Below are 71,890 nucleotides of genomic sequence, written 5' to 3' on the forward strand. Positions count from 1 at the left end.
GGAAATCTGTTAGTAAAGTCATGGGAAAATTCGTGGGAATATTTCCCACAAATTTAAGTTTGTGGGAAATTGGTGGGAAATAATAAATGGCCATGGGAAAAGACGTGGGAAAATTCTACCTACGCCCCTTTTAACGACGACCTCAATCCGTGGGAAAAAGCCATTTCTCACTGATTTCCCACGGATTTGGCTGTGGGAATATGCAAGTTTTGTAGTAGTGGTAAAACTCTAAAGCAAAGGGGTGCTAAGTCCACTTCTATCTACTCTCTTCTCTAGTCCCCAAAGCCCGCTTGATCACCTGCCGTATAAGAAAGAAAAAGAAATACGGCTGAGTAAAAAGCCCGGTGAACGGATATGACAAAAGCAGAAGTATAGTACGAAATGCGGAGACATATTTCAAAGACAAACCTATTACCTTAACAAACTTATTTTAAATCAATGTACACAAATGTATAGATTCACAAATACCTTATATATCATCAGATGAAAATATACTATAAAACCAAGCTTCATAAAATAATGCACATAAGAGTCAAAACTTATAACTAATCATTCATTTATGGTGCCAAACATTTCGTATAACACTACGATAAATGTCCACCGTCAAACTGATCAGAATATGCATAGGACCGATCCATATGTCTCCTATCAAATATAATATCAAAGTGCACATGACCACTCAGTGGTCATCAAAAAGAGACGTCATAGATCAAATCAAATACACCGCTACGGCCGATGCCACGTCATCGGTGTTGTAGTAAAGCGCCCATGGAATCTCCATGGATAGGTTACTCTTATATGCAATTATGCATATCTTAAGAAACCGTTTTAACCAACTTATATACATAAATATATCGAATGTGTTTATAAGAGACAAAAATGAATTTTTGGACAATCAAAGTAACTAAAAATATATATTTTAAGATATTTAAATATAGACTTAAAATCACATCTCTGTCCACCCAATTCTCACAAAATTATAATGGAGTCACGTATAAATATTCGGGTCAATCAATAATGATTTATAATATGCGACTGTATCAATTTTTGTGGCCAATGAATATGATTCATAATGTGCGATTGTATTATGTTTCGGGCCAACGAATATTCAAGGGACATATTAGTGTACAAATCATCGCATGAAATTAAATGTAACACACCAAACCCACCTTTTTCGGGACAACTTTCGAATCGGGTTTCAAGAGAGGGTTTTGACACAACTATAGATAATAAAATATTATGATTTTCATTTCACAATCATGAACGCAACATCGTTAGTACATCAAAATGTGAAAATCACAATATTACACAAAGTCTAGTAAACAGATAACATTTCAAATAATATATTAGATCCATAAAATTTTACATACAAATCAAAAGAAGTTTTTAAGAATAAAGATTTTACCAGAAAGAATCCTAATGACACCTCTAGAATATCTAAACCATATTATATGTATAACAAATAAAGTTTTGAAAGAAACAGTGGCGAAGGCAGAAATTTAACGTATGAAGGGCCAAGTTTCTTTAACCCGAGCCCCAACCGAACAATAACGATGAAAAAACATCAATTTAGTTTATAAGTAATGTACATATAGCTTACAGGGTTACAGATAACAATAATATAACATATTGCAAAACAATTATCAAAACAACAACATTACAGAAGCTAAGAAAACATCATTACAACAATTTAGCTACAACACCTAGAAAGAATTGAAACACGTTAACAAGTCAACCATATGATTGAAAGAGATAAACTTGTAATTAGCACCAGGAAACAAAAAAAAAAAACAATCTAACAAACCTGAAGCACATAGTTTATTATGATGCTCTAAGCATAAAATATTATAGAACAATGACATCTTTACGATAAATAAATTATATAAAGTATTGAAAATAATGAGAACTTATAAATTACACTAATTAATATTTTTTTTTAAAAATGAGATAAACTTTAGAGACACTGCATGGTACCCGCGTAAATGCGGCGGCAGTGGCCACAATGTGATGGTGACGGGCGGCGGTGGCGACGAGTAGTGTGGGCTATTATATAAATTTAATTAATATAATGGTTAGTATAGTTATTTTAAAGGTTGAGGGACTAATGGTGTTTTTGTTTCATTTAGAGTGAGGTTGTATCGTATTTAGGAGGTATTGTTTTAATGGAGGACAATTCTAACATTTTCCCCCCTGTAACTTTCAACGGGGGATCTATTCTTTTTAATAAGGAGTATAAATATAGATTAGTTAGTCATTTCTCTAAATTCTCATTCAATTCTGTAATTTGTTAAACATATCAAACGCGCTACAATGCATATAGCAAAGTCTATTTTTAGACAAATATCTAATGAGATATAATACAAGTTTTATCGGAATCTCTAAACAAGTTAATAGTAGCTCATTGCATATAAAAAAAAAGCCAAAATACGGTGTAAACATTTTGACTTGTTTAAACATTTTGATAGTTTCAGACTTTCAGTTTTTGGAAATTTTAAATGGGATGGGCTAAAAGAACGGATAGAGTAAAATTACATAAACCCATGTATAATATATCAAAGTCACTAGCATGTTTGGGATGGGCCATGGCCAGCTCTTTTCCTAAAGTGGCTCTGGAAAGAAAGGATTATATACCGAAAAGCTTCTAATACCATCTAGAATAAACCCTGTCGTTCTTTAACTTGATGTGCCGCCATCTAGCCGATCGAAGATAATATTTGTGTTGTAAGAATGGATGAATACATAGAGGTTGATCGATCAATGTTTAATTTGATGAACTCAAAGGTAGGTCGACTGCGGTTTATATAATGGCTTATAATTTAATTATCATTACGTTACGTACTTTATTATCGATCCCATTGATTAATTTAAATCAATACTTATGTATGCCTAGCTAGCTTTTAAGATTGTCATTTTTCTTACGCATTGTAACTTACCACACACCCGCACACAATTAAAATGAAAGAGACAATTTCTTAGTTTGAAATTTAATATATCCTAATAGAAGATATATGAACCTTAAGTAAATTTGGAAATTAGATGTGTAGTTTTTATCTTTTTATTTACTTAATTTTATTTTTTTTTCCCTTCTGCATTGTATACATCACCACAATTATGGTTAATTTTAATTTAATGTTTATTAACTCACTTTTAAGGTTCATATAAGTTATTCACTTATTATTATCTAAGTATTAAATTATGGGATATTACATAGAGATTGGAATGGGGGATCGGTTTTTGTGGTTAGTGTGTGTTTTTTGTGTGTGATGAAAGAGAGGAGATATGGTGGGTGTTTGATGTGTGTATAGGTACTTGGGGGAAAAAAGTGCTTTTAAGAGAGCATATAGATATATGACCCTCTCAAAGCTATGTAGATTAAAGTATTGATGAACTAGGAAATTGTTTCGCGATAAATCACAAATGATATGCGATTATGAGTAACATGACTAGAAGGTACGGTGGGATCGAATTTTACAAGGTATAATCGATTGATATTGAGTCAAATTAGCCTCCCAGTACATTTTTGGACTTAAGGAGACACTTGCCAAATACATTAGCTTATTTCTACGGAAGATGGTTAATAAAATGCACCAAATTAATTACATATATGTAATGTGAACTGCCTCTCGAAGTCTTCTCTAAAAATCGTTAAAAAACATATCTTGAACTATTTTAGTGTAGTTACATGTTCTTGATACTGAAAGGGAAAAATGTTAATTGGTGTATACATCGTTACACCATTTTAAAATTACTTTTTAAAACTTCGAGTAAGTTAAAATCGAAGGAAATACCCAAATTCTATAGCTGGAAGTCAACATATTCCAATGCAATGGATGATTGTAACAAAAGTATGTGCAACATTTGTTGTCATTATCTTGAATCAGTTTTCTAAATATATAATTATTCGAGTTATGAGATTAGATTAGTAACGACCATCTATTTTAGATTTTGACGTGTATACGAAGTCGGAATGGCTAATGAATACTGCATGATAGCCACTCAAAATTTATATTTTGAAGAAGTTTGATCAAGTAATTTAAGAAAAACAAAAGGAGCCTAAAAAAAGAAATGAAATAGGCATTTCAACTTTGCTCTCGTTGAGAGTCGAACTCAAGACCTCCCGCTTACTAAACGGGTGCTCTAACCAACTGAGCTACGAGAGCTGTTTGGTAATTTTCTTGAAACCAAAATATTGAGGTCAACTTTAATAATAGCTAATGTTTTCCTAACAACCTTTTGTCTTTGTATTATAATAACAAATATTATATTTGTTGACTGGAGTTTTTTTTATAAATATTAGTTATTATCGAACTGATTATGGTATCATACTAAAGTGTGCCATCGTTTCCGCCAATTTTAGTTTATATTTGTGGCTCGAGTTTGGTGACAACAGCAACCAGTTTGATATAATAGTAATACGAATCGCATTCCTATCCATCCTTGATATTGTTATGAAAGGTCTAACATTTAAACCTTACTAAAATAATTCAAGATAATGGTCCATAATGTTCACCCGAATATTGTGTTTAGACGTGTACATTTGAGTCAAATTTCGTTTTAAAATTGTAGTTAGACCGCATACATTAGAATTTAGGACTCGGCTAACCGTAATAAGAGGGATATGATTTTTTACGATCTTGAAAGATACGTATGGATGAATAATCGTAAACGACATCTTCTAATTTATTTATATTATAAAGTAGATTTCCTTTAGATTTTCAAACTTAAACTTAAACTTTCAATATTGATTTTAAGTAATTTTTTAAAATGTTCCTCCTATCTATTATATATTTATTTAAAATAACTATACTACTCTTTTCCCCTCCTCAAATCTCAACAAATCATTTTTTTTCTCTCTCCTCCCTAAATCATTTTTATTTTTTTAATTCATTCAAAATCTTTATCTCAAAAACAATTATAATAAAATTATATGGGTGTGTTCTTAAAATTTCATGTTTTTTCATTAGAGTGGTCATTCAATATATTTTCGACGAATTTTAATTCCGAGCGTACGGCTAAGGACAGAGCCTGTTAGGTTGATTAACTCATCACCGACACCGCCACTGTCATTACATCACCACCCCACAACCATCAACTCGATCACCTGTCACCACCGCTACACGCAGGTCCAGTTGTTGTAAGAGGAAAAACAAAATGGTAGTAGTAGTAGTAAAACATGTAAAAGAATAAGACACACCCCATTAAGCAAACACAAAGTTCGGTGGAGAGTTCCTTTGCTCTGTCTACAAATTTCCATCACTTCCTTCCTTCCTTCGAAATCACACCTATACATACAGACACACATACAAAAATCTGTATCTATACACAAGTAACTAGACTCCTGATTAAATTAAATTCACCTAACAAAAATCAAGAATTGTTTCCATTTTGGACATTTATTTTTTCGATCAAAATGGACCCAAATTCATGGACTCGTTTATCCACTTCAAAACGTTATCAATCTCGATCAGGTTTGTGGGTTTTCTTTATAAATTTTTTAAATTTGTTGATCGATTTGCGGGTTCACTGTTTTTTATCTTTACTTTTTTCAATTTAATTACTTTTTAGGTTTTTTCGAAAAATGGATCTTTTTTTTATATATATAAATTATTGTGCTTTATGGGAATGTTACGATCATTTTATCAAATCCTTTTGGATAAAGTAAAAAAATGGAATTTTTAGTGTAACAGTCTTCAGAAGTATAAGAAAGTTTGGGACTTGAAACTGAATAGATTTTGACTAAAATTTGAACAATTTCTATAAATAATATATCTCATTTCTGCACCCAAATTTACATTTGGGACACTATATTAGTAGGTGGGTGTTTTGTAATATTTAATTTCTAGATATGTTGTGTTAGAAAGTTTGGATCTTTTTTATTGTGCTTTATAGCATGATTATAAAACTGAATTTCAAGTATGCAATCTTTAGAAGCATAAGAAAGTTTGGAACTTGAAACTGAATGGATTTTGAGTCATTCTTGAACAAGTTATAATATACTAGAATGGTACCCGCTTGGTGGCGGCAGCGATTGGTGGTGGTAGTGGCCGTGAGTAGTTTAGGTTATTGATGTAACGTGGTTTGATGAATTGTTGAAATTTAATCGTTGAAACTTAAAATTTAAACGAAAACCCTATTTGCTTTATAATATAAGTATAGAAGTATAGATAGATATAACATTTCAGCATTTGCACTCAGATTTGCATTTGTGATATGATATATCTTGATAAACTAATTAAAAAAGTTAGCTGCTTTATGGAGTTTTTTGATGGTGGTGAAGTTACTGTCGGGTCTTACGTTTGTGTTTCCGGACAGACGCGTTTCATTTCGTGGAAGAAAGTGATGGTGATGAGCAGAGGGCTGAATACCTGTGCCCATTTTGTGCAGAGGATTTTGATATTGTTGGTCTTTGTTGTCATATTGATGAAGAGCATCCTGTTCAAGCAAAGAATGGGGTAATCTTTTACCACTTAGTAGTTATATATCATTAACAAACCTGTGTTATCATATGCTGATATGGGGGAAGTACAGGTATGTCCAATATGTGCAAAAAGGGTGGGAACTGGTTTGGTCAGCCATATCACTATGCAGCATGGAAGTCTTCTAAAGATATCCTTTTTCTGTAATAATCGCGTATAACATTTGTACTTTGCAGCTACATTTACAAAGCTTGAGTAACGTTGGAATCTATTCAAGTTCTTTTGTCTGTTTTACGTTTGTGTTCTCGGCCGCTGTTCATTTTGTGGCTCCAGTGGATGCTATAATGTCCATTCCCGACTCTTGCTATTCCTTGACTAGATATTTCACATTCAACGTAAGAGGAGATTACGTAGAGGTGGATCTAACTCTACCTTTTCTTATTTAAAGAAAGAGTTACGAGACGGAAATCTGCAGTCTCTCCTTGGAGGCTCTTCATTCTCAATCCCATCATCCACGAACACAGAGCCTGACCCATTGTTATTTTCCTTTATGTACAATGATGTTGTTGATACATCGCAAGATCAGACTGATTCCCCCACCGCAACATTATTAACAGTTGAAGGCTCAAGTAAAGATCTTTTGGCAAGGTAAAAACTATGGCAATTCTTGTAGTAGAAACTTTATAGTGGTCATTAACAGTATTCTAGGAGGAGTTTGGATGTGTGCTTTGAATGTGATTACATGTTATTGAATTACCAGAATAAGATAATCATTGGTTGGATGATCCATTGATTCATGAAGCTATAATAAGGAGATAATAAGATAGTTGAGCGTATGATAAATTTGATCTTTGGAGGATTTAATCAAGAAACAATTTTTTGAAATGGGAGTAGAAGTCTTCGTAAGCTAGGTCAGAAGCTTGTGTAAATGCTAAATAGGTAACTTTAATTTTCCCTTAGATAATCGGTTTTGTTGCAGCCCATATGAAGCTGAACTGAAGATATAAAACTGATATTGTTGACCCTAAATAGGGATATAATTGAAACAATGTTTCTTTATCTTACCAATAAGAGCTAATAAATGTTCTAAAATGTAAGTCGAAATACCTTCTCAATTCCATATCTTTATCCTTGCTAACAACCGAGGATCTATTACTGGTAGTTGCTGTGTAACCTTAATTTTGTAATTGGAATAGAGTTATTCATATAACCAATTTTGCATTTTGTTTATCCAGCTAGTCTCCTGAACTGTTCATTACTTGCACTAAAAGATGACATATCTTGTTGCTAATCTTCTGACCATAAATTACCTTCTTATATGTTCAAGTTTACAAGAAATGCCAATTTGTTAGCCTTCTAGTATTTGCCAAATGCTTGGCTTGTTATTTTAGCACATCTGTTGTACTATTTGCAATTTTGCATTGGCATTTCATACAAAGTTTCGAGGTAAAGTAGTAAAGGTCAAATGGCATCATTACAAATCGATGATGTTCGTAATGCTAGTCCATATGATTATGTAGTTGCATTTAATGAATATGAACTCTCTGCATCGATACAATTATCTTGATTCTAGTATTCTACTAAGGTCACTTGTAGAATCTAGATTGTTCTTATCCTGCGTGTTGAATGTCCAGGAGTGAAAAACAGCAGGGTGCTACACTTTCTGGTGAAGATCAGGAGGAGAAGGCTCGGCAAAGTGAGTTTGTTCAAGGGTTGTTGATGTCAACTTTTCTGAATGATGATTTATAAGCCACCTAACATGACAATATCTACTATCTAAGTAAAATATCGAGAAGAGAAGAGAGGTACCATGTGATGAGTTTGCGTTACTAGATATATATATATATATATATATATATGTAAACTAAAGGAACGAATATCCCTTAATGTATTACAGTATGAATCTGCATATAAAATATAAATGTATAAGATTAATCCTATAAAGATGGGTGTGTAATTTGCTTGGTATGTGTTTGTGGTTTCCACCTTATTCCGGTGTCAGCTATCTCTAGGTTCCATCCTGATGGACTGAATAGATCGCTTAAAGTTTAAAACCATGATCTTCATTGGTCTCAAGTTTGCATCAATAATCTGGTATGATGAGATCACACATAATGTTTTGGTTTCACTCAGCTTTGGAGGTTCACTCTCTATCTGCAAAAGTTGTATTGCATTATTAGACTCGAAACTGAAATTAATTTGATGCTATTCGGGCAATTACCGCATTAGATTTCACTTTGTTGACATGTGTATAATAAGTTCACATCTATCCTAAGACCTAAACTTTAAATTGATGCTACCCGAGCTGTGTAACCGTGACACTACTTGTTAGAGGTGTTCAATTATTCAGTATTGTACCCACGCGATAAGACGGTGGCGGCAATGAGTGGTGGTTGCGTGCAGCGGTAGAGGTGGTGGCGGTGGAGGCGATGTAATGCCAGCGGCGGTGGTAGCGTGACGGGTGGTGGAGGCGAGTAGTGTAGCAGTAATGTGGTTTTAATGAATTGTTGAAAATGTTATTTGTTTTATAATATAATAAAGAATAGATATAGATATATGGGTACCAATTCGATACATGAGATCAAACGGTTTTTATCAATATACCTTTTTTTTAGAATAGATATAGATATATGGATTCAAATCGAAAAGTCACAAATTAAAACAAATTGAAGTCAACGTTTGAAATTGATTTGATTCTTTAATATTATGGGTTGGTTTGAACCAAATCAATTTTACAATTTGTTATATGGTTTAATTTTGCAAATTGTTGATTTTCGAGTCGAAAAGTGAATCCAGTATCAGAGAGTTTATAAAGAGGAATAAAAACTTGCAATATTGAATAAACATTCCAGTTTATATTATACTGTATTTTTTCCGTCCAATAAATTTTTTGGTGGTAAATGATTCTCATTGAATTTGCTATAGATTTTAGAAGTTTTGCCGACAAAAAGTCTACAAGATATAAATATGGTTTGGTTCGGTTTATTTGGACATCAAACCGAAATTATTTGATTATATTTGTATTTGTTTTGGTTTGGTCAGGTCATAATTAATCTGATTTCATTTTGTTTGATCTTTTGAATTGTCAAATCGGAGAAAACGCAAATTGAATTGTTGAACACCCGTACATCCGTTAGGTCTCTTGATTGCATATGGTCAGTTGTTATGAATATGGTTGTTTACTTGAATGATTCAAGTAAGTTTTGTCAGAATCGACCAAAATGTTTATTTAGATCATTAGTAATGGGTGCGATGTAGACAAAGTGGAAGGTCAGCCACTTCATGCAGTGGTGTTTAACCATTAGGTTAGCGAATGTAGTGATGGGTTGAACAAGGGTGGTGCGTCCGTTCACCTTGGGTTTTGGTGGGGTGAACAAGGTGGTTCATTTTAATTTCATTTTTTTTATTGGGTCTTGGGAAATGTGCGTATCGTTTTGAGTGTTAAGCGATTCAGTTTTGGATTTCTACAAATATGATATGTTGTTGTGTTGATGTGACACTAAGTTAGTGATGTAGCACCTCACTTTTTGTGGTGGTATGATCATCACTAATACCCGCACAAACAAATGCCAAAAGATTTACGTTGGATGGATCAAAATTTACCTATATGAAATAAATAAATCTAAAATACATCACACTACCACACGATAACTTTTTGGGGGTAGGCCAACCGAACCAAAAACCATAAAAATTGAAACCGAAAAAACCAAAAATCGAACCAAAAGTTGTGGTTCGGTTTTGGTTTCTACTTTTTAATAAAAAACCGAACCATAAAAACCGAACCGAACCAAAAATATACATTTTTATCATATTTTATATTTATATCATTTTATTTTTAATTTTTGATAAATAAGTTATTATATTTGCATTTTTAGGTGTATATAATAATATCATTTTTAAGTGAAAATACACAATAAAATTATTTTGTTTTAATAATTGTATAATTAAACAACGCGTAAAAGATATAAATATTATATATATTAATTTGTTTGAAGTTTGTACAACTTACTTTTATGTATTTGTTGTCATTGTTGTAGTGTTATTGTTACTAATATTGTTTTGAAAACTTGTTGAAATTAATTAAGGTATAATTATAGGGTATAAACTTATAAACTTTTGAAGTTCAATTTGACCCAAACCACAAGTGGTTAAAAACCAACTAAAACCGAACCAAAATAGACCTAAACCGAAAAAACCAAAACCCAATGACTTTAGTTTTCAAAAACCGAATTATAACGGTTCGGTTTCGGTTTTAATAAAAAACCGAACCAAACCGAACCGTACTCACCCCTGGTAGGGGAAAGGCCTAAGTTTCCATATGGCTGCGTTCCAAATTCAAGTCATAAGTGACCGAGTCCATATGTTTTTCGTTAACACATATATATAGTTCAAAAATACTTCATGGTAATTACCATTTATCTTTTTACTAGTCTCATGCTATAAGAATACTGACCCTCTCATCTCACGGGTACATATCGACAAGTCAAAGTACTAGGAAAGCCACATACTCTTCCAGTTACCCTTAGGTTCAACTTCATCATATATTAAAATGTTAAATAAGATTTTACCCCAAAGTGTCTTGGATGAAAAACGTGCCTTTTTCTCATTGCTGGGCATATGCATAGAACAAATTTTGGGATTGGGTACAGTATGAAAGATCTTTTAGATGTGCATATCCCTCGGAGGACGATTTGGGCTTGAACATAAAGTTTTTCAAATTTTGAAGTCAAACGTCTCCAGCACCGACTCTTGGTTGGTGATTGAAGGGGTTGTTCTTGCGGATGTAAACAGCGAGACGCAAAAAAAAATTGCGGTTGTAAAACCTCGTTTCATATTTTTAGTTTGGGTATGGCATCAGGTGTGGGTTCCAATTCAAGCAAATCAGGTTTCTCATTTTCATACATAATTATTCTACATTATTACTAATGAAAGGGCGCTTTAAAAACATGATGTTAACCAGTAAAACCTCACAGCATTCTGGGGAAAACAATAAAATCCCAACAAGACAGCTATTTCTAGTAAGTAGTTCTCAATTTTGAGAGCATTAAACATTAGTTTACACATGCTAATAGCATAAGTTTGTACAGTAACTACAACAGCATATCAACAAAGTTTCATCATTCAAAAATCCCCTTATAATCCATCCATCATATAAAAAGCCCCAAATGGACTCCTTCCTACTCAAATCTGTGTGATTTTGAACCAAAAAGAAAATGAAAAAAAAGGAGGAAAGATTGTCAGTTTACCTATCCCTTTTACCGCCTACTTTCTTTCTTTTACCTCCAGAAATCATGGTTTTTGAAAAACATGAAATCTGGATGATATACATTCAAACTCCGCAGCCAATTTTCAGTTGACTGCACTAGAGAGTTTACTTTTTCAGTACCATGAATGCCACTTTCAGTCCAGTCAGAACTCTTGAACTTGTAAACAGCTAGTCCAAATATCGGTAACGATAGCCGACATGGCATTCCGACATCATTAACCTCGATTACAGTTGACCCATGACGATGCGACTTATCCCCATCCATACCTGTCATACACACAACTGAGATCATTAAACCGACCATGTGAGAAAGATATTGCAAAAATGTGATCTAGATCCACCAACCAACACCCTACATGAAAAAGCTATCACCCCAAGGTGATTACAAAGCCTATATTACTACAGTAATAATGTACTTTAAAATTAAATATCATGATTTAAGAGGTTGATCATACTAAACACAGATTAAGCCAGTTGTTTGTCATGTTCCTCGTTTAGCTATATTTTTCAATGTGACCCATTGACATAAAAGATAACCAAAACGAACCATTCAGGCATTCATTACACTAAATGGTTATAAATGCCAACTACAAATATGAGGAAAAAAGAGGGATACCTCTTAACGGTGTTGACAGAGAATGAAAAGTCAAGAAGCTGGCATCAAGATTCTGCAGCGACGGACCAACAGGAATTCTGTATATGGGATACCTGCAAATGTGATTACATAAAATTGGGTCAAAAACTATTTATATGTTTGAAAAACAAAAACCTAAATTATGAAATAAACAAACTTACCAAGCAACTGAAACCCAACTTGATTGTGTCAGATCACAGCTACGGTATGTTCTCAATTCTGGAAACTTTGACGCAAGATCAGATATCTGTTGTGATCAATGACAATCCATGAATCATACTAAGATAAAAGATTGATATACCATGGGTGTATAATATATCCTAAAATCCTAAATATCAATAAATAACGAGAGCAGTTGATACCCTTATATGATAAGACACGAATTAGGTGATCTGAAACTAGTTTACGACATTAGTGTAAAGATAACTATGGAAAACAGATTCAATTGGACCAAGTTTCTAGACTATATGCACACACCAGAGGAAATTATTTAATATTACAAAATAGGAATGTTGTGTAATCAACTTCGTACCAACAACCATCTTTAAATATGTCAATCCACAAATAAGTATGTATATATATATATACAGATATACAACGCAAGTTACCCAAGAAAAAAATAATGTAACTTAATTATAAACATATAGACATATAGTAAATCCACACTTCAAAGTTTGTTAACCAGATATCGTATAAATCATATGGAGATGACAGTCAATGATATATGTAAAAGATAATGAGCTTAGTTAAGTCTCAATGACATATGGAGATGACAGTCACCAAATGAGTCTTTCCCAAACTTTGAACACTTGAAAGAGTATTACTAAATACATGCTTATTTAATAGTAAGGGGGTGTGTGGATATGTGTTGATTCTTGATAGTGATTGAAGTGATATTACATATCAGATAAACAGCTGTAAAAAAGGGTGGTATAATATAGAGGGTTTTTTCATCATTTATATGTGAGTTTTCGAAAAAATCCAGACCAACCAACAAAACTAATAATTACACGATCCAATAAACATTCAGCAAAAATGATGTTGGCACTTTTATCAAATAAAATACAAATCTCCAAACTACATATATAGAAGAGGTAAATAGCTAACTTCATTTTATCCTTGGATAATCAGTTTCGTTGCAGCTGGTATAAAGCTGGTCATTTGACCCCTAACTATTAAGATCATTCAAGGCATACAATGTTACCCATACCTTGCTAACTAATTATTGCGACCTCAAGTCACAATAGTCAGATAGCCATAATCCAAATCGTTAGTTCAACCCTCTAACTGCTGTTCAACATAACGATATAACCAGAAATCTTATTGCCCCAAACCACTATAAAACAGTCATTATGACAGCATGACTAAACAGATAAGTCAGCCTCAAATAACTAAGAAGTTGCCCAAACAGAAAAATGTACCCAATGACTTACCATGTCAGCTAAAGGTGCCCGATGATACGGTAAAGCACGTTCAAAGTACTCAAATATTAGAAGCCCGGGAGGGTTTCTAATCTCGCTTTCATCAGTGTTGTCTCCCACAAAAGGGCCACCTCTAAGTACAAGCTTATTTAAGCCCTGAGATAAAGAGCCAACACTGTTTTTTTTAACCTGCGCCTCGTAGCTGCCATCACTACTGGTGGCTCTGGATGAGTCAGAATCACTTTCTTCACCACGCCTTCTGTTCAGAAAGTTAAAAAAAAATCGTCAAAAACCACTGGAGAATTATGTAAAATACCTTTGTAATTAATAGATTTTTAAAGACATGGACATTATGGAGAAATTTCCATGAATGCAAGTGCAGATGTGATATATTTCAATGACACAACCATAAAACATCAGCTTAAGTGACTATACTCATAGTTGTTAGATTTGTACAAGTCACGAGGCGACTCGGCTAAAAACTTGGAGTAGGTTATTACTTGTGGTTAAATCATGAGTCAAGATGTATCAGAACTCATGCAAGTTGAATTTGATCTGTGGTATATAGTTTCCCGCCTCAAGTATCTCTTACTTTTTGTTTAAAGAGGAGAAACTTGATTGGAGTAAACAAAGTACATACCTTTTTTTGGCATCTGATTCTAATATATCCCATTTCTTATAGGCAGTCAATTTGAAATCAGATGTTCAGATGTACAATTAAAATTTTAAAACAAGATAACAGAGCCACACAGGGAGATAACTTTATGGTCATAAATGTACATACAATGGTAAAGGTTATCATTTCTAAAGAAGCATCAACAACAATACAAAAGACATCAATTTGTAGTTTGCACACTTGCAATCTATAATTATCATTAGCAAATACCAGAGAAACCAAGATTTAATATATAAATATAAATACACAATTCGTAAACAAACATTAGAAAAGAAGCTGACCTTAAGGTTGTTACGGGTGCTGATGGATCTACATATAGTTGAATGGCAGACAAATATGGCACATAGTACTGCACAACCGAGTCACTTTCATTCAACACAAGAGGAACTCCGGCTCCATATGCACTCCATTCCTTTAATGATTCCCAAAGATCACCAAGTATGAAGTATGAGTGCCGATCGTTTTCTTTACTCCTCCAACCCTTCATGCTAGTCTGCATTTCTCAAATACCACAAATCAACAAATGCAAGAAAACATGGAAAGGTGGACTACAGAACTATTACATAATCATATATCTTGAACGTCAGAATAACTTGTCGCCCATAGCAATAACAGTGTTTACTTATGTCTTAAGAGTCCCAGTGATATGTGGCCAACAAATGTATAAATATGTTATGCTTCTTATTAAGAGAGGTTAGATACAAATACTTTACTGTCCTTTATTAACCTAATAAAGAGATCCTTAAAGTCATTTCAATTATCTCTGCAAGGTTTTCCAGTACTATATTAACTATCTGCCATTATATCTATTAATTATTTTAAAACATTCAAAAACCTGATTGATACAACTTCACAAAACACAACCTATAACTACCATCTACTAATATCATAGTTAATCATATTCTGACTACTCCACATCAAATGTTCCAACATGGGCTTCCAATGTTATAAGTTATAACCAGGTATAATATCAACATATTTAGCAAGCTAACCACCAATCAAACAAGTATGTGTTATGACATTATCAAAATTCAAGGCACCCCAGTCTAAACAAAAGCAAGAAGATGCTACTAATGGACATTAGGGACCTTAAAGGGTACTAAATCCTATATAAAACAAAACTATTATTTCTTGAACAGTTGAACCATAAATCAAATTAAATAGTTGATGCTAAACATTCCATTAGTTCTAAGACACATATCACATGCAAAATCATTAAGAATAAATAATTGAACCAAACTGATCAATTATTGCTACAAAATTTGGCATTCTCCCTTAATCTAGTCAATACAGTACAAAACAAGTAAGAGTCCAGTCCACTAGGATTAAATTAAATGATTAACAAAAGCAAACCATTCACATCAAAAAATTCATCAATAACTTCGCATCAACAAAATCCATGCTTTTTATCACTTACCCAGATACTGAAACTTCAATAACAAGAATATAAAGAAGTCGAATAGTCGAGAATAAAAACACATTCTGTGAATTATCCACGTCAAAGATAATCAAATCGGACAAGAGAAAGCCACAAGTTCTACCAATAATAAATCTTGGTTTTTAACAAAATGGTGCACAAGCAATAAACTTTATCATCAATAACTAATCTAAAGTATCACATTTTGGCAATTACCCATATCGTAAATCACCAAAAAATGGATAAGAAACTTGAGTTTCTCATCAAAAGCATTTCACATGTAATCATCTTTATCATCAAACATCAACTAAACCCAAAATTTTCAAATTCAACCAACTATCAATGTCATAAATCACCAAGATATTATCATTTTTATTCAGAATCTTAAAGAAGCATCAATACTACACAATTACATGTACAGAATCTTAAACAAGAAATTACCTATATCATAAAAAAAAAAAAAACCAACCAAACCCCAAAATCATCACAATTTGACAATAACCCAACATCATAAATCAACAAGAAATGAATATAAAATACTGGCATTTTCTTTGAGAAATCATTTTTTAATTGAAAAAAATCAGAATCTTGAATTAATACCTTAGGAAGATGCTGGGCAGTAACAATTGGAGTAGTGTGTTTCATAAACCGATCCAAATTTGTAATCAAATCGCTACTAATTCTACTACTATCCATCAAAGATTCTGATTGTTTTTCTTGCTGCTGTTGTGCTGGTGTTGGTTGTACTTTACGCTCTTCTTGTTGTACTTGCTTCTGTTGTTGCTGATTGTACCTTCTCATCGCCGGTGGACTATAAAATCTATCTTCCCTGACCCGACTACGACCCGAATTCGACATCCCACACAACAATTATATCAATATTGCGTTGATCACAAAACCCCCCAAATGAAATATATATCTGTATATGTGTATATATGTATGTATTGTATATGTTTAAATTAATGAATTAATCTCAAATTAATTGATGGGTTTTATAATTGAATCAAAAGGGTGTTTGAATCTGTTATCAAAATCAAAACTTTTGCTGCGATCGAAGTTTTATGAAATTTTTGTGTTGAATTTTTATTTTAGGGTTTTTGAAGAGAGAGAATTTTGATGAGAGAGAGAGGGAAATTGGAAAGGGGAAGGTGGTGGTTGTTTGACGAGTGGAAGACGAAACCGACTAAAAATTTGAGGGTGCAGGTTTACTAACGTGTGCCTTGTTTTAGTGGATTGCTGTTTGCTTCTGTCTCACAAAAGGGTAGTACTCGTATGACCTAAAAAACCTTTGTGCCCAGGAGAACTTTAAATTTGGTTTTGGAAAAAGTTACAGTTTTCTTTTCTCAAATTATCAATGTTTGCATATTTACACTATGTTCTTTAGATTGATTTATAAAAGAACAAAAAAGATTAGATGATAAGTTTGCTTCCTCTCAAATAACCCTAAATATGGAGAGAAAATTTTTTAGACAAAAACAACTAGATTACCCCCTCAAATCATATTATTTCTCTTCTTTTCTATCTTAAAAATAAACTCAAGAACACAACTTGTTTTATAATCCATTAGATTCCTTTCTTTTCTTTCTTAGAAAAAACTCAAGAACATAGTGTTAATCCTGAAACTGATAAATAAGAAAAAACAAAACAAACAAACTTGGCAAATTTCGCAAATTTTTCGTCCCCGATATCAATGACGTTAATATTTTGTTGCTAAGTCCTTTTACGTACGTTTCATGTGAAGCCGTGAAGGCAAGAAAAACTTTCAAACATTTTTCATTACTGTTAATTTTAGTTTTTCTCTCTCAAGTTATCCAATTTTTGCATTTTTTATCTTTCAAATAAGGGAAAAAAAACCATACTCAGCGAAAATAACATACAAATGTTTCAAGTGGAACCATAACTATGTACTTCGGTTAGTTCATACCTACTATGTTAGAATTTTTAGTACCAAACTAGATCTAGAAGTATGAAATCGTTGCTTGTTAATCTTAATGTTCCAATGAACTACAAGAACCATAGTGATCAAGCTTTACTATGGGGTAAATTTAACTGAAGGCAAACCCCAATTAGTTACATATTGATCAAGCTTTACTATGTCTTGAAAATTAAAACTCTGACCAAGACTAATCAAGAACCATAGATGTACTTTACAATCTAAGGTATGACAAAAGAAGTCCAACTACTAAGAACAAATTGAGACATCAAGGTCTTGGAGTTCATGTGAAAAATAGTTAGTCACGGAAGTAATTAGTCCATTGCTTCAGAAGTCAAAGCCCAATTGGCGACTTGTTGGAGGCTAAGTTTAAATGGTGTGGATACATTGCACATAAAGCTCATAAAAGAAGAAGAAAGTACTTTTTTAATTGGCAAAGACTCGCTTATTTGGAGTGGGTGTGAAAGGGGGCGAACCTCCCCTTTGTCGCCCGGAGTTCGCCGGTAACACCGGCCCCAAAGGGTGAACGTCATGTTCGGCAAACCTCAAGGTCGCCCATTTGCTTGATTCTTGTTGACTTGGCACAGAAAAATAAGGATGTTGGTAGGGGAGACCGATGTAAAAGTGTCACGTGACACAAGTCGTCCTTACTCTTCATAGTCCACCAATTTTCATCTTTTTCGAAGAGCAACTTTTCCTACCCCAAATGTCACATGGTGCAAGTCGCCTCACCCTCACTCCATCACCACTCCTCTCATTCTTATGATACACGTAGTCACATGTAGCCAAAGCTCTTTGATTGTTTCAAAAGTGTATAGCTATCAAGAAAAATATTTGTGGATTAAACTTTGAAAATCGTATGAATTTTGTGTCGTTTGCTAAACCAAAGGATCTGAAATCTTGTCATGTATTAATAACTCCATATGCATGATTTTGAATGTATTAACCGTAGAACACATAACTTTCCATAACTATTTTTATTGGTAGTTTTTTGTTTGTGTTATAAATAATCAAATACATCACTCAAACCACTCATTTGGGCTCAAGTTTTGTGATGAATCACATGAGATTTTTTTAGTTTGAACTTTCCTTCTCCAATGGAACAAAAAAATTTGTTCTATGGCTGGAGGTAATTAATAGGAGGGGATTCCTTTAAGTTGGCTAACAGTAATGTGAGCCAAATCTGATTAAAATCAAGGGTCAAGATTAAAAGTCTATTTTTTGAATCTTGCCTATTGATTTCAATCCAATGATCAAGATGTTTCCAACTTGATCAATTAAGTTAGATAAACTTGAGGTAATCTCTTCCCGTAATTAATAGACAATAGATTGATAGCGGATTTTACTTTAATCAAGTGCTTTTTAAGCGATGCAAATTTAGTGGAACTTCGGAAGACCAAACAGTGTAAAAGAGACAGTTTAAGGTGAAATTTGCGATTTAAATGGGTCATTGAAGGTGAAGAGAATCTATGTTGGATTAGAGAATTAAGTTCATTCGGTTTTCATGTTCATTAAGCTTATAATTGTATCCACATGTAGTTTAGTGTTGGGTCAGGCATTTATGCTCGGTTTAATAGATTGTTTTCATCATTTGACTATCACCAACAAAGAAGGACTCTCTGATTCTATTCAAATTGTTTAAACTATAATGATGTTCATGATTTTCAATTGTTTGTTTGCGTTTGTGTGCTTTTGGTATTGGATGACTATTAAAAATGTGCAGGTTAAATAATTGTATTTATCTTGAACTACAAAAATACTTAGAAAATTTCTTGATTAGAGTATCATTTGCTAAAATGTACTAAAGTTAGAAATAAAACTATGTTGATGGTTAATAAAGTTATTTGGCGCATCACTGAGTATAATTAGTACATATATCTACTAATTATATACATATAAGACTCGTGCTAAGGTACACAGGTACAAAAACAAATACTCAATTCTAAAAAAAAAAAAAGTGTATAAATTTACACATAAATACTAATCATCGTGTCCTTGATAGTTCACTTGAAAACATAGGTTGGAATAAACTGAAACAGGACATCCCTCTTTATTTAAAGGGACGAATCATTATTTTGGAATATGATAAAAATGATAAGGTGTATAATCATTTGAAATAGAAGATACTACATTACTATGTGTGAATGACTCATAAATGTACTCTATTATTATTACGCCCAATTGTCTAGCCATAAAGCTTTGATTAAGAAAAGATATTACCCATAGGCCGTGTGCATATATCAATTAAAAAGAATAAAATGCCCATAAGGCTTTCAACTTGAACGCGTACAAGAACAAAAGCAGATTTAATTTGGCCAGTCAAATTTGTTCTGCTAATCCAATAAACTAACCTCTTTTGGTTGCTATATGTATGTAGTTCATAGAAGCGAAGTCATATAAACAAACATACATGGCTAACGTTAATAGTTGGGAACTTGAGATCCCTAGCTCCATCCCTGCTTCAAAGGTCTTTGATGGTTTTGTCGTTGGGTTTTTCGACTTCTTGGACTCCCACGTCTTTCCTGCATCTTTAGGTGTTACGTTCACAAACCTTCAAGGCGATGGAGGTGTTGGCACTATCAAGCTTATGAGTTTTGGTAAACAATACTTCTACTTAACACTAATTTTTTTGTTAAACATTCGGACATTCGAAGGTGTCCTATGAAAGTTTACCTGTACGTTTTTCTCAATTTATTTCGTAGTCTAACATTTACATTTTCTCTTTTTTATTTTCCAATAACATAGAGGATGACAAATTGCCAAGTGTGAAATACAAGATCAAAGAACTTGATTTAGAAAACTTCACCTACAATATGGCAGTAATTGAAGGGGAAGACGATGAGCAATATGAGTTAACTTTGAGTGAAATGAAAGTGATACCGTCTGTTGATGGAGGTTGTACCTTTGTACAGAAAACGACCGAGTATAAAGGGACCGATGAGGATGAAACTGAATCCCATAAAGAACAACTCACTCAATGGTTTAAGACGTTTGAGAGGACCATCACTCAAGATTCCAATGATGATTAGCTTGTGTTCATGTATGACATATTTTTGTACTTCTTGATTTGTTTTGACTTCAAATGTTGTTGGTTACAAAGTTTTAAACCCAATTGGGTTTTGAATAATAAAAAGTTAGCAAGTAAGTAACTCCCAATGCCGTCTTCTATGAGTTTTGGGTCCCAATACCGTCTTTGACGGTGTATGGGGGAGGTTGATACATAGACAGTCTTACCCCTACCAAAGATAGAGAGACTGCTTCCAGGTCCAGAGGTTGATATGTACTGGAGCTATTATTCAAAACCCTTCATAGTAAATTCTAATTCCAATAGATTGTCTTGCACAATTACTTTTTTAGGAATTTTGACATTTGAAAACAAAGATCAGATAATATGGCGCATATATCAGTATATCACTAGTCTTATAAACCACTAACTATTGTTTACAATGTTTATTCTTAATTGGTTTTTTGTAACTTGAAAAAACAAGTTAGAAGTGTAAGAAATTATATATTTGCAGAAGGAAGTAAAGATAATTTGCATCTACGTGTGGTACTACGTTGGCAATCTGGATTGTTGACCTGATATATGGTACTACTAGATAACATATGACGTGGACCTACATCATATGATCTTTTATATTTGCAAATGGTTGCAATACAAATTGGTAAAGACAATATAAAGAGCGTATAAAGGGTAAGGGTGTAGTGCCTATTATCGGTAATTTGGCAAGTTTTGGTAAATAATTTGACCAATAAGAGCACACCATGTGACATTCCAAAAATTTGTCAAAACTTGCTAAAATTCAACAAGTTTGTGAGGTGCAATCGGCGATTCGACATATCGGCTAGAAACTAATTAATAATTAATTTCTATGGTGCATGTGGCACTTGTCCAACGTTCATTAGCATCGGCTAAAACTAGCCGATATAACTTGTCAAAACTTGTCGATGTAACTTGCCAATACTAGCCGATTCACATGCTATAGGGTTGCCAAATAGCCAATGTTTATCGATGTTTTTTGCCGATAAAACTTACCGACTACACCCTTGCCCCTGATTAAAGACTATGAAAGAGGCTTATTCATAATTGCAATACAAATTTGTGTTTGTTTATGTTTATTTATTTTTTCGTTTATGAACATCCAATGTAAATAAGTGAACAAAAGAGTGCCCATTAATATTCGTTCGCTTTAACTATTACACTCCGTCTTGGTTATAGTCTTATATGGACATATGGTAAATATAAATAGAAAAGAGAAGACACATCTCACGTTACTCTAAAACTAGAAATGATATGGTAAATAGACACGATATCTTTAATCGAATTAAGGAACATCAAATAAATAAATTTTATGCTTGAAAGTCTACTACTACCATTTGAACACTCTGTAATTTCATATTCCAAAGACACATTCAACAAAATCATACCTTGAAAAGTCATATTATTCCCAAACACAATTTCATATTGTTTTATATGGTCAACTCTAGGGTACCAAATACCAAAAACTATAGACTACTCCACCACGTCAAAACGACAACGTTTTTGGGCCAGATTTTACAATGTCACTTTCCCATTTTCTCTTCACACACTGCGTCTTCAGTTGATTTAAAGGAGCCTTCGTACTCCCCCAATCAATCTTCTCTTTCTCATCTCTCTCTCTATGTTCAAATCCGTTGACCAAAATCAAGCCCTAAAATTTTCAATTTCAAATCTTCAAAATAGAAAAAGATTTCAATCTGATTGTGATTCACAACTTCAAGATCTGTTCAATCAAACCTTCAGATTTCATAAAGGTATCATCTTTATCCATTTTTATACATCTTTTTGTTCACTTACGTCTGATCTTCAAGATTTGTGCAATCTTTCTTCAAGATTCTTGAAATTAGTTGATAAAGTTTGAATCTTTTCATGTTTTGCCATCCGGATCTGATTAAAAATTGAATCTTTTTTTGTTTTGCCATCCGGGCTTGATTAAAAATTGAATCTTTATATGTTTTTATGTATGGATTTGTTTAAAGGTTGAATCTTTTTATGTTTTGCCATCTGGGTTTGACTAAAGATTTGATTTTTTTGTTTGATTTGTTGCAGATCTGGTTGAATCTGGGCGATAAATTGATAACCCCATCTGTAAAAATTGAATATTTTGTACTAATAATATGTCTATTGTATTACCAAAAGAAGATTCTGTTGTAATTAGAGAGGTCTGGAATGGTAATCTTGAAGAAGAATTTGCTTTAATTAGAGAGATTGTTGATGATTACCCATATATTGCAATGGATACGGAGTTCCCTGGTGTTGTTCTTCGCCCGTTAGCGCAATTTAAGAATATCAATGACTATAATTATGTAACTTTGAAGGATAATGTTGATATGTTGAAGTTGATTCAATTGGGTCTCACTTTTTCTGATGAAAATGGGAATTTACCAACATGCGGCTCCGATAAGCCGTGCATCTGGCAGTTTAATTTCCGTGAGTTTAATGTGAATGAAGATATCTTTGCTAATGATTCCATTGAGATGTTAAGACAGTGTGGGATTGATTTTAAGAAGAATAGTGAATTGGGTATTGATGCAAATCGGTTTGGAGAGCTTTTGATGTCTTCTGGTGTTGTTTTGAATGATAATATCTGTTGGGTCACTTTTCATAGTGGGTATGATTTCGGATACTTGCTTAAGCTGTTGACTCGTAGGGAGTTGCCTAAGTCTCAATCAGGGTTCTTTGATCTGATCAAGATTTATTTCCCGGTTGTTTATGATATCAAACATTTGATGAGGTTTTGTAATCATCTTCATGGTGGTTTGAATAAGCTTGCAGAGATATTGGAAGTTCAACGAATCGGTGTTTGTCATCAAGCGGGATCAGATAGTTTGTTGACCTCTCATGCTTTTAAGAAGCTGAAAGAAGGTTATTTTAATGGGAGCACAGAAAAGTATGCTGGTGTGTTGTATGGTTTAGGGGTTGAAGATGGTGAAAAATAAGTAGGAAGTGTAATTTGTGAGGTTTAAGCTTGTTTGATTTAGTATGTATTCGTGTTTAAATCTTGTGTACACAATCGGCAAAAGAGTTTTCTTGCCTGTTTGATGGTCTTTTTTTTTCAGATCTTTTTATGTAACCAAATACCTCAAGGGTCTTGTAGTTTGAGTACTGTAAATTATTACAGTTAGTGTTTTAATAACAATCTTAACTTTTCACTTTGTTTTGCTTCTTAGAATCTTGTTTTTCTTGATTAGTTATTGTAATACTCTCTCATTATTGGCTGAATCGAAGTGAACTTCTTGATATTGTTGTAACGGTCATGGACTCATGGTGGGAATGGTGGTGTGATTGACTATTGTTGGGCCGAGGGTGGACAATGTCTGTGATAGTGGGAATGGTGCAAGTAATATAATAGTGGTGACAATGGCTGTGTTGGTGGTTTTGGTGTGTTTGTGAGGTTAGGGTGGTGCTTATATATGTTTTTATATGATGTTTGACAGTTTGAGGCAACACCGAGAGAGATGATTGATTATGCTAATCGGTGGCGGAGTATAGAACTATAGGTCCATGTCTGATACGTTGATAAGAATGGAGCCGTGGTTACTGGCAGAACTATAAATTTTATATGGGAAAATGTTATATGATGTTAACATTTCGATGATGCACTCACATCAATTATACACATGTTAAATATCTCTCACTCACATCAATTATACACATGTTAAATATCCCTCATGAATTTTATGGTGTTTGTGAGGAGAAAATCATCTAATTAAATGATGTTAACATTATATAAATTATCCCCATTTTATATTAGAGTTAATTGGGGTGATGAACTTGGTGAATATGAACTTGTTCTGATAACGATAGGAGCAATGATTCATCGAGACATGCTTACTACTAATTGAATGATTAGTTAATAGTTTTAGTTGGTTAAGAGAGGCATCAATGTGTCATGATGTGTTTAATTAGGGCCTCGGTTGAACTTTTTTTTAAAAAACAAAGTTTTTGAAAGAAAAAAAAATTAAAGTTTACCAGAAAATAAAATAAGTGTCTGGTTTTTAAAGAAAACAAAGCTTTTAAAAATACATAATTATTGCATTGTCTAGTAATAAGATGACAATATCATTATAGTAGCGTTTGTTTTATGTGTGTGGTATAGATGATTACTTGTTATGTTTAATATGTTTATGTATATGTTTTCTGCTTAAATCTTAATGTGTTCCAATGTGTTTCTATGTTATATGTTTGGTTTAATACGTTCAAATATACTTATTTACTAATAAACTAAAACAGAATTATAGTTTTTCTTGATCAACACGTGCTATTTTATTAAATCGATAAATGTCCATTAATCATATATACTTATAAAATCTACGTAAAAAAATTCTTTATTTTAATCACATCTAACCGCATTCAAATTATAATATATTTATATTAATAAAGTTATTATTACTTTGTATTTGTATTGAAACTAAGATATCTATAAATTAATAAAGGGTAAATGATGGGTACACCATTTGTACTCAATGTTATGTATAGCATATGAACTATCCACAATACATCTGTTATCCCCATCAGGGGCGGAGCTACAAAGGGGAGCTAGGGGCTGCTTGATCCCCCCAACTAGTCAGATCTTTGTCGGAAGTTGTGGGATTTCAGTCATCAGATTACACAAGTCAACATATATACTTTCAAATATATATTTATACATATTAGATATATAGTTATATGTAGTTGTAGGTTAAGACAGAGAAGAAAGGTTTTGATGGTGTATATTTGTATGTATAGAGATGGAGGATTTTTGTGGAAGACAGAGACGAGAGTGACGACTGATGACTTTTTCTTTTCTTTTCATTTATTAATAAATTTATTTATAACTTAGACCCTAAACTATTTGTTGTTTATAAAAGCGGTAGCATACTTTGAATTTTAGTAAATACAAACATTTCAAATTGAAATTCACAAAAAAAAAAAAATATTTACATTTTGCAACTACAAACCAATTTCACTAAAAATGTTAAGAAAATATTTTTCGTCTTCCGGCCCTCGTCAACCGGAATTCCAGGCTCCGCCCATGATCCCCATTAATAAAATCTATTATTACTTTGTATTAAGACAAATCTATCTATTAGTATTTTAGTGTTTGTAAAACTTTAACAAGTATTAAAACAACTAAATCCAATATCCAATGCCTACATATATATTATTAAGAATCATTCGACCATCGTTATTTTTTACATTTATTAAAAATTTATTTGCTTGACAAGTATTTTCAATTACTTGTTTTTTCCCTTTTTTCTATCGAAAGTTACAAACGACTTCTTTATCATTGAGTAGAGAAAATAATGTTTATATCACACTTCCTTCATACCTCATTTTGCCATACTTGTTTATATGGTAAATATTGGAATTATAGATACTCATATAGAATGATGTTAAAATATCAATAGTAAATAGATTATAATAATGTAAAAATAAAAATAAATTTGAGACTGTTCAATATACAAGTTTAAGTATAAAATTACTCCCATATTAAATTTTTAATATATTTTAAATAATGAAAAAACTGATTGGCCTCGTATTTCTATAAATTGAAAAAGAGTTTTGCTAAATAACAACCTAGAAGTTTTTGTCGATGCATTAAATAATTATACAATTATCTTAAGACTTTTTGATATGAAAGAGTATAAATTTTTCATTCTTGTTAATTGAAGCCTTAAGTGCATCATTAACAAAAATGATTGATCGTCCAAGACACTATCATAAACATCCTGCTAAAAATTTATGAATATAACATGTGGATTCCATTTTTTCTTTTTCATAATCTCCCCGTTAGGCCTGTAAACGGTTCGCTTAGCTAGAAATTTTAAACCGGTTTTCGGGTGTTGGTTCGGTTCGGTTAATCAAAAATTTTGAACCATTAATTTCAGTTACCTTACCTGGAAAGTCGGTTAACTTTGGTTAACCATTTATTAAAGTTATGCTAATATAAAGGCTAAGTTTTCAATTATAATAGTCAATTTACATTGTATTAATTAATTTTGCTATGTACAATAGTTATTTAACTACATTAATATATTGTTTTTGTAACACCCCAAATATTTTAAGGTAAAAGAAATTAACCATTTTTCATAGTTTGATATTAAACTAATTTCCTAGTATTTTATTTTTGGATATGGGGTTAATTTAGTTGGAACTTTAACGGATAGCGGGTAAAAAATACTCACAAAAAGAGAAGAGGGCGTGGCAAGCCCCTGATGTGCCAGCCATCTCACTTGTGATGAATCACTCTTCCACCCATTAGTTTCTTCTTCTTTTTCATTCTCTACATGCACTTCATTTCATTTTCTCAAATCAAGCTAAATTCCTTCAAATTCAAGGATAAGAAACATCCATAATAATCATCACCATCAAATAATCTTCATTCAAGAAATTGAAAAGTTAAGGTTTGTGGGTTTTGAGTGGTGGTGGCCGAAAATTTCAAAGAATAAGGGAAAAGGGGATTTTCAATTTAAGTCTTGAATTAGCTCATTTAATCTTGAGGTATTGAATTTCCTTAATTTAGTTTTATCATTCTCTTGAAATTAGGGTTCATGGATGAACCAATTTTGGGGGTTTTTGCTAGAAATTGGATTATGGTTAGTTTTCCCCAATTCCTTAGTTAACCTAGTTGTCATTGAGTTATATGATGCTTTTGACTATGAAATTCATAAGGTTATGTGATAATTTAAGTTTTGAGAAAATATGAGTTCTTGCTAGTTAATAAAATATGGATGAAAATGGTAGATTGAACTACCTAATGTTAATCTTAAGGTTGGAAGTAACTCAATGACAAATGGGTTGGGTTTTGGGTTTTAAAAAGGCTAATGATTGAGAATGGCTACGTTGAACTAGTCAAGTTGTGAATGTAAGCTTATGCAATTTACGATATGATTTTAGGTTGAAGCTTGCTTGTGCTTGTTGTTTAGCGTTTTTCTCTTTGTTGCAGAGGAGGTGAGTATATTTGCATACCCTTGTGTATACGTTGGGTCAATTACCATGAGATGTGAATGTTCCAAGCATGGTAATTGATTTGGCGTCAAGCCATGTGGGGCATTGTTTATGAGGCCTAAGAACCTCCAGGGCCTAAGAATCCCGAAAGTTGATATGATATGAGGCCTAAGAACCTTCGGGGCCTAAGAATCCCGATAGATGTGATTGTTTAACTTATATGGATCCATATATGTATTGTTTGTGTGCAAGGTGAATATGTAAATGTGACATGACGATGCCATAGGTTACATGTGAAAGTCCTTGTACTATGCCCTCCTTCGTATTCGTAAATGTATGCAAGTATATTCACTAAGCCTTTGCTTATATTTTAGTTGTTTACTCTTTTATAGGTAGTTCCGGAAGAAGGAACTAGTGTGGCTGATTTGAAAGATTTGATAGAGCTTGAAGTGGTATTTTGCAAGATTTGAAGGTATTAGGTCATTCATGGATGAATGGCTAGTTTTGGCTTTTAGAGGCTTAGAAGTCCCTCTCCCTTTAGCTCTTGATACAATCCGTTTTGATGGTCTTGTTTCGTTAAATTGTGTAAATGGGCAGGTGTAAGTTTCAGTAAATTGCGAAGTTATATTTGGACGAAAATAGCGTCAAATGGGTAAACGACCCATTTATGGTGTTCATGGGTTTTTGAAACTAGACTAAGTTGTAATTATGTATACAACGTGTTTGTAATGTTGTTGGTAATCTCTTAAAAGTGTTTTGTAAATTTCGTTTTGAAAATTGAAGATCACAAGTTCGATTTAGTGTCAAAAATGTTTTAGGGTTGCTGATGTGCTGCCCATTGCGGCACAGTGGTTTTCCTCGTCCAGAATTGATGTTCTTCCCACTGCGGCGCAATGGGGAGTGCTCGACCCACTGTGGTGCAGTGGGGTATATAAAAAAAAAATATATTTTTTTTGCGTTTTCGGTTTATCTAGTCTAGTCCTTTCAGTTTTATAAATAAATATACATTACATCTAATTTTGAATTACTTTTTTCTAACGTTATATTTAGGCAATGCAAGTATCTATTTTAGAGTATTATGATTTACAACTTAAAATGTCTTTTATATGATATTACTTATAATTTTGATAAATATTTTAAACAAAGTTAACAATTCTTTTTAGTATATATATCTATATATATAAAATTACTTAAAATATCTAAAATTAATCATAGATTGTGAAAAAAAATTAGTAAAATTGTTAATATTTTAGACAACAAATACAAATAATTAGCTAAATAGATATGTAAATGATGTATTCATCTAATACATATATGATTATATGTAGGTATATATCAAAATTCGGTTCGGTTCAGTTAACCACGAGTAATGAATAATGAAAACCGTAACCGAACCATTACACATCGGGTTTTTTGTTTTCGGTTTTTTCGGGTTTCGATTTTTCCGGTTTCAGTTTTCCGATTTTGGATCACGCAGTTCGAACCGGTTTTTCTGTTTTTCGGTTCATTTCTTACACCCCTACTCCCCGTATTCTAAATTAAAAAGATTTTTAGTTTAATAAATTAAAAGGGTGAATCATCTATATTATAATATAAAAAGAATAGCTCTTTTAAATTTTGGTAATGTTGAAAATACACTTAACACCCCTTAAAATACTTTCATATACACTATCCTCATAACATTAATGATTAAATTACATTGTCAGTCCTTTATCTTTTAAAATATGTCCACTAACCTTTTACATCAATTATATACACAACTCACCGCCGCTACACCACCAACGGTCGTCCAACCATCACACCGTCTTCGCCACGACCACCGCCGCATAGCGCGGTTACCGTGCTAGTTCCCTTTAAAAAATATATTAGTATCCAGGTGTTGCCCCGTTCCAAAAAACAGTATTACTATGTGATAAAATCGTGTTTTTCTTGAATAACATTAACAAAACAAATATAGTTTCCTTCGTCTTGAAGCGTGTTTTGTTTGTCTCAACTTACATACAATTCCTGTATCTGTATATTTCTCCCTCCCTCCATCTCTTTAATTAAAATAAATATTGAAAAAGAAAGAAAATTTTTGAAAAAAAATTGATTGATTGATCTGGGAGGAACTAACCCAGTTTCCTCCCTTGTTTCAATGGATACACCAAGCTCTTGGGATTCCTTAAGGAAACAGGTTTCTTTTCTCCCCATCTTTATCAATTTTCTTATAAATAATCTATACACAAACATATACATACACATATTTGTATGTATGGTTGTAATTAAAGTTTTTCCAATGGGTGTGTCTTGTTTTACAAAATTACATTCATTTTTGTAAAGATATATATATGTGTGTTTAAGGATTTGTTAGAATATGTGTTTAAGGATTTGTTAGAATATGTAAATTTGAATTAATTAGGGTTTATAGAGGATCAGATCTAGATTGGAATGATTTGTAATTGGTGATTGTGAGAATTTGATATAAAGTATGATTTAGAACAATTTGTTATGATACATAAACAACACTTATGGATGTACGTAGATAGTGAAAGGTTGAAACGAAACCAGCTAAGGTTGGATAAGTGATTAACACCCTTGCCTCCGGAGACAGAGATCGAGGGTTCTATTCTCATACCTTAAAATGCTGGAGGTCCTTTTTTTTTTTTTTTATCTTAGATAGAACACGGAAGCAACCTCTCTATATGGTCGTGGTAGGGGTAAGGTTGTCTACATCTTAACCTCCTTGATACATCATTGCGGTATTGGGATCCAAAACCCGTGGAGGACGACATTGGGTGCTTACTTACTTTTCCACTGAAAGGTCGAAACGAGAACCGTAAAAAGGTCAAGTATTCGGAGGACTATCACATTACATGTTATTCGATAAGGAGTATCAAATATATGATAAAGTTCATTAACTTGTGAAATTTGATAAAAGTACCTATTTTGGATTCTGCTAAACATAGCCCTGAGGGTCGTGGTAACACGTAATAAACTATTGTACATAAAAATAACCACCACTTATACATAATTATCAACTTGCATGTACAGCATTTTATTGCGTGTTAATCTGTGGCTAGCAAAATCCTTTTCATAAAGGAAAAATCATGTAGGTTTTTTCTTCAAATTGTTCACATATGGTCAGATATCAAATGACTTGTTGTCAACATTTTTTTCAACCTTTTTTCTTGATCTGATTTGAACCTCTATCACTTTTCAAATCTGAATGAATGTAATCACACGTGAACAAACAAATAGTTGTGTGAGCTATCACAGTTCTTGATCTGTTTTTGGTTTTCAGTTGTATTATGGATACACACCAAACAGATGTATATATGTATGTATGTATACTATTGAGTTGCTCATAATGTATGACATTGCTTTTCTTTTATGCTCTGTTTATATGTACTTTACAAAGTTGTGTCTTCTTGAACAATAGATGCAGGGAAATGCACTTTTTTAGATTTATCGTGATCGGTATATGTGCAGGCAAGGAATCTTGAAGCAGAGTTGGATGATCAAATGCATATGTATCGTAAACTGGTGTCTAACAAAGTTGATGATGGTAATAATGAAGGTAATCTTGGTTCCAGCATAGAACAACTACTTAAACAGCTACAACAAGTGATATCACAAATGCAAGCCTGGGTGTCATCTGGTGGATCAGAAATTTTTTCACATACATTAACTCGACATCACGAAATTCATCATGATCTTACTCAGGTACCTTTTTTTCGTCTTTACTATTTTGCTACATTAAATTATTTCTTTTTTGTTTCATGTGAACATTTTTTTTGTTAACCTTATCAAAGTTATATCTTTTCTAAATGAAAGGGCTTTAACCTTCATACATTCCTTTTCAAGAAAAAGGAATAAAATAACCTTTCATACATTCAAGTAAATGAATAAACAAGTCCAAAAGGACATACATCGGTATCTTCCTATAGAGGATAATAACCATCTTACTTTTCTCCCGGAACTGTAATTTTTTCCGGGCTTAAGGCTCTGTATTAGGCTTACATCTTACCGACAACATATTGCTGTTGAATAAATATGTTTATACTGAATCTTGCCATCCGGGAGCAACATGTCTTAAAGATTGACTTAATAATTTTGTTCATTTGGAAGCTCGTATGATAAATTACTTTTCTCATTATTTTCTTGAAAGTGCAATCAATTTGATTTGCTGCTGTCTCTATAGAGATAAATAGGCACGAGCGTATTTTCGAAACTGCCATGATCATTATAATCACCTGTTAGATAATTACTGTATCTTCTTGCAAGTCATAAATACTTCTACGAACCCTTACTACTTGCTTGCAACTGCTTTACATGTGCGTGCTAATCAAATGTGTTTGCTTGTAGGAGTTTAATCGACTTCGTTCGAGCCTCAGAGCTAAGAGAGAGCATGCATCACTGCTTGAAGATTTCAGGGAGTTTGACAGAGCAAGGTTAGATATAGAAGAGGGTGGTGGGTCTCAAGAGCAGTCTCTTCTTAAGGAGCGTGCTACTCTCATGAGAAATACAGGGCAGGTGCGTTCAACCAATTTCTTCTTCAATATTCCCCTGGCATTTGTTTGTTTGGAATAGTGGCACCAAGATTATACAGAAATGTCAAACATAAGTAGTTTTCTAAATGAGCCTTACCGAGCTAAGAGGCCATTTGTTTTTAAATAAAGATGAGCACAAAGAGCTGAAAATTGACAAATTAGCCCGAACAAAATGATGGTTTGGATGATTGAATGTTTCTGTTTTGGTTGGTTTCTTGCTGATAAAAAGTCGGGATAAGTATTTTGAAATGTAACAAACTTTGGACGAATGTCTATAGTAGGAAATAACTAAAGTTGTGTGTATTGTATGTAAACAACTCGAAATTATGTTTATTGTATGTAAGAAAACATACGTGGCAACGATATATAGTTGTCACTTGTTACATTTTGATTGGTCGGTTACATTTTCTTACATACAATAAACATAATTTCGAGTTGTTTACATACAATACACAAAACTTTAGTTATTTCCTACTATAGACATCTGTCCAAAGTTTGTTACATTTCAGAATACTTATCCCTAAAAAGTCGGGCAGCTCAAATCAGATTTGTAATTTTTTAATTATAGCTTGTACAGCTTCGTGTGGGAATCCCACAAAAAATAAAATCTAACATAGTCCAGAACTTACCTCAAGTGCCCAATATTATAATCACAAAAAAACCCTTTGGTTAAGAACATTCCCTCATTTAGCATACTCTATGTTTATATAACCATAGTTGATAACTACATAAGCAAACATCAAAAAAGAATACCACGAAATTGTGCCTGCCGAGTTGGGCATGGAATCTTTCAGAGCGTCAATGTCGACCCCACATTGGATGATTTCTTTAGTAGCAGATTAAAAGAAAAGATGATTGTGGTAATCTTTTTGAGAGTTGCAAAACATCCAGTTAACATCCAGGCTTGAATGCGATAATCTCATATTGTCTTGCATAGTTGCATCTTTAATCGTTGTCCCATAGTAGGTCATTATACGTATATACGACTAATGAATTGAAAAAACCACACTAAACACATCCATGAGACTTCTTTTCATCCTGGCCAAATATCTTGCAATAGTTGGTTGACTGAAAAATCACCAAGTTGCCCTGTTTTGAACTTTCAACATAATTCAGCATCTCGATCTAGGACCAATATAGGAAAAGGAGTGATGTTCAGCATTTCAAATCTAGTGCACCATCTTTGAGGCCAAACTCCACTCTCCGTCGACCACCATGTCATAAATTATGCCGACAAATCAAAGGCTTTATTTATGAATCATTCTTTCTGCGATGGTGCTGCTAAGTAGATCAAGATTACTCCATCTGTCCTACCACATTAATACCTTCTTCCCATCATCGATTTTGTGTACTGAAGAGTCTTCAATCTCTTCACGCTTATGTGGAAGCTTTCTTCAATCACAAGATTTACAACTTGCATCTGGTTTCAGAGGCACGTCCATAAGATCTGATCGATTTTTTCCAACAAATGTGACAGGCTCTCTTTTGTTCGACTCTTGCTTACATATTCACATATTTCATATAACATTACGACAAGATATTGGGTGGTAATCTGTTACCAGCTCGGCATGGAGCTCTTTGGTATAAAATAGATTACTGTTGCATTAAGTTATTCCAATATTTTACCATGGCTGAAGAAAACCTCTAACAGCTTGACAGATGTCCGGGACTGCAGCATTCCAAGATATCGTTAAACTTTGGATGTGTACCCACGATGATCCATAATATTGCTTTTTTGATTTCCTCATACACTACATTTTAAAGCATATATGTTGCTTTTGCTGCTGGCATTTGGTTCATGAAAAGACCGGTCGGATTAACAGTCAAGTTAACATAGTTATTAACACCTAAAATATTCTTTACATTTTCTATACATTGAGAAGCAATTTCATTCCCTGTGTACAGGTTAGGCTTCATGTCCCTTCTTCATTTCTGTTTGCTTTATGAAAGTAACTGGTATTGCCATCCCCTTCTTTAAACCTTTGAACTTTTAATTTTTGAACCACAATTTAAGAGCTTCCGATTTGAGCTACAATAAATGTAAGTGTAATCGAGAGAGAGAGAGAAAGAGGAAAGAGGGGGGGGGGGGGGGGGGGGGGGGATAGATTATACCAGTTATTTAACTTCTTTTAAAATGTTAAGATCAAAAACAATATTTTGAGACTTAATTTGTGCATGACAAGTAATTTGTAACTAACACCATACACAAACATGTAAGAAAGGAAACACTTTACTACACAAGAACACAACGATGTATAGTGGTTGGGGCGAATGTTAACAAATTCGCCTTAATACACTCCTCGATTTACTAATCGGGATTTGTAGCACTATGAACTCCAAATCTGGTGGAGAATCCGATTATATACCTTGACACTTCAAGATATCAACAACTCCTAGTCACTAGGATGAAACCCAATTCTTGACACTTAAAGAATCGTCCAACTCTAACCACTAGAGTTTGCTTACACCCAATTCCTTGAAAGTTACAAGTCGATTGAATAAAGAACGAAGCGGGAAAAAGTCGAACGTGCCGAGGACAGTGGAGCACGGCTCTTGCACAGGGCAAAGACTGTGCTATGCTTCAGAGAGGCCGTGCTCCAGTGCTACACCAAGATGTCATTTTTGGTCCGGAAATAGCGTATGACTGCTTAAGTCTGTATTTTTTACATTTTTAAACAAGTGTGTACGTTGTTGTCATATATCAAAACAAACAGAGACGTTAGGTAAAGCTTGGTGCATTTGGTGCAGAACCATGAGTCCATGACTTGAGCTTTTCTTGGGTCCCACCCCAATATGATTATTATGTCTCTCAAACACTGACTACTATTTGACATCTGTTTCCATTGACAAAACACATCAGTTGGACAAATGCTCAAATGTTTGATGCAACTGCTTTTATTTGGGGATTTTGTTTTGACCCCTGATGTTAGCTAGACTATAGATGTTATAGAGTGTTCTTTTGGTGCTAACTTCTTGCACCAAGGTATTATTTGTGTCTGTGTTAGCTCCATTATCTGTTTGAGCAATATAATCAGCGCTCCGGACCTTAATCCATTACCACATCATCCTCGCCTAGGTCAATGGTTTTGACTTAGATATGCTCACATAATCTAAGTCAGCTGCTTTAGATATAGTTTGTGTCTGCTCCACCTGTCAAGACTTCATTCTTTTCCCTATTTATTTTTCTCATTGCTAACGACTCAAAAATCAAAATGCTCTCAGTTGTGTTAGCCTAAAATCTTTAGCCATCTTTTGATTATAACCATTGTCAATAACTGATGTGAACTCCTTTCATATCCTTGTTTCCAACACTGAATTACTAATTACGTATGCTTGGAAAATTTCTACAAGACCTGAAGATATAGAGGTGCTATCCTGATTTGGGTGGGTTTATTCGTCTCTTTAATAAACCTGAACGATATCAGACATACAGCTTGCAATACGAAATATTACTTTAGCTTTGAATTTTGGAGAGGGGGGAGGGGGGTCGAAATGTATATCCGATCTGGTGACTGGTATTTATGTGTCTATTTCTCCTGAGTCAGTGATCTCTTTTATACGATACGAGGCTAGGAATCGGAATGTAGGTAGTTCTGAAAAGGTAACTAGATAAACTTGAGTCTTTCTTCAAGAGAAAATAATCCAATATATAAGTGCTTCGATCATGCATCATCGGTTTTTTTTTTTTTTTTTTTACATGCCCTACAGCTATTGATGTCAACCTATTAAAATAAATGGCCAAGGATTTTCAATGTAATGTAGAATTTACTTCATGATTTCTTATAATAAAAGTTACCGGTTCTTTCCTACAATTTGTGGGATAATGAATTTTGTTATAATTTATAAGTATTCGACCTAATCTTATGGACCCAATGTTGCCAAATGCCAAATGAGTGGATGACCTTGGTTCAGTTGGTTAAATGATTCCATTTCGAACAAACTGAAGGGTACTGTTTGGTCCTGAAAACAAAATAAAAAAGATCTAAAGGGACCAATTTTTGCTTCTAACTTTCAATGCTTAATTACCTATGTGGCAAGTTACTTTTAAGGGCATAATCTATTTGATTGTTTTTTGATTGAAAACATCATACCTTGATAAATTTGACTAATATGATTGTCTCATTTTTATAGATGGACGGTGTAATATCTCAAGCGCAAGAGACCCTCGGTTCACTTGTGCTTCAAAGGTCAACATTTAGAGGCGTAAATTCAAAGCTTAGCAACGTTAGCAGTCGGCTCCCCACTGTAAGTGAAGTATTTGAATTGATTAACTACAAGATATTATTGATTTTGATTGCACTAAACTACAAATAGATCTACCCAACTACTTAAAACCATCTGAATAATTGTTCATTCAGATATTATCTCTTGGTTACATCTCACATCTGCTATCTTAGTTATTAAACCTTCTTGTATGTGGTGGTGTTACAGGTGAATAGCATTATCTCTGCAATAAATAAAAAGAAGTCTATGGACACCATAATTCTTTCTCTAGTTGCATCCGTTTGTATGTTTCTGATTTTGATCTACTGGTTGACCAAATAGCAAAGCAACTTTGGTAGTCTTGTGGTGGCTGCACTTGATGCAGCTTTGAGGTACACCATGTCACCAATTGATTGTATAAATAATTTTTGTAGTTCATTTATGATTTAGTGGGTTTTTCACGCATAGAAATGTAATATATAACAATATTCTCGCAAAATGCAAGACTTGCTCAATTGTTTGGAACCAAGAAGTATCTCTAGAGTGCCTTTTAACATTGTGTGCTGTATATGCTTTATGATCCAATCTTGTAGGAAAGCTTGAAACTGGATGTTTCACGCAGTTGTACTGTTGTATCATTCCAGGTTTGTGTGTTAAATTTGTCAGCTAATCTCATGCTTCCTTGGTCATCCATTAGTCAATATTCATATTTTTTTCATAGTACAAGGTGAATCTTTAGTTGATGTTCCTTTTGAGTTATTGTGTTATGTTCCAATGTACATATTAAATATAATTTCAGTTTTCTGTAATATAATCTTTTGTTTTATAACACAGAAGTAGTTGTCTTGTTAAGTCTGTAACTTTCCAGATACAGTTGCATTTTTTTTATAGCATTCTTGGAATTGTTGTCTGTAATGTGTGTTTGATTTAAAAGTTTAACTTCATAGCAGGAAGTTTGGATTTTGGAAGCAGTCTCACGTATGGTTGAGCACATTCAATTTTTTCCCTACCTTGCCTTTGCGGGATTGGGTATTGTTAAGCTGAGTTGTCGCACAGGAATGGTAATTAAATTAGAGATTGGACTTTGACCTTAAAGTTCTTACCATTTGAACATGATAAGATACATTATCATTATGAAGTGGTAGTTTTCTGAGAATGTAATATGATGACATAAGGGAACACTCAATTTGTTACTACAAGGAAAGGTGGTTAATGTAGCTAATGGAGTTGATGTGACCCTGAAGTTAAGACATGAGAATGATGAGATGGAAGATAAATAAAGGTAATAATGTACTTTGGGGGATGGATGTTGGTGTAAAATGTTTTAATGTTTTGTATTTGGTTAACAATGAGGGACTTAATATTCTGGACATGGAAATCTTGTAAAGAGATTTGATCCACTTTTTGATTAGATTAGACATGCATAGTATGTCATGATTCATGTGGAATCATATGCCATGTTTTAGTAACTACTCTCCTTGTCCCACATTCCCACCCATTATTTGCTTTCCTTCCTATTCCTATCAAATCATGTAAAACCATTTTCATATAAGTAACGATATCCTTCTAAAATAGCCTCAAAAGTTTTTATTATAAACTGTTGGATACTTGGATCATTTACTCCAGAGTTCCGTCTGTGGAGAGAATAGAAAGGAAAAGAAAACAAACATGTGTTTATAAGTTAGTAGAACTAGAACTCCTAGCAATTCGATATATGATATATGTTAATAAAATGATACATAAACTATCATCATGAACACAAAATGTAAGAAAAGGAGCGTAAAATAGTATTGTCCGTATCAGATATAATTACCCAACCCTTTTTCTTAACGTATTGGCCATATTACAGTTTTCTTTTCGTTTCACACAAATGTTTACATTATCATTCATCTAGAATTCAACAAACAACATAATCAGATTGAAGTCACCGAACTTTATTGAATTTAATAACTTAATTAAACATCAAAATGTTAAATTAACTTTTTTTAAGTGTTATGAATCATGTAACCTAATTCAATGTTTTATGTTATCATATTAGCAGGGGTGAAACATGCATATATATCGTGTGTAATTTCTTTTACAGTTGTCTTATTTGTTTGGTTATTCATTAAATTATGTTTATGTAGATACAAAGATGTACATATTACAAAACATTGTTGTTTATTAAATTGAATGGCTTAATGATTAAAAAGAAAGAAACAATACATTTATCCCAATTTTTACATGTTGAATTGAATGATGATCGTATATATATTCAAATCTAAATTGGCCATTTAACCCAATTTTTACAAATCATCGTTACTCTATCTGATGAATATACTAATAAAGTGAATGGCTTAATGATTAAAAAGAAAGATTCAATACATTTATCTTTTCGGGTTAAGTTATATGTTCTAGATTAAATTGGAAACAGATAAACTCGCAATTTACAAAAGTTAAGTATTTAAACTTTAAAGATTTCCTCACTAGTCCGTTGAGTTAAAAATAAACACCACCTAAACATCTTTTTGTATTCTTCATTTTAATTAAATATACAGTGATTAAATATATAGGTCTAAGAAAGGTCAGTACGTAGCTAGTTTTGTTTATTTTCTGGCATCACTTTCCTATGTTTGTGACTTGTAAGTCATTTATCAGTAAATAATTGTATGATCGACTCGTATATGTTATCACGTTATAATATGATATTCATTTACGTTACCATGCATAATAAAAGATTAATTAATTGTGATCGGTTCATTCAAAAGGGCTTGAAACGTGATTAATGAATCATGTTGTACACTTAGGCTATCTCCAATGTTAAAGACGTCCTTATAGGCATTCATGAATTGCTACATCATATCCTTACAAATCTTTTTACATCCTTATAAATCCTTCAAATCCTATAATTTTATCTTCAACCATGCAAACATTTTTACATATCCTTTTACCTCCACTAAAAACAAAAATATATTAGGTAAGGACAAGTAAGGGCATGCCCTTAGGTAAGGGCATTCTTCAAAAAATCTTTAGTTTTGGACAGAATTCAACGGCAAAGGATATTCAAAGGCACTTAAGGACACCGAAAAACACCCCCATTGGAGATAGGCTTATATTTATCTAGTTTTTATAAACATACGGATAATATAAGGTAAAACATTCAATGACTTCAAAATATCATTAAAACTTTTTGTTTTATGTATAAAACACTATCTATCTATACTCTTTTATAAAAGGAAAATGATATTGCTACAACATCATCTAGCCATCTACAACAATACCTACATTATACAGTTGTACATTATACAATAAATTTATACATTTGTTGTGGATGGCTAATTTATGTTGTAGCAATATTACTTCCCTTTATAAAAATTATTCACCCCTTACAAATAGAAAGTGTTACTCAAATGTTACATACGAAGGTAATAAAGTGTCCTTAATAAACACCCATTATGAAAATAGTTTTTTTAAATTATCAAATTTGCCCTTAATGAATTAATTTACATTCTAAACCTTTATTTTAATAATTAACACTTTAAGCTCTTATCTTTTTAAATATTACACTATCACATTTACATCAACCTACACCACTTGACACCTCCACCACCACCAATAAATCAATAATACTGTCACCTACACCTCTAGACCATCGTCCCCACCACCGCATTGCGCAAGTACCATGTTCATGTATTATGTATGCATCTTTAATTTTGTTACCTATGGAACTTTTTATTTTTTGAGATGTGAAAATTTAATATTTTTTTTGTTAGTTTTTATTAAAAACATGAACAGGATGTGATATGGTAAAAATATCATTATATTAGTTTAGAATTTGAGCGAATAATATGTAGCATAATGCAAGTAGTGGTACGACGTGTGCCACAAAATAATTGGATGACTCAAAAGAGAAAAAGTGTGAAAAAACCAAAAAAATAAACCCATAAAAAATCAAAAAGGTAATCTATATAGCAAAAATCAAAATAGTGATATGGGGTGTGACATGAACCAATTACAACTCGCCACACATGTGAGTTGCTATTAAAAAACGTTTGTGAAAAAAACCAAGAAAAACTCAAAAATGAAATTCAATATAGCAAAATCCGAATAGTTGTGTGGGGTATATAAAATTATCTAATAGGACAGTGCCACGTGGCGGTGACACTTTTTAGATAACTTGATGTTAAAATAACCGGAAAAAAAGCCAAATGGAATTCGATATGACAACATCCGGATAGTGGTGCGAGGTATATAATCATCCAATAGAACAGTATCACGTGACAGTGGCATTTTTCGTAAAGCTTGACAATTAATGATATTATATAGTTTTGAGAAGAGTTTTAGTTAAAGATAGATAAATGATTATTTCGTTAGGTTGGATAACTAGATTAAACTCATACGTTGTTCGGGCTTGACCGACAATGTAAATTAAAAATATATTGATCGTTACAGTATTATCCATAGTTTATGATATCATAAAAACTATCAAATTACGATTAATGCAAATAATAAGATTATGATTTATGAATATATATGATATATGTCAAATGTATTAAGCATGATTAATTAAACGTAATATTAAGTTATAATAAATTTATATATGTGAGTAGTAATAATAATAGGAAGAAGAATTAAAATGAAATAATAATAATAACAATAATAATAATAATAAAATTAATTATAAAATAAAACTTTAATATAATATAAGTACATAAAAAACAAAATTAGAAGAGAAAATAAAAACTAAGAAAAAAATGACTTGACAAATATATTATTTGACAATTCGATTCATTGTAACATATCAATGATTAGGATAAAGATTGGATGGGTTGGAATAAATTAATTAAAAAAAATTAAATGGAAAAACATAAAAATTTGACATATTCAAAATGATTGTTTATCAAGATTAAAGGATAGTCACGTAAGCCTTAATATATCCTTTTTTTTTAGTTATACAGATGGAAGATATTAGATATGATAAAAGATTCATCAGCCATTATTAATTTGTATAGTAAAATTTTTTATAAATAATGATATATGTTATCCAAGTACAAATTATTACTCGTATCTTGTAAGAAAGAGGATATGCCGATCAAGTCAATATATGTAACATAAAAAAGGGATCAAACAATTAGTAAGTGCTGTTAAAAAAAAATAGTAAGTGATACATATCATAATCACATAATTTATAAAATAATATTCAAAATATCTTTAAATAGAAAGATGCATTATTTCTCGTCTTTTTTAGGATTTTGAAATGCTTAATCCGATTGACTTTATAATTAAGAGTGTGTTACCTTCCACTAATTGAGTCTTGTAATACTAGGATTTTTTTTTTTAAATAAAATTTGAAATTTGAAAGAAAAAAGAGTTTTAAATAATTTGATGCATTAAAGTTTATACTTAATCTTGTGAAAATTCAAAGGACGATTATTAATATATATATAAAATACTACTTTTTACTTATGTAATAAGTTGTTAATGATATTTCTTAGGGCTGTGATTATCATTTTTTAAAAAAATAAATAACATAACTAACAGAAGATGATTTGAGTGGAAGTTGGCATAAAGGATGGAAGTTTGGAAGAAGATTAAAGTAATGAAAAGCCAAGATCATACTTATCCTTAGGTTTTACTTTGAAGATTTGATGATGTTATTTAAATAATAAATAATGTCTCAGTAAAAGCCTACATTATAAAACTTTTAAATATCCAAAAAAGACTTGTTTCCACGTCAGCGTCCACCATGTAACTGTCGGCCACTTCTCAACCAATTAAAAAAAAAGACAAACCCCACATCAACGCTTGCCACGTATGCTTCCTTGCCCAACAATAACATCTCACTATTAATTTCCTTTCTCTTTAAAGAGAAGAGATGCGTTTTATTACCACTTACCAGATTCTTTGTAAAAAGTTGTTTTATCGATTGATTAGACATCTCTCGGTATATAACTAACGGATTGACATCCTCTAAAGTTCATTTGAACTTATAAGTGAAGTTAAGAGATTTTGACCATTGAAATAAAATTAATGGTGGTGAAAATTTAAAAATCAACTTTAAATCTTAACCTTTATTTTAATTTAAATGTCAAGATTCTCTTAATTTTACTTATTAATTTTAGAAAATCTCTATCCATAACTAAGAGAAAATAAAAAAAATCATATGTGACACCTTTATCTAGCTTACAATTAGAATTTTTGTTTATTTATCAATTTTTAGATAAATAGGCATTATTTAAATGTGTATATTTATCTTATTTAATCTTATATGAAATGTTTAGTGACAAACTTAAATAAATAAATAATTTACAAAAACATCTATTAAATCTTAACATGTTGTGAGTTTTGATTTTTCTTTCTCTTTTTGAGAATACCAGCTAATATTAAAAAATAAGAAAATATGTGTATAATGGATATAAATTAATAAAGCTATTTGATATACCCGATTCATGATACCATCTTACTACGTATAACTTTGGTTTTTTTTATAATTTGATTACAATTTAATTCCTTTAAAAAATAGAAATGTTGTTAGACGAAATTTTAAACCCCTTTAATAAGTTTTAGTAGATTTTAAGTTTTCATTGAATTAAATATGGGTTTTTTCTTTAAAACCTCCATATACTTTTCATTTTGTCCCTTTCAGGCCATCGAACTTTTTTATTCCTTAATAGATCATTAAAAGTTATCAAATTGTCCCATTTAGGTCATCGAACTTTTTAATTTCCTATTATGTCACTAAAAGATGTTTATTAAGTTTTACAATAGCCACTTCCATCTTTTGTATCGCAACGATCATTTATATACCTGACCCGTAAATATCAATCTGTCCAACATATTTTTTTTTCTTCTGAAAGTCGTCTGATTGAAAGATGTTTTGACCCATTTCTTTCGCCTTATTGATTTGGGTACATGCTACCTTGTAATCATTGTATTATCAGTTGGTTTTCTATTTGCCGCCTATTAATATTTATATAGTAAGTAAACGGGTTTAGAGAAAATATAATAATGGATCTCCAGTTATCCATGGGAAACCCGTTGATAGTTAGTAAGTAAACAAGGACCCGCCAGATTCGGGTTCGGGTCTGCGATGTGAATTTTTAGTCGGATTTGGGTTCATGATTACCTAAACTCTGCCTAGAACATCTTTAAGTTTAATAACATCTTTAGTCGAAAATAAAAAAAAAGTCCAATGACCTAGATGAGACAATTTGACAACTTTTAATGACCCAGTGGGAAATAAAAAAGTTCAATGGTCTCTAAGGGACAAAATGAAAAGTATATAGGGGTTATTAAATATTAGTTCAATGTTTTTGTTTTTTTATATATCTTATTAATAATTAAGTTGTTAGTCTAAAAAAACCTATGGTTTTACATATAAAGTTCGTATTTTCTTTAGAGTATATTGCTTCTATATACAATTTTGATATATAAAAAATATAGTGTTAGCTATTTTATATTATTACAGTTATTTTTAGAAACGTGAGGCGGAGTAATCTAATTAATCAAAAAAGTGATTAATCTAAAATTGAAATATTATTATGTTTATTTTAATTTGATTGGTATTTAAATTATTAAGATAAAGAAAGTTATAATTTTTTATGAGAAATGATTATTTTTCTTAGAATACTAGCCTAAAAATCCTTATAACTATTAGATTAAAACGTGTGAAAAAGTCAGATGGTGAAATTAAAAAATAAAATAAAATTAGTTTAATCCACATCAATCTTGTAGTTTTAAGAGGATTTTTATGTTAGAAAAACATATCATTTTTTTTAAAAAAAATATGTTAACCATCGTTTTTAAGTGATATTACTTAAAATACAATTATAATTTGTTTAATTATATTACTCTAACCGCGCATCGCACGGGACATAATTTAGCATGTCTATAAAACAATTTTTCTCATATTGATCTATCATAATTTTATATTTATTATTCAAACCATCACTATAAATAACATTATATCTATCTACGCTTTTAGTTAGCATAAACAGATTAAAAGTTTATTACGCTTTTAGGAGTGAAAAGCTATTTTGAACTAGAAGTATGTATAAATTTGTACACACTAAAAAAATGTAAAATTCTAAAAATTCACATTTTAAGTGTGGACTTCATATATATTTGTTCACACCATTTTTTTTCATACTAGCTATAATAATTAATGTGGACAAAAGTGATGTGGCAAATTATATATGAAAATCTACACCTAAAATTGATCCATCTAGCTACTTCGCCTTCTACTTAAATTGGATTATTGTGCGGTGTTTCAACATTTTGTTATTGAGAAAAATAGAGTGTGGTTGATCTTACAAAAAATTTGGTGGATGATAGAATTGTGACGGAATAAGTGAATAACCGGTTTAATGATAATATGGTTGTTAAATTGGGTTGACGACCAGAAGAGCAAAATCGCCTTGAAAACCGTATTTATTGGCTACGAGTTGTTCTTTTCGGGAACAAATAACTTACGGGTCACAACATCGAAGTATTGACTAAGATTAATTTGGAACTTATCTTAAGCTTGTGACGATTAAGAGATTGATTGTGTTTTTAGACATTGTGGTAGAATTTGTATAAATATATAAAAGAATTATATCATTTTAGTAAGAGTTTAAATAAAATGAGGTTAAGAAATGTGTATTGATATAGATAAAAAGGTTTGGTATATATATACATACACATATAGGGTAAGGTTCATATGAGAAATATATAGATATAAACATAAGTAATTATAAATATAACTTGAACGAATATATTTACATATATCATTTATATATGAACATCAAGTTATAATATAGAAGTTGTCATAGTTCTTCTAATTCAAATGGTTCTCATGAATCTTTTCCTAGACATATACATATTAACATGTATACCATATATTATAACTATTATTGGCTCATTTTTTTTACCCTTAATTAGAAATTGTTTTTAAGTCTCCAATTTCTAATTGTGCGCAAATGCATTAAGTCTCCAAAATTAATTTCGGCCTCGAATGTTTTATTATATTCTGACAATATATATAGTCGTTTTAAATCTTTTTTTTCAACATCGTATGTTGTTGTCGAATATAACAAAAATGTTCAACATTCTATTATATTGCTATCAAGCGACCCGGCCTACCCGTTGGACGAATAACTGATCGATCATCATCATGCAACTGGAAGTAACTGTACTCAAATTGGTCTAGCTAGCTAGCTATAATAGTGTGGATTCTCCAAATTAATGGAGTGGTGTAGTTCCTTTATAGAAAGATGCTAGCTTTTTCTTAATTAGATGCCAGTTAACTTGTGATTGGATGTCATCAAAGTTCCCACCTGCCGTTGTTTGCCGTATTGTCTCCATTTGATCTCAAAACTTTAATCATTCTTATTAAACTAATCCACAAAATCTATCATACCTAATTAAATTATTAATTTAGCTTATTAATACAATATATACTATCTCAGTGTTTTTATGACTTTTTCTAAAGAGAAATAGAAATATATATATATATATTGTTTACACATTATTTTTATTATCCGCCAAGCACAACTCCACGTACGTAAAATCAAAAGCAACAACGAAGTCAAGGATTCGAAAAGATCTCTATAACTATTTGTTAGCAATATAAAATTACTAATACATACATCTTTGTTATACTTCAGAAAATTATATATATATATACTAGATTAAACCCGAACGATGCACGGGTCACAAATAAATGTTGTAATCAATACTGAGTTACTAATGTGTCAAGATGTATTTTATGAATGAGAACTTTATATATAAAGACAAAAGACTACAAATATTTAAATTCTCATAAATTTCAAAATATTTGCTTTGTAAAAATGTTGTACTTTTATCACCTTATAATTATTTTCAAGAAAACAAATAAACGTTATTACTAAAAAAATAATAAAGTCAATAAAGCTCAATAGATACGCAAAAGTTAAAAACCGATTTCTTATGGAATAAAACAATAAATATTTATAAGATTGCTAGTAAATACATCAATCTCAAGTTTAACATAAATGAATAGCCCATTCATACTGATTCTTAATTAAAAGATAATTCTAATGTTTTAAAATTATAAACATTAAATCTTTAGTCATAAAAAAAATATAGAAAATAGATTTAAAAGACACACTGTAACCCGGCCAACATCCATTAAAAGCAATAAATTTTTTAAAATTATGAAGCGTAATCATTATAAAGAAAAACAAAAAAGAGAAAAATACTTTATGATGAATAATAAATTTTTGAAAAGCATACAATCTAAAATTTGTATATACAAATATTCTAGTATGAATAATTTTGGGGAATATTAAAATTCTAAAATATATTACAAATTGAAAGTCCCAACTAATACTAGATGGGTGTTGAAGACACCTCTATGTCAATGGTGAGAGTACTTTGCAACACTATCACTTAATCTGGACGTGACCAGTTTAGAGTGAGTAGTGTACCAGGTTAACTGGAATGTTACTTATTAAGGTGACAGGCAGAATAAGTAAATACAATGCAATAATGTAACTGACAAGTAAGAAAGTATGGTGAGACAATATGTAATTTTCAAGTGTATTTTATTTATTTATTGTTAAATAAAATACAAGATTGTTGCGGAACCAAGATAATACAAAGATGTAAATATCCTAACAACTATGAAATACAATTGATCTATACTTGAAAATTCTCCTAACAATCGAAACACTTAAAGTTGCGAAATGTTCCTTTTTACGATTGAGAGAATATTGCACAAGTTCACCAATATTGCAGAATGTATGCGTTTGCAAAGTTGTTGAAATGCTTGGGCAAGGACCTCTATTTTTAGTCGAAGTATGAGCATTGGGATCTCAACTTCGACGTACAAATATGGTTGACAGCACACAAAAGTATTAGTAAATAATCCTTTGTGTGTGCTAAATAAAGTAAGACAAAAGGTTACTTTATTCAATCACTCTACATCTTTGCACTTTTATCCACAGAAAAGATTATTTTCCGGTTAAAAGGATGTAGTGTAAAAGGGTCTCCTCGTAATCAGTGTAAAGCTTTGTAAAGACATTTACACTGGAGGATTCTCCAGTTGATTGATCTGGCAGAATGTCAACTGGGCTTCGCTGTCATTGTCATTCTCTTTCTTCCATTTGTTGTCTTCAACTTCAATTGAAATGTCTTCAGGTATATGTCTTTAGATCTCAACCGGAGGAAGTCGTCAGTTGCATAAACTGTACATTGCAACTGGACTTCAAATACTTCGAACAATTCTTCATGCTCTCCAGATGTAACTGGAGAGATCCAGTTTTCAGCAAAACTGGACCTAACACAAATCATTCAAAATATTTGATTGTAGATAATAGGATAAAGATAACATTTAATTATTATATATTTATTTTTATATTAGTATCAGTATCTATTTGTATGAAAATAATAGATTTGAAGATTTAAATTAAATAATTGAAAATTTAAAAAAAGATTTGGTTGTAAAAAGAAAATAAGATATAATTAAATTAACAGATATATTTATAAAAAGTATAACGCGAAACAAATTTTTTTTTATATATAATATATATAAGAAAATAAAGGCTATTAAAAATGATGAGATTTAATTAATAATTTACACATAGGATAAATGCTTAGTTTTCAACACAAAAAAATAGTTACATAAACATTTACCTATTCTCTCTTAGTTATATAGAGATATCATAAATGGACGTAATCATATTAAATATAATACAAAGCACGTGTTGATGGTTACATAAATAATTAAAGTTAATAATTACTAGATACTATATACATAGATGTAATATATAAATATAAACTATGAAATATGTGTGTTGGGTTTACAAAAGTGCAACGTTCTTTTCAAAATTAAAAGAAATCATTATCCCATTTATAATAGAAGATGGTACTATATATATTAAACAAACTCAAATAAACAAATGGATGTTCAATCTTGAATACTTAATCTATAGAAATATAAAAATCTATTTGTAAACCTACGATTAAAAAACAATACCCTTTATAGAACGGAGAGTTGAAGCTGCACATGAAGACCAACATGCATAAAGACAAATTGTGTTCCCTTGATAGATTGTCTTGGTGTTCCTTGTGTTACTGAAATGATTAAATCTATACACACATAATCTATACACACATACGTATGGGAGTGAATATCGGGTTGTGCAACATCTTAGATGGAGAATTCCTCATAAATTGTTTTTTTAATTATAAATATTGTGAAGGCTTCATTATTTGTTTAAAATATAAATACTAAAAATTTTTTGTGAATTAGTTTAATAAGAATGGTTAATCCTCTTATCCAAATAGCCAAACAATCCTTTTAACTATGAGATGATAACATGTGAAAATATCAGGGACAAGATTAGGAAAGAGAATTAGCGGATACCACATGTCACCTTTTTAATGTATTAGGAGGATTATTAGGCTATTTGGTTTTGAGGATTTATCATTTTCATATATATATATATATATTGTGAATTATAAATTATAAATAATAATTAATTAGGGTTTGGTATAAATAGAACAAATAATAAAATAAATAAATAAATAATTTTGATGAAAGCTAGTGTAATTTATTTTAACCGTAAATCAATTTGTATTATAAAAATCTCCTTGCATCAATATAGACACTTCTGTTATATGTATATTCATGTATCAGATTTAACATGATCCAATGATCAAGATGTTATCATATTTATTTATTATAATATATAACCAACTGGACTCATGTATTATATATATTAAGATTATGAAATAATTAACAAAATTATATGACATGTTGTGGTACCTAAAACTTTTGGATGACTTGTTTAGTTTCTTAAAAAGAAGTATACAGTATACACAACTTATTTTAGTTGGAATCATGCATCTTCTGTAGATAGAGACATGGTAAATTTTCATTCCAAAAAAATAGCCATAAATGATGAAATGATTCAATCTATATGTATATGATAAGGTAACTTTAAAGTGCCTAGGGTGTAATTGTTTTAGTAACATGATCAGACTGTGCAATCAACTAATATGTGGAGTCAGGTGAAAAAGCTTTACCTAGAATTATACTGTACTTTAGCTCAAATCAACACTCTCTTTATTAAGTCTTTATCTAGGAAATCTCTTTCACATAGTATTTTTCCACTTAAAGCACAAAGCATTCACTTTCCACAAACAACTTCTTTTTCCCCTTTCAACTTCACATACCCCTTCAAACCAATTAATATAGAGACTCAAGACAACCACTACTTTTAGTACTAATGGAATTATCATATGGAGAAGAACTACTACTTTCTTCTTGTGATCCACTACTTGAAGATGCCAAATTACGAAAACCGAAAGAGATAGAAATTTGTGATGGTGATCAAGAAGAAGAAGAAGACAAGACAGAAACTTGTAATGATCATGAATCAAGACTGGATCAAGAACTCAATCTTATAGGTAGTTTTAATAATATGGCTGCTAGTAATAATAATTCATCAGAAACTACAACCACTACACCACAAGCATCCGCAGATACAACTACTGAGCCTAGGGTTTTCTCATGTAACTATTGTCAAAGGAAATTCTACAGTTCACAAGCACTTGGAGGTCACCAAAATGCCCATAAAAGAGAAAGAAATCTTGCCAAAAGAGGTCAAAGAATGGGCTTTCTTTCAAGTAGTCCTATGTTTTCAGCAGCTGCAGCTTTTGGTCATACATATGTGTATCAACAACAACAACAAAATGATCAAAATTATTGCTCTACCCTTTCTTCACTTCCTCTTCATGGCTTTAACAACAACAACAATAGATCACTTGGAATTCAGGTACACTCAATGATCCACAAACCTCCTAGCTGTAATAACTCCATGTTTTCGACATCTTCTTCTTCGGGCTTCAAAGGCTTCTATGGACCAAAAGGATGGTCATCTAGACCCCATGTTGATCAACAACCTACTATAGGGAAACTACCATTAGCATCAGCAAACTACACATCGAATTTGGCCGCCGCACCACCGTCCCACGCCAGTGTAGGGAGGTTTGATGTTGTTAGAACGAACTCGAATGTCGACAAAGATGAAATTACTGGCAATTGTTTATGGTGGCCAGAGTTGAAGACTAATAATCAAGATGAGTCCCAACAACAACTTGACTTATCCCTCAAGCTCTAGTACTAAATCACCTAATTTATTCAATTACATATTTTTTTTTTCTCTTAGATCTTTCTTGTTGAGAGATCATCCATTATACTTGTGTTTTGTCATTACTTTTCTTTTTTCTCCTTTTTTTTTCTTTCTATTTTTAAATAAGTTTATTTTTTTTGAAATTGAAAATAGCTAGCTAGTGTGTATATTTAGATCTTGGAAAGATTTGATTTTTCAGATATTGTTTTCTACTACATACTTTTATTATTTTTATCATTTTCTAACCCACCCCACCAACAAAAAGGGAGATGTGTTAAGAAAGAAGCATGTAAATATAGTCCAAATAATAAGCCAAAACCAACTAATTAAGTTTCATACTCTATATTATTCCCCACAAGTCTAGTTATAAGCTTTAAATATTCACATTCCAAATATATTAATATTTTTATCTTTATCTTGCACTTGGTGTAGGAGTTCTCTGTTACTAGATAAATTGATGCTATATATATACAAACCTTAACATTTGTTAATGTAAAAAAGTTGTTAAACTTAGCTTTTATAAACCAAAAGTGAACACTGATTTTGAGATGCTGTCACATGCAACACAAAAAAGATGGAAGTGCTGTTGCAACAATTATTACTACTATATCGTAGGTAGTTTTTGACCTCCAGTTTGTAGGTATCAATATGTTTGGACCAATATTGCACTTCCAGGGTTCTTGGTAACAAAAATACTCTGTTTCGAATCCAAATTTGGAAGGCTTTAATATACCATTTGGAAAGTATTTAAATTCATATCATACATAAAAAAAAATAAAAATAAAAAGTAAAAACAATCCTTTAGGTCAATGGTTGAAAGATCATCTCCCATTCAAGAAGTCTTGTGTTCAAGTCTTATGTAGTACATAAGAAGTCCCTTTATGAAGGTTTGACTTGGTATATAGGTTCAATTCTAAAAGGGTAAGGTTTACCGCTATTAGTCGTCATGCTTCCAGGCAGATTAATAGGGATTTTTCCCCATCGGGTATTTTAAATAGACATTTTTACTTCGAGTGAGCTTTCTAGCGTGGACCTAGTTGAGACAACGTATACCAGACCTATCGCTGTCGATTCTCAACACGAAGTTTCCAGTAAAATTCATCTTTCAAAAAAGAAAAAAGCTTATACTATTCATCTTAGATATACCAATCCAGTAGTCCAAATTTGTTTTAATGAAGATCATATGATAAGAATAAATGGGTGATAATCTTCTGGTTCCATGTAACGTTTTGATTATCAAAATTCATATTATATAAAATTTATACCCGATAATAAGATGATAAATAATTTTCATAGTTATAATGGAGCAAGTAAAATACTAAAGTTGCCCCAAAAAAGGGGGTTGAAGTGGAATACCTTAAGATAAGATACACATTTTTTTTAAAGGTGAATTTCGCTTGAGAACTTCATGTCGCGATTCGACAGCGGGAGATCTAACATACATTGTCTTAATTGGGTCCGCGCTAGAGAGTTCCTTCGAAGTAGAAATGCCTATTTCAAATACCCGATGGGGGAAAAACCCTCAATTAATCTGCTCGAATGCAAGATGATCAATATGGGTAAAATCTGTCTCCTCATACTTGAACCTGGGTATACCCAGACCAAACTTTCGTAAAAAGACTTCCTATGTATTTTTCAAGTAATGAACCCAAAACCTGCTACTTATAAGGTAGATGCTCAACCACTTGAGCTAACTAGGAATTACTTAACATAATATACACATATTATTGAGAAATTTAAGAATTGTTAAACTAAGAAAAAGACACTTCATTTAATTTCAGGAAGTCGTCCAGTGCTAGCTGATCAAGATTTCCCCCCATAAAACATCACAAAAAACAAGATATATCTATGCTTTGAAAATGAGGATCTGTCAACGAGAACATGATAGCGAATCTGTCAACAAGAACATTATAGGCCCCTTTGTCCCCACAACACAGCCAAAGTAAATTTTATTGAGTTCGTTAATGATACTGGTGATCCTTGTAAGTTGTAACTAGTATCTTTTTATGGATCCAGTCCTTCAACTTAGGTATTCGTCATTTGTGGGCTTCATATTCATCCAAATCACTTCGTACAAAAAGTTTCATATTCCTCGTGAACTAAGTACTAAATATTAGGTGTGAACAAAAACCGAACTTAAAACCGAGAAAATCATAAAAACTGAAAAAACCGAAAAAACCAAAGGTTTTCGGTTTGATTTTCTAAAAACCGAATGTTATGGCTTGGTTTTGGTTTCATATGAAAAACTGAACCATAAAAACCGAACCGAACAAAAAATAATATATTATACTCATTTTATACTCATTCTCATTAGATATGTTAAAATATTTGATTTTGTTAGTATACAAAAATCAGATTATATGTTTTATGTGAAACTACATAACAAGATCTTTTCGGTTCAATCAATTGCATATTGAAACAACACGTAAAATATATGAATAGATGAATGTTATTTGAAATAATTAGTTAAAGTTTTTTCAACTTATTATAATAGATTTATCGTCATAGTTGTATTGTTTTTGTTACCGATATTGTTTGAATGAGTTATCGATGTTGTATCATAATCATAAGGTATAAACTTTAATCTTTTTTAGCTCAAGTTGGCTCAAACCCACAAGTGGTTAAAAACATATTAAAACCGAAAAAGACTCAAACCGAAAAAACCGAAGCCGAAAAAACCAAAAACCAATGGTTTTAGATTTCAAAAACCAAATTATAGCACTTCAGTTTTCGGTTTTAATTAAAAACTGACCAAAACCGAACCGTACTCACCCCTACTAAATATAACACTATTGAGTTAATAGCCCAATGATTTCATGAAGGCTTTAATTTTGGGGAGACTCGGGGCTTTAATTGACTTGGACTCAGACTTTAATTATGTTTTTGTTTTGTGCATCCATTTTAGATACATATTCATTAAAATGGATGCACAAGAAAACGTGATTTTTATTATTTTGACGAATCAATGTATTGTTAAACACTTTAATAATGATAATTAATTATACACTATATTAGTTTATGGACTTTCAATGCATCAAAATAGGGATGAGAATTTGCATCGGAAACTCGTGACCCGTCACTGACCCGCCCGTGCCCGCCCGTACCCGACCCGCCCGGCACCCAAACGGGCCGGTTCACGGTTCATGATACTGATGATTCACGGTTCTCGGGCCGGTCCGGGTCAGAAACCGCGGTTTGACGGTTTGACCCGTTAGACCCGAATATTTAAATGGGAGATTTATATTAAGTGGTATTTGGAGTTTCTTATACGTACTCATTCCATATATGTAGATATAAAAATTATATCTATAGTAAAAAGAAAGGAGAAAAGATGAAGAACAGAGGTTTGTACAAAAATTATAAATATCATCATAAGCAAAACCTTCTATGTTTTGAAGATCTTTCATTATTTTGAAGGCACCCTAACTGTGATGAATTTCATTACTGCTGTTGCTTGTTACTGAGTCATAAAAACGTGTTGGGGGAGGAGGGTATATAAAATTGTGTGATTAGTATGCGGAAGAGTGTATGTATGTAGTAAATGGTTGGTACATAGGAGATGTGAAAATATATCTTGTTTTATATCAAGATGATCTAACGGTTGTAGTTGAGTTTGGGAAATGGTGACAATAAATGTATTTTAACTTTATCAGGACCACATTCATCCACCACCCCATTACATGGTACACACTACACACATATATTCGTATGCTATATCACTCAGACCCTCACCATAATTTATATTTTTTCATTTCTTTATCACTTTTCACCTTCTTCTTTCTTACTCTACTTCTCCACTACCAAATCCACTTGATGACACCATCTCTCTTTTTCCAAAAGAAACCAACTTCACATATATTATAGAAATCACAACCGAATTTTGAAAGGAAATTTTTTTTTTGGGTCAAACCTGTTTAACCCGAGCCCGACCCGGTAAAACCGGGGCCTAAACCGACCCGCCCGGGAGGTTAATGGGTCGGGTCACAGTTATTGTTTTAATGCATTTTCGGGTCACAGGTCACGCCGGGTCGGGCCGGTCTTGACCGGTGCACATCCCTACATCAAAATGATGTTTTTTAGGTGTTTTCACCGTGTTTTCATTTTAAGGGTGTTCCCACTAGAGTGTTACCATATATATATGGGAGCTTATTTTGAAAAGTCATTTTTTTTATAAAAACCGTGAAAACTCCTAAATTTCATATTAGAACACATATTTTGTTCATTCATATGTTAAACGTTATAAAAACATATGTTGTAGAAGAAAATTTTTTCTAAACCTTATATATAGCCGTTTGTCACATGTGACCAAAAATGGTTACTTAAATACTAAATCCAAATTACATATTAATGTTTTAAGTTACAGTTGTCACTCAAATCAAGAGTCCTAATTGTTATTAAATAATATAAAAACAATCCTAATTGTTATATAATTAGCATAGAACATGTGATTGAAAATAAACATACGCGTGTTATAAGCCCGCATCATGGTCAAATACCTATATTTGAATGTCAAGTACAAGATCACAAATATGTTTATATTTTAATTCCATAATAATACTCGTATCACATTATGAGTGCAACTAGTTTCAAAATATTCTATAATATAGAAATTATTATAGCATGTGCCTTGTGAAATGACTACGATAAATAGTTTCATCAATATGTTTCAACTAATAATGACAGTGACGAACCTATGATTATTGTCCAACAATTTGCAAAATATAACACTTAAAACCGTATATCTTCAAAATTATTAGCTTTTATGACTTAAATATATGAAGATCTCATATTGATAATACCGTAAACCCCGTGTCCAATGTTAGACACAGGTCTAAAATCTAGTCTTCTACTATTAGGCAACTTCCATAGTGCATGTAACTATTTGTATTAGGAATTCAACGAAATAAACGTTTTTAATAATCGCTTATATACATTAGTACTAGATTTTAGACTCGTGTCCAACACTGGACACGGAGTTTACGATATTATTATTATTAGATCTTCATACATTTAAGTTATAAAAGCTTATAATTTTGAAGATATACAATTTCAAGTGTTATACTTTGCAAGTTATGTACAATAATCACAGGTTCCTCATAGTCATTATTAACCGAGACATATTGATGTAATTGTTTGTCGTAGTCATTTCACAAGGCAAATGCTACAATAATTCCTCTATTATAAATTATTTTTTAAATCAGTTATACTCATAATGTGATATTATTATGAATGATAGTTTTAAGAATGATAGTTAATAATTAAAATATAAACATACTTGTGATATTGTACTTGAAATTCAAGTATATGTCGTTGATCATGATGCAAGCTCATAACATGAATAAGTTGAAATAATTTTTTGATCTTGTACAAACAAAATTAAAAGAATACACTTATAGAACATTAAACACATATATTGTATTTTATCATTTGAAATAAATTTTTATAGACAATATTTCATATATTGAAAATTTTTTAAATTAGTTATAAAAATCTTCTCAAGTTGCTGGCTAAAAATAAATATAAATTAACTATTCAGGGTTAATAAGTGTAAATTATTGATGGAAAACAAAAAAGTGTAAATTAATGAGATTTTTTCTACATATACTAATATAATAATATATTTGGATAATGATTATAAGGATTTTTAATTTATAATTAAATTAAATGATGACATAAGCGAAAATCAATTTGATAAAATTGAGCGATTTGATTAGTTAATAAGTCATTAGTTCAACTGTCCGAGATGATTAAAGAAAACTTCAAATATAAAACTTGACAAAATTTTTAAAAATTACCAAACGTATGCAAGTGATAGCTTTAATTTAAGAATTTAACCATCAATAACGTAATTTTCTGATCACAGGCACTTGGAACAAATTTAGATTAAACTTAGAGAGTTAATACATACTGTATCTTGAACTGTTATGTAATTAAACCTGTCGTAGATGATACACCTCACTTTCCTAAAAATTAACTATAATTGGGCATATATATTTCATATGATTCGACATGATCTAGAAAGAATAACAATACATTTTTAATAGAGTTCTCAACATCAAACACATGTGATTAGCAAATAAAAAAAGCCTAAAACTTAAAAATTCTTTTAATCTATTCTTTTAAGTGTGGTGGTGATCTGTACATCATCAACTTGTAACCGTACACCACTAAATATGCATTAAGATGTTGTACAGCACAATAATATAAAATATGTTTGAAGGTATACGGCTAAAAATTGGTGTTGCCAGATCACCTCCCAAATATAATTTTAATTATATTTATGTAAAAGAAGGATTAAGATTCCTTCAAGTTGTTACAACTTTACCTATAAAAAAGAATTACTAATAAAGTAAGTGAAATGAGTGCCACTTTGCTAGAATTATTTACAATAATAAAGCAAAGATTAATGCTTTGTAGTTAAGTTAAACATATTTAATTAAGGGATGATGCATAATTAATCAAAGTAGGCTTTGTCTTCTTCCATAATATGGTACGGATCACATTTTAATATTACGATACCAAAATCTAAGAAAGATATGGGTTTTAATAGTCAAATATGTTTATCTCTAGTTGAACATTATTGTATACTTGTATCTAAGACTCCCAACGATTAAAACTGTTAAAGATAAATTAAAATGCCCAGGTTAAATTTGAAATAAATGAATTGGTGTTGTTGATAAAAGTCACAAGAAAAGGGGGTTTTGGCATTGCCGAAGGTTATGAATGTCATCGACAAAATTTCATCACAAAATTTGTAGCAACGCTCTTTATGATGATAGAGTGTAGGAATATCAAACTTTTTTGGCAGCGACCTCCGACGTCGCTAAATGCTTCAGACGCACACCCAACTTAGATCCAACCAAAAATCCAACCTATCTCTAAATTTAACGAAGCGTGTACCTAGCAAATTAAAACAAAATGGAATGACTTCTATTTTCAAGTTCGTACTTCGTAGATGAGTAATGGGGCTAGATATGATATTAACTCAAGGCAAGCCCAGGCGCCCAGCAACATTAAGCCCAATATAAACTGAGCCTACAATCAGGTCCATGAACTGTTTCATCTTTCAAACTAGTCTATATATATATAATAATAATATAAAAGTTAAGTTTTTAAACCAACTCTAAATCTTCAACCTCTTTCTTCTTAATGATCATGATAAATGTTAAAACTTGATTATAGAGATAGTTTAATAAATGTTAAACTTTGATTATTATGACCATCCATTAATAAAGTTCTTTCATTCCTTTTTCTTCATAAAACAAATAAATGATAATTAATGGTAATATTGAATCACCACTTTCAATTTGTAGTTTCAATTGAAACAAATAAATGATTTGAAATTTGTAAAGTTGTATGAAATTAGAAGTAGCATACAATTTTTTAACTAACAAATGTTGATTTCAATGTCAGTTTACTTTCAGGATTTTTATTATTTGTTATTATGCTTTAGTTTTCGCAGTTTCTTCATCAAGGCAAGGAAAGGTATAATCTATTTCATTTTCTATTCTTACAAGTTTTAAGTATTCTAATTGCGATGATATTATTAAAGATGGTTGTTGCACTACAAACAATATTGTATTTGTTCACACTTTTAGGTGAGTGTGAACAAATTAAAAATTTTGTCACGCTTTTTAGTATGAAAAATATATTAAATTAAAAGTGCATGGAAATTTCTACACACTAAAAAGTGTGTGAAATTAAAAGTTCACACTTTTTAGTGTGAACTTTCATAATTATTTTGTCACACTTCATTTGTTCACGGTAACTTTTATACTTTTAATTCAATATATTTCTACACACTAAAAAGCGTGACAAAACTTTTAATTTGTTCACACTCACCTAAAAGTGTGAACAAATGCAATATGATTTGTAGTGTTGGAACTTTTCTTTAATTCTATACTACAAGTTTACAGTACATATGTGAAGAAATGCGAGCTGCTCCAATCATTGAACATTTCGTAAAGGTTGGTAATACAGGTTTTTATCTTTTTTCGTCATTCACAATCTCATTTAAGTCATTTTGTATATGTGGTGGTAAGAACCTGTGCTTTTTCTTACATTTTATTATATGTATGTATCATGCGTTGAGTTTTCCAAACGAATTTTAAAAGTGAAATATTTATACATGCAATCAATTAAAATTTAATCATGCCGTGCAACACACGAGTTTTAAACCTTCGTTTTAACAAAACCCTCGTTTTAACAATAGTTTGGTATTGACATATAGCAATAATACAACAATAAGTTTTAAATTTGTTTCAATTCTTGTCAACCATTTAATATAGGGGAATCGGCAAAAACATGCCAAAATGGCATAGACTTTTGAGTTTTGACGACCACCTAGCAATGATATGTTTTCATTAGTAGAAATTAATTTCCCATTTATTTATTATTGATGTTACTTAGATAAAAGAAAATCTTTGAAGACGACAAAAGAAAATGGAAAATACTTTTTGACCAAGAAGGTCGAGAAAGATTAAGCGGCCAACGTATTCAAGTGGTATCGGGGTGATCAAGAAACACATTGTCTTTTACTTTTTATAAAGGTATAAACGGCCAATTTGCAGATTTGGAACAGTAAAAATGCGGAAATTCTTACCCGCCCAAAAGGTGGGGCATTTCTTGTCTTCAAAAATATAGCGTTTGCAACGATGCAAACAAAGAAAGTTTAATATGGACTTATGGAGTTTTTCCACAAACAAATTAAGCTATCCGCAAAAAACACGTGACGTGAAACGATAATAAAACATAAAGCATGTATATATCATGAATAACTTGGCAAGCGTCTAGATGTATTCTCTTTTGTCATTTTTGTTGGATTTATAATGCTTCAAACAAAATCTGTAGATAAGATATCTTATAATCCACCATGAACATTAACCTTATAGAGAAATTTACACCAACAAAGCACGTAATTAATATTTCTATTTTGGGTAATGACACGAATAAGCATTCCACCTATGCAAATATTTATCCCATATGTTATCATTACGTATAGGAAAAGCCCGAGATTTTTTCATAAAACTCTTTACCCCTTCACCCGTAAATGTTTATTTAACCGGATACAACATTTATAATTTTTTGTTAGTTTCCCTGCCTTAATTGGAAGGCAGAGGACATTTTATGCTTGAAGAAAAAAAAACTTGTTATCCAAGCAGTAGAATGTCTTAAGTTAACAAATTAAAAAGGACATTATAGTGAAATATACTTCAATTGTAATTGTAAAGTATAAGGTCCCCCATCTTTTTGTGAAATTCGCCTATATAGTTTGCAAATGGAAAATAATAAATTGATTTAGAAATTGTCCTAAAATCAACCTAAAACTTTAAATATTTGACATGTGAATTCCAATAAGTTTTTTTCCTAATTTGATTACGTCATCATCATGTTGAAATTTAAGTTAACAAGATAGATTGATTTACGAGTTTGTAAGAATTAACATCGATGTCAATATATATCTTATATAATAATACAGTAACTTGTAAGTTGCAACAATGAGAAACAGATGAAGGATAATTTGTTCAATTAACTAGCTATTTGAAACGAGCTGAGACCTAATTTATGGTGAATGCAACAACACTTTGCTCTTTCAAGTTGCACTCATGTATGTCTTGCTTTGTCCTCTCCTAAGCAAACCAAATTGGTCTTTCACGTTGCCCCGTCTTGTATTGTCCAGATCAACTAAATGTTAAACCAATAACTTTCGATCTAAATAGTTGTGGTGAGAAACATTCAAAAGCTTCAATAACGAGGAAGTCATGAATTTACGTGTAACGAAAAAATAATATTTGAAGTTTCATGTTAGGCCAAGCCAATAGGGGTGTTGAAAATAACCAAACCCAAGTAACCCGACCCAACCCAAATGGGTTTGGATGAAATGGATTGGGTTATTTGGTTTGTGGGTCATCGTTTGGGTCAACCTAAATAACCCAAAGCTTAATTGGTTTGGGTTACGGGTGAAAATTTTATAATTTGGGTCAACCAGAATAACCCAAATAAGATGTGTTTATATAATATATACACACTAATATAACACATTAAATTTATTTAGAGTATATATTATTTGAATATTAAAATTTGATTTATAAACAAAATCAGGATCGTGCAAAGTTAAATAATAATAAATGTTTAAAAATACACTAATAAAAGATGATAACAATATGAATATCAGAAGAGTCATATATTGTCAAATTTTGTTTATTTAATATCAGTAGTTTTTATATTTTTATATAGTTTATAAATTTTTTTTTTTTGTCTATGACTTTTATTCTAATAATACAATCATCTTTTCATGCAAGAATTCTAAAAACGCACAAACTTAATCAATATAAGTATCCCTGTTATTCAAGTTTTCAAAATTGAAATTAGATTGTTGCAATGTTGCGTAACGAATGCACGTAAAGTCAATCACATTTTATTTGGGTTACCCAAAACCCGATTCAAAAAACCCGAACCCGAACAACCCAAACCCGAATAACCCAAATCTTATTCGGTTTGGGTTATGGGTTAATTTATAATTCTTCGAAACCCGAATAACCCGAACCAAATAACCCGAAACCCATTTAACCCAACCCATCAACACCCCTAGGTCAAGGGGTTTTCTTTCACCTATAGCAAGTTATCGGATGGGTTAATGGTCTGTTAATTTGCTATTAAAAAATCTAAATGATTAAATCCACACATCATGTACATTGGGTAAATTGCCATAAAACGTGACTCAAAAACAGTCAACTTTTCACGTTCATAAAATAATATTCCATAAACTTTTTTATTTTGATCAAGCAGTGTTTCTTAGGCCTCTCCCTAAATGGAGCTCTTCCACACCTCTTTCATACCTTTTCCACACTGCCACATCAGTTTTTCTCTCTCTTTATCCACCTCTTCCACAGTCACTCCCTATAACCCGTCTTCCACACTTTTTATTTTTTTATTTTATAATTATATAATAAATATATAATTCAACATTTATTTATAATTAAATATTAAAAAAACACATTACATTTATTAAAAAAAACACATTACATTTATTTAAAAAAACACATTACATTAATTAAAAACAAACACACATAACATTATTTTAAAAAACACAATAAAAAAAACACTACACTCAACGTTCACGTTGGTTTTCCGGCAAGTTCCAAATGTGCTCGACTAGGGCGCCTCTTAGACGGTTGTGTGTCACCCTATCACGTAACTCCCCTGTCATACGTAACTGAATGTCAACACGTTCGTCCCAAGAATGCGTTGGCGGGGTATCGGGAATTAGCTCCAAATCCAAAGGACTGATTGCACGCCCGTTATATTCAACGACCATGTTGTGCAACAAAACACAGGAGTACATGATGCGTTTAATTTTGTTAATACTTAATGAACGCGCACCTTGTTGAAGGATTCTCCATCGGCCTTGAAGTACCCCAAAAGCACGCTCCACATCTTTTTTTGCAGACTCTTGGAAACGTTTGAATTTAGAGGTCTTAGGGTCCATGGGACACTTGAAAGACTTGACAAGTGTAGCCCATTCTGGATAGATACCGTTAGCTAGATAATAACCCTTTGTAAACTGCTGGCCATTAGCGGTGAAATTTACTGCATGAGCTTTATTTTGGAGAAGCTGGTCGAACAAGTCAGATTCATTAAGGACGTTGATGTCGTTGTTCGAACCGGCGGGTCAAAAGTAAGCATTCCAAATCCACAAATCATATGAAGCAACCGCTTCAAGCATAATCGTTGGATGTCCTTTGTCACCACGAGTGTATTGGCCTTGCCATGCCATTAGGCAGTTTCTCCATGCCCAGTGCATACAATCAACGCTTCCAAGCATACCCGGAAAACCATGCACCGCCTCGTGTTTAGCGGTCACGCGGTTAACATATATATTAGTCGGTTTTCTCAAAAACTCTTATTGATATAACTGAACAAGACATTTGCAGAAGTAGTTCAAAGAATCGGCAGACGTTTGGGAACCCATTTCGAGGTATTCATCTAACTGGTTGGCAGTAAAAGCATAAGCTAGTTGCCGTACAACGGAAGTACATTTTTGAAAAATATTTAACGATGGGCGACCCGTAATGTCGGTTGCAGCGTTGTGGAAGAATGCAAAGTGTTTTGGTAATGGTTGTATGGCGTTAAAGTGATGTATATCGTTCACTATACGAAGAAACATTTCTTTGGGCATTCGAAAACGCCTTCTAAAATAATCGGCAGGGTAAACGAGTTGCGGGGTAAAGTAATGATTATATAAACGTGTGGGGGCTTCCACATGGTTTCTGGGTATTGTTCTTCTTGGTATTTCTGGTCTGATTGCCATTCTCGAGCTCTCTGCTTCTTCTTCGTCAACGAACATCATGAAAGTGTTTAAGATTTCGGCATCTATTGTATACTTACGAATGTAAGAGACTGAATCTTCGTCGGAACTCGACATATTTAGTGAAAATGTATAGAGTGAAAGATTTTATTGATAGTGTAAAGAAAATGAAATGAATTGTGAAGAAAATGGAGTAGGTGATGAAGAATGAGATGTGAACCGATAGTATATATATAGATGAAAAGTTAAAAAAAATAAAATAAAATAAACTAGCCGTTTAGTTTTAAAAAATTTTGAAAAATATAATTTTGTTTTGTTTCCGTTAACCGACCCTACCCCACGCTCCTCCCTCTCGTCTTCGCCCATCGATGGATCGAAAAGCTTGGAACGAATGGTCGTCGACGAGGGAGCTCCTTATAGCTTCGACCACGAAGACTTCATCGACGAGCGGTCGATGAAGCTATAGGGAGAGGCCTTATAATCATATTAGAGTTATGCTCTTGTACTTAGCTAGTTAGCTCTAGAGCACATTCTTATTGCCCTGCCTAGTTTCATTCAAACATTTTTAATTATTTTTTATAGTTGTTTAAATGAAAAAGTTTGACAACATGAGGTGGTAAATATAGTGATCCAACTAACGCTTTAAGGCCCTTTAACTTGTTACTTACAAAGTGAAAATACTACCAAATTATACAAATCACGCTAGTATTCGTTCTATGATAACCAAGTAATAAAAGAAAACGATATCATTAAAATTATAAAGAGTAGAGGATGGGTTGAAAATATCGAACCTAGATCCAACCTAACTTGAAATTTTAAACTGAACATGTTAACCTGCCAACCCATTCCCAAACCCAAACAAAAAAATCAAGTTGCCGAGTTGATTTCAGGTCAAATGGATTTTGAGTAGTTGGATTGGCAAGTCAAATCAGTTTGTGGTTCGGCTATTTAAAAAGTTAAATAATTTTATAATATTTTCAAGTTGATGGATCGACCTGTGAAACCAAAGGGTCCATCCGAACTCAAAAACCGGGTTGACAATATGATGTTTCACAACTCTAACCCGAATTTTTCCGGGTCGATTATATATTAAGTTTCGAGTCTGGTCGAGTATCGACAATCTTAATAAAGAGAAACCAATAGTAGCACAAAAAGTTTAGAATTACATAACACAAAAAATGACGAGGCTACAATCCTAACCGGGGTTGTCACCTCTTTAGAGGGGTGGGAGTGGAAGCGGGGTGGGGTTTGGTGAAGGGCGGCCCTGCGTGGGAACACCGCCGCCGGTGGTGTGGGGTGGGGAAAAAGGGAGCGGATTTGGGGTTCGAACACCGAAGAGAGAGAAAACCGTGGGGGGGCCATGCGCAGTGAAACAACCAACCAGATTTGGCTTGTTTGATGATAGAAAGAAGATGGGATTCAGGGCCAAAAGCAAGACGAATCATCTCGTTATCACCTTGATCTTGGATTAATATGTAACCCATTATTTTAGAAGCGTTATCTGGATCTATTTTTTGGATTCTTGACATCACCATCTTTGTTGCTTCCACTGTATCCATGGCTTGTTTGATGACAGAAAGAAGGTGGGACTTTTCTAACAAGGAGTAAAAACCTACAAACTTTAGTTACTGAGATATAGATAGATATGAAAAATATGTACAACTGTTATTGCATAAGTTACGATATATCTTTGCAACTAAAATAGAATTTGCTTTGCTGTAATCCATTTAAGTTTTTGATGGTCAAAGGGGTCTTCTTTTTTTTCATATAAATTTTTGTTGTTTAAATTTTAGTTAAATTTTTTTAATGTTTTAAATTTATAGAGTAAAAATAAATGGGAATAAAAATGATGATGTGGAAATTGGGGTTGGGGTGAGTGGCGCCACCATTTTGGGATGATTTGGGGTGAATTGGGGAAGTTTGAGGTGGGAAATCTTTATTGGAAGATGGTGATGTGGATATTTGAGGAACTTTGGGGTTGGGGAAACCACTCCCTCCCCCCTAAGGGCTCCCCTACGTTTCCATAATCTCATATGTATATTATAAAACACATACAGCATGCAATATGCAAAAACAAAATACACGTAGCTAGTAACATTTTAAATAGGAACAAGTTCCTTTTACGGTTAATACCCAATGTCTACAAACATAAATTGACATTTGTCTTACTTAATGGCACATAATTGAGCTGTAAAGCAAACAAACAAAACAACAACCTAGAAAGGTATGGCATAACACACTTGAATACACATAAACTTAAAGTACTATATATATGCATACATAAAATACATTTCAAGATTATTCCCCCAATTTCTTAATCTTCTCAGATAAAATAAGAAAAGCAACCAAAGCAAAAGCAATCAAAGAAAAGCAACCAAAACCAAAGCATAGTTGTTGCCATACCAAAGGAAAAAAAAGGCATAGTAGTTTCTATTTGCTTTTAATAATAGAAAGCCGCCGATGCAACCGAAGCAGTCAAATTATATTCCCCCAATTTCTTCCCAGCATCGACCTTTGTACTTTCTTATTCAAATATATATATATATATATACCAATACTGTATAATTTATTAAAGTATTATATAAATTGAAATTCCATTTCTTTTAGAAAATTGAAAAGCAAAAGCAAACCTACAATTCGAATCCCAATCCTAACCTTCCTCCAATTTCCCTTAAAATACGAGCAAAAATTTGTTGGTTTTGTGAAAAAGTTTGAAACTTTCCACAAATTCAATTGAAATTAACAATCTTTTTATTTAAAATATTTATGGGGTTTGCATAAATTATCAATCTTTTTGTTCAAATATTTGTGGGTTTTGTGTCTATACAAGCATGGTATAGTGGGTTTGTTTTGTAATATAAAATAGTTAGAATTTTACACAAATCCTGCCGAAATTAACGATCTTTTTGTTGCTATATTTTGTGGGTATTGCTTAAATTATCAATCTTTTTGTTAAAAAGTTTGTGGGTTTTGGTTAAACAACAATCTTTTTGATGGGTTTGTTTAGGTTTTGAAAATTTTGAATATAAAGATTGTTTCTTTTCAATAGAATTATATAAAGATGTTGTGTAGGATGATTCCCAGAAAAAAGAAGACAGGGACTGTTCCTGTATATTTGAATGTATATGATCTCACTCCAATAAATGGTTATGCTTATTGGGTTGGCCTTGGTGTGTATCACTCTGGTGTTCAAGGTGTGTCTTCTTCTTCAATCTCCCTTTCATTTATTTACATTTTTATTCGATGAATTTTCGCGTACAAACTACTTAACTTCAATTTAACTATTAGTGATTAGTCCTGAGGGTTGTGGTTATGGTTAGCCACGTCGTCATTTTATTTAGTCCTTTCATTTATTTGTCTAAATTTGAAATAATAATTGCAAATTAGTATAGGTTTATGCTAAAGTTTTTGTTTTTCAACAATTACAACACCTTGAGGTTTCAATTCTTATCCATCCAGATATGCTATGATTAAACAGGGAATTTTAGTTTCTTCGTTTAGGACCAGAATTGAGTCATTGGTACTAGTTAGGGACCGGGTTTGAGCCACTTGCGGCAAGGTAATGTGGTCCAAAACCAAAGAGCCGTGGTGCACTAGAGGTGGGAATTTCTGTTTAAAATGAAATTGTGCTTTATTGGTTGTTTTGCTTTATAATTTTTGGTTTTTCCGATATGGTTTGTATGGGATTGCATAGTTTCTGGTGTTGGGGAACTGATTATCTATTAATCCCTTAAGTAATTAGAATTTGTTTAACATATGACATTTAATTAGTTGATTGTCATGGCTTCAAATAGCACAAGCAGTAAAGTACATTTGAACATTGTCTCGCGCAGCCAGTTATTGTAATTAGCTATCGATGCTCACTCATTGATACATAACAACTGCTAAATTTCAATGCCAGACACAGCGTTATGGCCTTATCCATCTGGCAGATCTTAATTAAATGTAAAACCTGACCCTACTAGTTTGTTGGTGAGGAAACATAAGATGTTAACAGATGTCATCTTCTTTTCTTGATCAATTGTAAAACAAGACTGCTATTGTTTAAATGATTGATTGATTTATTTAAAAAGAAATGTTAGATTGCATTTTGTAATCAATAACTTAGTAACTATTACATTACTATATACAAGATTGTGATTCTTGAATTTTGGCAGTACATGGTATAGAATATGCATTTGGTGCACATGAACATTCGACAACGGGGATATTTGAAGTAGAGCCAAGGAAATGCCCGGGATTCACATTTAGGAAATCAATATTAATAGGAAGAACGGATTTTGGCCCAAGAGAGGTTCGTGGATTTATTGAAAAATTGGCAACAGAGTACTCGGGAAACAGTTATAATCTCATCACAAGAAACTGTAATCACTTCTGCAACGACATGTGTCTAAGGTTGACCAAGAGGCCGATTCCCAGTTGGGTCAACAGACTTGCTCGACTTGGTAAGATCGCAAGTTTTAATCATTTTCATTATAAAGACTTGTTATATTCATTTTCTCATGGCATTCAGTGAATCTCTAATTAAAGTTCAGAATTCAAGTCTTTTCAGATATAGTAGTTAGTTTGTGGTTTTGAAAAGAAAGATTATCTTCTTAGATAGCACATATTAGATATATCGAATCTCAAGATTTATAAAATTTGGCAAGTTTTTTGGTTGAACTTGCGTTAGAAGTCATTTCCCCCTTTTTAGAAGCGCCGGTTTCATAAGCAAACTTCAACTTCAAGTTGCACTATTTAATGGATAGTACTTCTTGGAAGGTTTAGAATATAGACTGTTTGTTGATTGTTTGATGTAGCCTTTGGGATCATGTGCGTTAAAGTCTTTTTATGATAGAACCTCTAGTGCAACTTCCATGGGACAGTTATGGGTGCTTTTAGTGGATGATGCCACCTTCTTGGCAAACATGTGATTTAGGGAACTTTCTTGCGTAAGGTCTTACCTCTTGGCCTGGAAAATAAGGCAAAATAATATTGACTTTAGAGGTAAACTATTGGCAAGCATATGCGCAAAATTATTTCGTTTGGGGGGTTCATATTAAGGGGACTGCAGTGAATGAATTTTCCACTTAGATTCAGTATATTCATAGTCAATTTTGAAACTGAAATAGTTTTCCTACCTGTCATGCGGCCATGCGGGTCAACATTTCTCTGGTAAACATGTGATGCCTGCTAAAAATACTTACGTACTATTTGTCTGATGACATGATGTGATAATGGGCCATCATAAAAAGATAATAAAGTTCAACAAAGTAAAAATGATGAGCCCCATTGTTTTTTGTTCTTTTCTCCATTCAGTGAGTAGTGTTTTCGGGATTAACATCATTAGTTAATTTCTTGGTGGAACTTCACGTTCTTGTGTAGCAAACAGTTCTAGTTCAGTCCCGCTAGACGTGATCCAATCTTGTTTGGCAATTGCCTATGGGAACCCTTCGTTTCGATAAAATTTAGTTGCCCCGGACGAATTCCCACATGATCCCATGTTTATGATCATTAGAACCCATAAATCAAAATTAGTTTTTTTTATGTTAAAGTCACATCTGCATTTAAGATATAAACGCAAAATATGGATCTTGTTTTGCTCATTATTATGTTGCTCTATTATCAATGCCATTATCAGTAGTAACTAATAGGAAATGTTATTATAGTGATAAAAAAATAAAATAAAAAACTGTTTGTCTTACTTATGATTTATATAATCATGCTGAATTAATTTTGAAGGTTTTCTTTGCAATTGTGTTCTTCCTGCTGGTCTAAACGAAACAAAAGTGAGACAAATTAGAGTAGATGAAAGTTCCAATACCGAGAAGAAGCTAAGAAGCCATTCAAGCAGATATACATCAACATCTAAACCTCAAAACCCATTACCGTCTCGTACTTCAAGTTCATCAACGAGAAAAAACTTGTCTCCAAGAACAAATGTGAAGCCATTAACAGTCGGAAAATGTAACGAAAGTTAGTCAATATATGTTATAGCATCGACTACTGAAGTTTATCGCTTGTTTTATTCTTGACTGGATGAACAATAATGCATAGTTATCATCACAAATTTGTTGAAGTTGAAGATTTTGCTCTAAAGATTATTTAGCAACTTTTATTTTCTTACAAAAAGAAAAAAAGAAAACACAGGATTATATTGAAAATTATGTAAAGCTGGTGGAATGCATATGCAGCCCATAAGTAATGGGTGTGGATCTAGTCAGAGTTCTTATGGCAAATGAAGTTGCTGTCTAGCAGATTGTAAATGGGGATAGTCAGAAGACATGAATGGTGTGGATTGTTTAAGGTTTGTCGATTTTAATATATGATTAATGGGGTCCATTCCCATGATGTGATGGAGTATTTTTTATTGTGTTTCCACTGGCATTTACATTGTCTGAGAACTCTACATGTGATGGTGCATTTATTGTTATTCGCCATGCTCCAAGAAGAAAAGCCAGATCAAAGTTTTGATTATTGTTTATATGTATAATTCTTTTATTAAGTTTCATACCAATGATAATTACGTGTAAAAAGTTATATCATAATTTTATGAAAAGTTATAGGTAAAAAAGATTACCTTGGTTAGATTTTACATCAATAAATGAAAAACAGGCAACATATACTTTATCTAAAATAAGTTAATATAATTTTGACATCAATGGGCTAGGCATGGAAGGCGGCATGCACTATGCCTAACGGCAACACCGCCACTAAAGGTGTTGTCTAGGCATAATAATTATCCCTCAGGCATGGCAAATAAGGGGAAGTTGAGGCATGACATTGAATATGAAATATTAGAATTGCTCAAATATAATTATGAGGTATGGTTGTCACTGGTTAGGTATGATTAGCCATGCGAAAGATATGACTGCCATTACACCAATCCCATCATCCTAACTTGTCATTCCAAACTGATTAAAAAGATTTAATTATTTAATTTGTATCTAAAGAAAAGCTAGAATTATAGTATAATACATTTGACATAAAATATAAACAATAGATTTGAAAGTTACGTATTTAAATCTCTGAAAGATGAGTTGCTCCTGGTCGAAGTTTAATTGCATACACCTTGGATACTATTAAGTCAAATATCATTTGGTGTGTACTTAAAGTTAATTATACATTTCAATTTCGATTGGGCCAAGTATAAGCTATAAAGATTATTAATCTCAGATTAACATTTATAGAAAGAATCTAGTGGGTATTCTGTTTTTTCCCCCCTCCCAATAGTCCAATACCAAATTTCATCTGAAAAACTGAAAAAGGAAGATGTTTTGTTATTCGGGTTTTGGCATCATGAATTGAACCAAGTGTTAAAGAGAATATGGAAAGGCCAAGTCTTATTAGATGGGCCAAAATCTATACAAATGGACCAAATTGCCAAAAGCATACATAGAGTACACAATGTGGATTCGCATATCAATATATCATAGCAAGATACTGGGTATGCTTTATAAGGTAAAGCTTGGTGACCATGAGGTGTTCTTTTAGTGAATTTGGATTAGAATCATAGCAAGAGACTAATAATGATTATAGAAAAGGGTCTCAGTGAATTTGGGTTGGAAGTTTAATCAATTGAATTCTAATTCTACCGATATCGATACAATGGAGTATAACAAAATATCATAAAAGATATTGTTACTTGTGAAAGAACTTTTTTTTTCAATGTTCAAACTACAATTCTTTTTCTAGCACCAAGTTCTGAACTCTTTTGATAACTTATGGCAACTAGATCCAATGTGTAAAAAACAATTTTACTTAAATACTCAAACATGTTTAATCAAACCAAACAGCTTTGGGTCATTCTCAACATGTGTGACCCAAATAGAAGTAATATGTAAACAACAATATAAACCCATACACAATAATTGTATGTTTATAAACTTGTATAGAAAAATGTCACTTGTACACGTTATGCAAGATCGAAAATTGTTACGCACGATTTACCTTCATTGACCCAAATCCCTTTTGCGACTTTCATTGTTGTAACGACTGCTTTACATTATCTAATGCTTAGTCAGTATGGTGATCGTTTTAATTCAAAGCCAACCCGTTCCACCTTAATCCAAACTGCATAGTTTGTGCCAAGCAAGCAAAAGAAAATGGTAAATGACCATAAACCCTTTAGTCCCCTGAAAGAAATTTTGCTTCCAATCAAGAAACCCTGCAATCCTGACTGCCGGTGACTACCCAGAGGACTGGTGAGCATGAATCTCAGTATCAGGGTTAACCCTAGTCTTGTTTTTTTGTTTTTATGACGACTTGCCTAGATCTTTTATACCAAAATATGGAACTTGAGGGCCAAAACTGAATATTGTACAAAAGAACAATGACAACACATTTCCCTCCTCATGTTCCTCCGATTCTCTTGAAACCTCCCACTTTTCTCATTCGAAAAAAACAAACACATTATGATTTTAAAATGATGCTTGTCTCTAAAAAAGGTTTGTTTGGGACCTTTTCTCAATTATATTACATTCCCCACAAACCCCAACATCAAACCCAATCATACAATTCAAGAAACTTACAACAAAGGGGTTCTCTTGTGGGTTTGTTATGCATACTTAAAAGGGTAGGAGCTAATTCCCTGCAAACTTTATCCGAAGATCTATAGAATAAAACAGAAAAATAAAAATATAGATATAGTGGAGAATGGAATGAAAATTTTTGTGGTTTTGATTTCATGTAAGCTGAGAAGGGTTTGATTGTGAATCTTAAAATATGTTATGTGGAATGGTTAGAAAGAAGAAGAAAACAGGGACTCCTGTGTATATAAATGTGTATGATCTTATGCCCGTTAATCGTTATACGTATTGGTTTGGCCTTGGTTTTTATCATTCTGGTGTTCAAGGTTTGACATTTTGCCTTTCTCTTTTTTCATTTTTTTTTAAACATATTATTGTATAGGATTGATGTATTGTTAAATACTTAAATGCTGGTTTAATATTGCTAAAATCTTATGCCCGTTTTGTTGTTTAATATATTGCTAAAATCT

General features: G+C 32.1%; 9 protein-coding genes and 1 non-coding gene across 12 annotated transcripts in view; 7 read left to right on the top strand and 3 right to left on the bottom strand.

Annotated features, from left to right (window-relative positions):
• Positions 1-4,086: 4,086 nt before the first annotated feature.
• TRNAT-AGU lies at positions 4,087-4,160 on the bottom strand. The gene has a single exon. It is a non-coding gene; the product is annotated as a tRNA-Thr (tRNA).
• A 1,028-nt stretch (positions 4,161-5,188) lies between these two features.
• On the top strand, positions 5,189-8,384 carry LOC122580900 (protein DEHYDRATION-INDUCED 19 homolog 4-like). The gene is made up of 5 exons (XM_043753049.1): positions 5,189-5,468; positions 6,313-6,452; positions 6,529-6,606; positions 6,805-7,064; positions 8,051-8,384. The coding sequence occupies exons 1-5, from the start codon at positions 5,411-5,413 to the stop codon at positions 8,163-8,165; spliced, it is 651 nt and encodes a 216-aa protein (XP_043608984.1). The 5' UTR covers positions 5,189-5,410; the 3' UTR covers positions 8,166-8,384.
• A 3,044-nt stretch (positions 8,385-11,428) lies between these two features.
• LOC122578465 lies at positions 11,429-17,042 on the bottom strand. Of its 2 annotated transcripts, none has more exons than XM_043750447.1 (6): positions 16,431-17,042; positions 14,695-14,906; positions 13,750-13,993; positions 12,478-12,563; positions 12,299-12,390; positions 11,429-11,949 (listed from the first exon to the last, which is right to left on the bottom strand). In XM_043750447.1, exons 1-6 carry the CDS (start codon positions 16,686-16,688, stop codon positions 11,693-11,695), a joined length of 1,149 nt encoding a protein of 382 aa, XP_043606382.1. In that variant the 5' UTR covers positions 16,689-17,042; the 3' UTR covers positions 11,429-11,692. The 2 variants fall into 2 exon arrangements, with proteins under 2 accessions (XP_043606382.1, XP_043606375.1); XM_043750440.1 differs by having other exon boundaries at positions 13,750-13,996; positions 16,431-17,030.
• Positions 17,043-20,017: 2,975 nt separating this feature from the next.
• Positions 20,018-20,919, top strand: LOC122585886 (probable intracellular pathogenesis-related protein T1). Its single transcript, XM_043758001.1, has 2 exons — positions 20,018-20,360; positions 20,509-20,919. Exons 1-2 carry the CDS (start codon positions 20,174-20,176, stop codon positions 20,790-20,792), a joined length of 471 nt encoding a protein of 156 aa, XP_043613936.1. The 5' UTR covers positions 20,018-20,173; the 3' UTR covers positions 20,793-20,919.
• A 1,464-nt stretch (positions 20,920-22,383) lies between these two features.
• On the top strand, positions 22,384-23,958 carry LOC122605569 (probable CCR4-associated factor 1 homolog 10). Its single transcript, XM_043778528.1, has 2 exons — positions 22,384-22,557; positions 22,853-23,958. The coding sequence occupies exon 2, from the start codon at positions 22,921-22,923 to the stop codon at positions 23,740-23,742; it is 822 nt and encodes a 273-aa protein (XP_043634463.1). The 5' UTR covers positions 22,384-22,557; positions 22,853-22,920; the 3' UTR covers positions 23,743-23,958.
• A 5,695-nt stretch (positions 23,959-29,653) lies between these two features.
• LOC122579503 (Golgi SNAP receptor complex member 1-1-like) lies at positions 29,654-36,997 on the top strand. Of its 2 annotated transcripts, none has more exons than XM_043751686.1 (5): positions 29,654-29,909; positions 31,205-31,438; positions 32,081-32,248; positions 36,397-36,510; positions 36,697-36,997. In XM_043751686.1, the coding sequence occupies exons 1-5, from the start codon at positions 29,871-29,873 to the stop codon at positions 36,808-36,810; spliced, it is 669 nt and encodes a 222-aa protein (XP_043607621.1). In that variant the 5' UTR covers positions 29,654-29,870; the 3' UTR covers positions 36,811-36,997. The 2 variants fall into 2 exon arrangements, with proteins under 2 accessions (XP_043607621.1, XP_043607628.1); XM_043751693.1 differs by lacking the exon at positions 29,654-29,909 and adding an exon at positions 30,436-30,559.
• A 12,603-nt stretch (positions 36,998-49,600) lies between these two features.
• LOC122585169 (zinc finger protein 3-like) lies at positions 49,601-50,806 on the top strand. The gene has a single exon (XM_043757276.1). The coding sequence runs from the start codon at positions 49,701-49,703 to the stop codon at positions 50,592-50,594; it is 894 nt and encodes a 297-aa protein (XP_043613211.1). The 5' UTR covers positions 49,601-49,700; the 3' UTR covers positions 50,595-50,806.
• A 10,910-nt stretch (positions 50,807-61,716) lies between these two features.
• On the bottom strand, positions 61,717-62,382 carry LOC122594664. The gene is made up of 2 exons (XM_043767095.1): positions 62,320-62,382; positions 61,717-62,220 (listed from the first exon to the last, which is right to left on the bottom strand). Exons 1-2 carry the CDS (start codon positions 62,380-62,382, stop codon positions 61,717-61,719), a joined length of 567 nt encoding a protein of 188 aa, XP_043623030.1.
• Positions 62,383-65,236: 2,854 nt separating this feature from the next.
• On the top strand, positions 65,237-69,255 carry LOC122579756 (deSI-like protein At4g17486). The gene is made up of 3 exons (XM_043751985.1): positions 65,237-66,107; positions 67,071-67,358; positions 68,635-69,255. The coding sequence occupies exons 1-3, from the start codon at positions 65,975-65,977 to the stop codon at positions 68,871-68,873; spliced, it is 660 nt and encodes a 219-aa protein (XP_043607920.1). The 5' UTR covers positions 65,237-65,974; the 3' UTR covers positions 68,874-69,255.
• Positions 69,256-71,279: 2,024 nt separating this feature from the next.
• Positions 71,280-71,890, top strand: part of LOC122585918 (deSI-like protein At4g17486) — a 1,618-nt gene continuing 1,007 nt past the window's right edge. The window contains exon 1 of the mRNA XM_043758035.1: positions 71,280-71,746. Coding sequence (XP_043613970.1) covers positions 71,617-71,746 — 130 coding nt within the window. The 5' untranslated portion in view covers positions 71,280-71,616. The remainder of the gene's footprint in view (positions 71,747-71,890) is intronic.

Source organism: Erigeron canadensis, chromosome 1 (assembly GCF_010389155.1).
Source record: "Erigeron canadensis isolate Cc75 chromosome 1, C_canadensis_v1, whole genome shotgun sequence".
NCBI classification, from domain to species: Eukaryota; Viridiplantae; Streptophyta; class Magnoliopsida; order Asterales; family Asteraceae; genus Erigeron; species Erigeron canadensis.

Excerpts from the sequence above, each read along its gene's own strand:
- LOC122580900 (XM_043753049.1), top strand. The coding sequence starts at position 5,411 with ATGGACCCAAATTCATGGACTCGTTTATCCACTTCAAAACGTTATCAA. Across the intron at positions 6,453-6,528 it reads CTGTTCAAGCAAAGAATGGG|GTATGTCCAATATGTGCAAA; the intron begins GTAATCTTTTAC and ends GGGGAAGTACAG. Across the intron at positions 7,065-8,050 it reads AGTAAAGATCTTTTGGCAAG|GAGTGAAAAACAGCAGGGTG; the intron begins GTAAAAACTATG and ends TTGAATGTCCAG.
- LOC122578465 (XM_043750440.1), bottom strand. The coding sequence starts at position 16,688 with ATGTCGAATTCGGGTCGTAGTCGGGTCAGGGAAGATAGATTTTATAGT. Across the intron at positions 12,391-12,477 it reads AGTTGGGTTTCAGTTGCTTG|GTATCCCATATACAGAATTC; the intron begins GTAAGTTTGTTT and ends TCACATTTGCAG. Across the intron at positions 11,950-12,298 it reads TCTGTCAACACCGTTAAGAG|GTATGGATGGGGATAAGTCG; the intron begins GTATCCCTCTTT and ends TGTGTATGACAG.
- LOC122585886 (XM_043758001.1), top strand. The coding sequence starts at position 20,174 with ATGGCTAACGTTAATAGTTGGGAACTTGAGATCCCTAGCTCCATCCCT. Across the intron at positions 20,361-20,508 it reads TATCAAGCTTATGAGTTTTG|AGGATGACAAATTGCCAAGT; the intron begins GTAAACAATACT and ends CCAATAACATAG.
- LOC122605569 (XM_043778528.1), top strand. The coding sequence starts at position 22,921 with ATGTCTATTGTATTACCAAAAGAAGATTCTGTTGTAATTAGAGAGGTC.
- LOC122579503 (XM_043751686.1), top strand. The coding sequence starts at position 29,871 with ATGGATACACCAAGCTCTTGGGATTCCTTAAGGAAACAG. Across the intron at positions 31,439-32,080 it reads TTCATCATGATCTTACTCAG|GAGTTTAATCGACTTCGTTC; the intron begins GTACCTTTTTTT and ends GTTTGCTTGTAG. Across the intron at positions 32,249-36,396 it reads TCATGAGAAATACAGGGCAG|ATGGACGGTGTAATATCTCA; the intron begins GTGCGTTCAACC and ends TCATTTTTATAG.
- LOC122585169 (XM_043757276.1), top strand. The coding sequence starts at position 49,701 with ATGGAATTATCATATGGAGAAGAACTACTACTTTCTTCTTGTGATCCA.
- LOC122594664 (XM_043767095.1), bottom strand. The coding sequence starts at position 62,382 with ATGGCATGGCAAGGCCAATACACTCGTGGTGACAAAGGACATCCAACG. Across the intron at positions 62,221-62,319 it reads CAACGATTATGCTTGAAGCG|CTTCTCCAAAATAAAGCTCA; the intron begins GTTGCTTCATAT and ends TTGTTCGACCAG.
- LOC122579756 (XM_043751985.1), top strand. The coding sequence starts at position 65,975 with ATGTTGTGTAGGATGATTCCCAGAAAAAAGAAGACAGGGACTGTTCCT. Across the intron at positions 66,108-67,070 it reads GTATCACTCTGGTGTTCAAG|TACATGGTATAGAATATGCA; the intron begins GTGTGTCTTCTT and ends GAATTTTGGCAG. Across the intron at positions 67,359-68,634 it reads CAACAGACTTGCTCGACTTG|GTTTTCTTTGCAATTGTGTT; the intron begins GTAAGATCGCAA and ends TTAATTTTGAAG.